Source organism: Homo sapiens, chromosome 2 (genome assembly GCF_000001405.40).
Source record: "Homo sapiens chromosome 2, GRCh38.p14 Primary Assembly".
Taxonomy (NCBI): domain Eukaryota; kingdom Metazoa; phylum Chordata; class Mammalia; order Primates; family Hominidae; genus Homo; species Homo sapiens.
Window position 1 is genome coordinate 112969700 of NC_000002.12, and position 51667 is coordinate 113021366.

General features: G+C 40.4%; 2 protein-coding genes and 2 pseudogenes across 6 annotated transcripts, besides 1 other annotated feature; 3 read left to right on the top strand and 1 right to left on the bottom strand.

Moving 5' to 3' along the window:
• The first annotated feature begins 8306 nt into the window (after positions 1–8306).
• Positions 8307–15959, top strand: IL36G (interleukin 36 gamma). Of its 2 annotated transcripts, NM_019618.4 has the most exons (5): positions 8307–8379; positions 8921–8994; positions 9522–9626; positions 10310–10449; positions 15141–15959. In NM_019618.4, exons 2-5 carry the CDS (start codon positions 8940–8942, stop codon positions 15348–15350), a joined length of 510 nt encoding a protein of 169 aa, NP_062564.1. In that variant the 5' UTR covers positions 8307–8379; positions 8921–8939; the 3' UTR covers positions 15351–15959. The 2 variants fall into 2 exon arrangements, with proteins under 2 accessions (NP_062564.1, NP_001265497.1); NM_001278568.2 differs by lacking the exon at positions 9522–9626.
• On the bottom strand, positions 11268–11844 carry HMGN2P23 (high mobility group nucleosomal binding domain 2 pseudogene 23; annotated as a pseudogene).
• POLR2DP1 (POLR2D pseudogene 1) lies at positions 25796–26437 on the top strand (annotated as a pseudogene).
• Positions 27118–27277: an enhancer, noted in NCBI's record as "active region_16409". NCBI's record gives its function as "activates an Ori minimal core promoter by ATAC-STARR-seq in GM12878 lymphoblastoid cells {active_cell/tissue: GM12878}" and the evidence as "EXISTENCE:reporter gene assay evidence [ECO:0000049][PMID:35858748]".
• IL36A (interleukin 36 alpha) lies at positions 35760–41373 on the top strand. 4 transcript variants are annotated; one of them, XM_011510965.2, is made up of 5 exons: positions 35760–36182; positions 36275–36388; positions 36899–37038; positions 38133–38346; positions 40461–41373. In XM_011510965.2, exons 1-4 carry the CDS (start codon positions 36173–36175, stop codon positions 38343–38345), a joined length of 477 nt encoding a protein of 158 aa, XP_011509267.1. In that variant the 5' UTR covers positions 35760–36172; the 3' UTR covers position 38346; positions 40461–41373. The 4 variants fall into 4 exon arrangements, with proteins under 4 accessions (XP_011509267.1, XP_005263696.1, XP_016859295.1 ...); XM_005263639.3 differs by lacking the exon at positions 40461–41373 and adding an exon at positions 38918–39118; XM_017003806.2 differs by lacking the exon at positions 40461–41373 and adding an exon at positions 38922–39118.
• The last annotated feature ends 10294 nt before the right edge of the window (positions 41374–51667 follow it).

The following is a 51667-nucleotide window of genomic DNA, read 5'->3' on the forward strand; positions in this document are numbered from 1 at the left end:
ATTGACAACTGAGGTAGACAATCACTCTCCTTTCCCACTGCATGTGAAGCATTTGAGTGTCTGCACCTGAGCCAAGTTGCCTCACAGGCTAATAAGAGGTCTCCTCATGACCCCCATGGAGCACTGACAGGGAATTTACAAGGCTACTGTGAAAGGAAATGGCCTAAACTCCAAAAAGTTAAAGAAACTCGTCAACCGGATATTGTTCATGGAAATATATTCTAAATGTGTTCAACCAAGATTGGGCTGAATTTGTCAATAAGGGTGGGCCCATCTGGGATTTGGGATGCAATGAATTGATTTGAGTACCTGGAGGTAATGTTAGTTTATTGTCTGCTAGGTTGACTAATGGATGCTTAGATATGGTGGTGGTTTACAGTCAGTAAGGCTGAAATACTATAATTTCTTCGACATAATGTAATGATCCTTAAAATTGGAGCTTTAAAAAACATTGATGCTTGAGTGACTCCCTGGAGATTCTTATTTAAGTGGTTTGTGTTGCCATGTGGACAGAGGGATTTAAAGAATGTCCTTAGGTGATTTTCACATGTTGCTAAGGTTGAGTGATTTCTGTAAAGGAAAATCAGGGATGAAGATGCTGGAGTACATCTATTATGTGCAATCCACATAGCTGTCCATTAATCACACACCTCAGGATGACCAAGGGACTAAGAAGAAATGTATTGGCGAGGGGCACACCGGCATCCAGGAGAGCTCACTGGTAGCTTCCCTCTCTAGGCTGGAGGTGATGGTGTGGGTGCTGCAGCAGGTTTTCAGCTTTGATAGGAATTAACAGGATTGCAGAGTGGAGGAGGCCAGATGGTGGCACCTCTCATCATAAACAAGGTGAGTGAAATGATCACAGTTAACCACAGGGGCAGGATACCAAATAGAGTATTTGAACTTCAGGACCCCGTGGCAATGACAAATTCATCTCAGGGTCTGTAGAAATGAAATACATGGAAAAGCTTCTAAGGTGCTGCTTAACACATATGGGAGGAAGATTTTTAGGTCTGGTGTACAGAAAAGAACTCAAATTACTGTGGTGGAAATGTATAGCTTTTTACCCAATTTCCAGGTCTAAGGAAGATCGAAGCCCTGGATTCCTAAGATGAAGGCCAGGTCCATTTGAGGAGGAACTTTGCATAGTGGCATGTTATGGTCTGAATTTTGTCCCCCCTCTTAATTCATACGTTGACGCCCTAAACCCTACTGTGATTACTTGGAAATAGGGTGTTTCAAGGGGTAATTAAGGTAAAATGAGGCTATAAAGTGGGTCCCTAATCCAATGTGACTTTGCAATGTGAGGAAGAGACACCAGGGATGCACACAGGGTCATGTGAGAACAGAGAGAAGGCGGCCACCTGTGAGCCAAGGAGAGAGCCCTTAGGAGACACCAAAACTATTGACACCTTGATCTTGGACTTCCAGCCTCCAGAATGGTGAGAAATGAAGTTCTGTTCTTTCAGCCACCCAGCCTGTGATATTTTGTTATGGCAGCCTGAGCAGACTAATACATGGTGACTGGTATATAGTAAGAATCTTTCTCCAAGACTTTGCCAGACATACTTATGGCCATTTATCAGGGCTATGCAGTGGGAGAGCGAAATAGTATCTGGGGGTTTCAGATACTGCCTCTGTATTGATGGAAATCTCCAGGGGCAAAAAAATGCCACAATGGTCCATCAATCACAGCAGAGGATTATAAAGCAGAGGAGACAGATGAACTCTGGGACTGATTTTGTCTAAAGAGGCAGCCTGAGATTATTTCTTTGGGCTCAAAATGTACAGTGCAACAAGATAAATTTAGTGACTGGCAGGATGTCCACATTGGGTTCCTTCTTATAAAGTGAAAGTTGTTATGGAGAGAGGGTCAAGGGGAAGCCCCTAGAATTTCTCCTGACCCTCTGCCAAGATGATAAACCAGAAACCCAAAGCAAAACTCCGTCCCTGGGGGAGTGACTAGAGTTAGTGTCACCGTCACAGACTTGAAAGATATTAGGGTATTAATTTCATATCCCTACTTAATTTGCCTATTCTGCTGGTACAGATACTACATGGGTTGTGGAGAATGCCAGTAAATCATTACAATTTTTTTTCCTTTTTTTTGGTTATTTTATTTTATTTTAGATTCAAGGAGCACTCATGCAGTTTTGTCACCTGGGCATATTGCATAATGGTGAGGTTTGGGCTTCTGGTGTATCCATCACCCAAACAGTGAACATTGTACCCAACAGGTGATTTTTCAACTTTTGCCCTTCTCCCACCCCACTCCACTGTGGAATTTTCATGTCTGTTATTTTCATCTTTATGTCCATATGTACCCATTGTTTAGCTCCCATTTATAAATGAGAACATGCAGTGTTTAATTTTATGTAGATGGGCAGAAAGGGATCACCTTACTGGCTGGGCTGATTGATCCTAATTGCTCAGGGGGAAAACTGGATTGCTGCTACTCAGTAGAGGTAAATAGGACTATGTCTGGAGCCCAGGAGTTCCCCCGGAACATGTCTTGTTACTCCAGGGAATCTCTTGCTTCTTTCATGTCTGGTAGTTTCAGTCAATGGAAAATGGAAGCACCCAATAAAGAAGAGCACTGAGGACCTGGATTGCACAGAAATGGAGGCTTGACTCAACTGTAAGGTGAAGAACAGCATCCAGCAGAGGTGCTGGCAAATGTAAGCGGAACATGGGATGGATGGTAGAAGAAGGTAGCTATGATTACCAAACTTGGCTTTGGTGAGTAACTACAGAATCAAGGAGTCTCGATGTTCTATTTAACTGTTTGCTCCCTATCCCTGCCTTTTTCTCTAACCACCTTACATGAGTAACACTGGGGGTGGCTTTTAAAAGTTTCAGATAGGAGTATGACTACATTGACCTAATGTGATGATTCAGAATTTCACCTGTGAGAGGGAACACAAATGTCTTACCCAAGAAAGAAGAATATGGTCCTGAGGGGCAAGAGGCATGGACTATGCTGGATAACTTCCAATTACCTTTCCAAATCCACCCTCCATGCTTCTCTCCTGGCTGTCTGCCCAGGAGGCTGACCTGCATCTGTGGGCTTCCTTGCCTTCTGGCTTCTAGTTGCCCTTGGCTTCTGGGTTTGGCCAAGGGGGTGTAGTGAAAGGAACTTAGAGAATGGGAATGTCATGTCGGGTTAAAATCAGCGTACTTGTGCTAACTTGAATGGGAGTGGGGGTGAGGGAAAGAGGTTTCACAGTGACTCAATGGCCAATTAGATGCTCATGAATTCATGGCTTATTGCAAGGCTTTCATACACTAGCAATCATGCAAATATATTTTGCAGGGGGTTGGAGAGAGGTGGTTCTCATTGCTCTTTTCCCGGTAGGGCTCCTGGTGGCGATGCCAGATGGAAAAAAGGACTCAGAGTTCTCATGAGCAGAGCTTCTACAGGCATCTCGCCATGGCCAGTTTCTTTGTGGTTTTTATGGCCCTGCACAGGAGTGTTCATAGCCATGATCTCAGCAGCCCTTGGCTTTGCTTTCTTGTCCAGTCTTGGGAGTGCCTGACCACAGCAGGTATATGTAACATTATCCCCTCAGATGCATATGTTTATCACTTTGAGGGGTCAGCAATTTCACTGTATAGTATCATGCTGTACAGGTTTGTACAGGAGCAATAGGCTGTACAATATAGCCTAGGTGTGTGGTAGGCTGTGCCTACACTCTGTGATGTTTGCACTGTGAAACGTCATTAAGCCATGCATGACTGTATTCCCTGGTTCCTTTCCCATGGGGTCACTGCAGGCTATTTTTCTTGATGAAGGTCACAGCTCCTATTAGGTGGCCTTGTTCACAAAGTTCTTTCTCTCTCTGCGTTCTAGTAACCTCCTCTTGTCCTTTCAGGCCTAGGGGCGGCCAGAGGTATACCCCACTTTTAGTAGCCTGAGTTTCTGTACTATGCCTTGGGATTTCCCTGTACTCTACCCATATCTTTATAAATAACTCCTTCATGACATTTACCTCCAATTGCCAAATTTGAACATGTCATCTGTTTTTTTGTTAGCACCCCAATTGACACAGCATGGCTCCCAAGTTGGCCCAAATAGACTAGAAAGTCTTTGATAGTTGTAGGGGAGATATTCCTTTTTTCTACAAGATGTGAATGACTGAGCATACAGTTCTGATTGACACAGGCAGCCCTCTAATGGCCTTGGAGAAACCTGGCCTTAAGTTATGAATTAAACTTAAGACCAGAGAGAATTTTTAAAAATACTGGTCCTTGCTCACCTTATACAACTATCAGGTCAGCAACTCTGATAATTAATAATCCTAGACTTCCAATTATGTAACCTAGTAAATATTTTTATTGTTTTAGCCACTTGAATAGGATTTTTCAGGTTTCGAAGCTGAAAATAACTTAAATTGATAGACTCTTATAAGTACACATATGGGGCCAAGCGTAAACACATTATCATTTTTAATAGCCTCTACAAAATTGCTTTCCAAAAAGTCTGCAATGATTCACACGGCCATCCATGTGGTGAGTGAATCTATTGTCTCACACTATTGCCTACTATCTTTTTAATCTGTGCCTTCCTAATGGGTGGAAACTGAATCTCAGTATTGCTTTGATTTGCATCTTGCTAATTACCAGTGTGGTTTACTATAATTACTTATATTTATTGGACATTTATATTTTCTACTCAGTGAAATACTTTTTACGTCAATTGCTCATTTTTCTATGGAATTATTTGCACTTTTCCTGCTGCTTAGTAAGAATTATTTATAAACTTTGGATATTAATTATTTGTTAGATGTGTTACAAATATTTTATCTTGGGTAGTCTGTCTTTTTAAATTCATTTCATGATGTGTTTTGTCCAAAATTCTAAAATTTGGGTGATATTCAATTTATCATCTTTTTTTTTTTATATGGATTTTGCACTTTGTGTGATTTGGGGCAAAGAAGGCTAAGGGTTCTCTGTCATTTGGCTCTTTGTCTAGGAATTTCAAACTCTAGGCATTTAACCTGGACCCCTTTCTCAGGAGTTGCACTATGTGCTGTCTAATTAAGGCTTTTTATTGCTTTAGTTCTTTGTTGTTGTTGCACATAAATGACAATTTAACCAATAACTGTTTTAAATTTAGAGAAATATGCCTTTACAATAGTCCTATATGGTTTGGTTCTTTAGTCTTAACTCTTTTAATGTTTCTATTTATTACTGCCATTTTGATGTGTAGCTTTGGGGTTATTTTTGTTACTCTGTCCTTCATTTAAATAGCGTGTTGGCCTATGTGCCAAAGTCTGGGGTTTCATAGAAACCAGCTTCAGGAAGATGTAATGGATCAGCTCATAGGAAGCAAGTCTTTGATAATGGGCTTGGGCTATGTGGAGGAGCAGAGGCTTTCGGCCATGTCCATGCACATCATTCCATCTACGTTGGGTAAAGGCTTTACCACAGAGCCTATGCCAAGAGCTTCCTTGGCATTTTCCCAAGTCCACTAGAGTACAAATGGCCCCACACTGGTCTCTGTGGTTCATGGTACACACCATGTTGCCCCACCAATTTAAGCGAGATGAATGCCAACTTCTTTCCAGTGGCAATCTTCAGGCCAGGTTGCCAGCCTGCTTGTAGATAGCCCTTGATAGGTAATAGGCCACATGGCTTTGGTCCTCTTTGGGGGCCCCAAGGAGGACCTATGACTCCAGCAGAGAGCTCTGCATTTGGAGTCCGGAGTTATAGATTCTAAGTTTAATTTTACTACTAAGGTGATTTTTTTTATGGTTGGCAATGGTGGGGGCTGAATAACCTTTACTGCTCCATGGCTCCCTCTGCTTTGTTATGATTGTGTGCCTGGTTTCATGAAAAAGGTGTTGTAGAGATTCTAGAGATTGTAGTGGTGGTCAGTAATCAAGTTCTCTTACCCTACCTGCATTTCATTGATATTCCCTCAACTTAATAAGGTAATGAGCATGTTAAGTGAACAAACTAGTAGCAGGGCTTATTACCAAATGAATGTAGATTGACAGTGTCATAGAGCTTGGAAATTAGAATCTGGACTAAGTGTTTTCTTAAAATCATTTTCATATCTAGGGAATTTGGCCTTGTCAGTACTTATGGTAATTAAATTCAAGCCACACTTAATGATAAGCATCATTGTCATTGTTCTCCATGATAATAAATCGTTGATAATAAATAAAACAATCAATGGTAATAAATAAAATATAGCAACGCTATGTTCTTTACTTTTTATAACCAGAATCAATATTGATGGTTTTCTCAAGTACAGCCAGGGTATCATGTAATTATAACATCCATCCCTTCCACTTTAAGATAAACGTTCGGGGCCATTTCTTCAGTAGATGTGATCTCTGCTCTTTACTGATCAACCCCAGTGATTCAGTTCTCCCCTTTTATCATCATCACTCCTACTCCCTCCAATTTCTCTGATACTTATTCACACTAACAGTTAAACTAGGGACTTCAGGATGGATGCTGAGTGCTGGGAATTCTAGGAAGGGCTGGATTCTCTGAGTGCTTGGAATCTATTGAAGGGTCAGGACCAAGTGGAATGAGGGCGGAGGCTGAAGAGGACACATGTCACCCTCTTTTATAGTTTTTGCAACCTTCATCTGGGCGTGGGAAGTTCTAGCTGTACCCACAGGCTTTTGAACCAAAGAAAATTCAGCTGTTAGAGCTGTGTCCTGTGAGTCCTCTGAGCATCCTCTTCTTGACCCCTCCCCTCCACCTTCATGCTCCAAGCATTGACCAGACTGTACTCTCTTTTCAGAGGTCTGAGCATCAATTTGGCAGAGAACGCCTCACCTCCGACTCATATCTGGGGATAAGTCCTACAAAAGCGCTCCTTTGAGACCTAGGTTCTTTTGTTCCCTTTTGTTTCCTTCCTGTAGTTGTTACTATCTGAGATACCACAGCAATCCCTTAATCTTCTTTGGCTTTCCAACACACGTGTATCTAGTTCCTTTTATTCAATTCCCTTTGTTTGCAATTCCTAGCATGGATTCTGCTTTCAGAGGGATCCCAGTTGGAAATTCAGGCTTAAGGGATTTGGGGGGTCAAATGATGGGAATTTTAGATGCTGTTTTGTGGTGAACATCCCAAGAAAGGAGTTATGTTGACTGATGTGTAATGGAGGGGATTTTTAACAGGGCAATGGAGACTCAAGTGAGGTGGCACTGGCTCAGGTTGACTTTGAACAAAAGTGCACCTGGCATTACCACACTCTTTCCTAGGGTCACAGAAACACTGGAAGCCAAAAGTGATAGAATTGGGGCCATGGCAGGAAAGGACTGTGTTCTTCCAAGGCCAGAAAGGAGATTAGGGTGAAAAGTAAGAGACGTTGAGTCAGGAGACTCTTTGCAGGGCTGGGAAGAGGGGCTCATGGATGAGCTTATCTGGAAGGTTCTGTCTCATTCTTTGTGCTTTTCTTCCTTATAGATGGGTAAACCTGAAGCTGTTAGTGCTTCAAGTCTGTCTCCTAAAACTCACTTCACTCTAGTAGTTAACTTATACCTCAGTAAATTTTTAGGCTTGGCTACAGCAGATAGGATGGGGTGTATAAACAAGATATAAAAATAACTATTACCACTGATCAGGAACCTAGGGCAGAGGGTGGGGGATAAGCTGGCATCTGGGGCTCAGATTTGGGAGAAATCGCTGCCCACCTCTTTACTTCCTTAGGCAGTTCTGGAGTCCACTGCATTTTGAGGGTACCTGAAACTAGGATTGCCTCAGTTAAAAGACCAGTCTGCATAGTCCCTGTGGCTCCCCATGTGGATGGAGCTGAAAGAGTGTTAGGTAGGGGAGCTCTACTGCCTGGCTTTCCATTCAGGTGTGGCCTTAGGTGGGGTAGTTGAGAAATGCCACAGGGACCTTGCCTGAGACGTGTGGCTAATTTTGCTCTTACAGGATGCCTTTAGCCTGACTGCAGAGGGCAAGGCTCCCAGTCCCAGGAGATGGAGTCCCTGACATGAGAGTGCCTGGCATTTCCAGTTCTAGCTCTAGAATGACATGACAGGAGAGCTGAACTCTGGGAAATTCCCTTAGTTTCCCCTTTATGAGAAACCTAGGATCTGTCATCAACCTCATTTCCTTGTGGTTGATTTTGTGCGGATTGGCTCAACACTTATTTCTCAGCGAGCCCGGACAGGTGATACTTGTGCTAATTCTGTGATTTCTTCCTCCGAGCCTCACAGGATCTTCTGGTAGGAGGAGCTGGTTTTCTTTCATGTCATACGTTTCTCATGCCCCACCCAGGAAGCTGGAGCCTCCTTCTCTGCTCATCCAGATAAATGATCCAGGCTCCATTAGAACCCATCACTGACCTTGGAAGCTGCTGGAGCCACGATTCAGTCCCCTGGACTGTAGATAAAGACCCTTTCTTGCCAGGTATAGTCAATAGCTGGAAAACCTCTTCTCCCTCCCTCTGGAGCCTTTCCTCTCATCTGTGCTTTGGGCTTAATGAAGGGAAGGGCCACATCAGGCTGGCTCTGTGCTTTGTCCTATGTGTGGCTGCTTCTTACTGGGGAGTTGCTGGGATCCTGGCAGAGTGGCCCTGGCATGGGACCCTCCCCTGCTCCTAGGCAAAAACAATGCCGATGAAGGGGTGGAGGCTTCAGAGAAGAGGAGTCAGGGCATCAGGTGCCTGTGGGTTATTTAAGGTCAAATTTTATGCCTGGCCTTCGAACTCCTAGGGGAGACACTACCATACTATCTGGATCTCCAGGTGGAGGAAAATTCTACCTGTTCTCCCTTTGCTGATGCTTCCTTCAAGTTTCGTCCCAGATGTGGCTCAGAACTTCTGCCCAGAGCTTCGTGTCAGGCCAGGTTTCCCAGCTCCCTGTCTAGAATGAGGGCCTGTGGAGCTAGTGTCCTGGAAGGTCTTGGAAACATCTCTTGTGGTTCATCTGTTCTATGTCTGCTTTCACAGGTGCTGAGACAACCACACTATGAGAGGCACTCCAGGAGACGCTGATGGTGGAGGAAGGGCCGTCTATCAATCAAGTGAATCAAATGCTGTTGGGATGGGGCTCTGGAGGCTTAGGCCCTCTGCACTCACGCTATCTCCTGTGGAAGCCCCAGCCTTCTCTGCTCCTCTCTGTACACTGCCCTTCCCACCTGGTGCTGCCCACCTACCACTGGGCCCTGGGCTTCTGGAGGGTGGGAGCTATTGCTTAGTCACTGATCCAGCTCCAGTCCCCAGCACCGGGGCCAAGCACAGAGTAGGCACAAAAGAGGGTAGCTGGGCCTTGGCACACAGGTTCTGTGAGACTGCTCATTGCCCTCTGTCTTGATAGTTTGCCCTCTTAAACCAGTGACTTCCCTTGGTAGCCCTTGCCTTCCTCACCAGAGCTCACAACTTCACTAGAAAGAAAGGCTAGGCTGATGGGTGATGTGAGTGCTGTCAGTTTGGGGATGCAAACCCCACACCTTCCTTACAAAATGGCCTGGGTTAGATACTTTTCTCCTGGGTCTAGTAAAGCAGCCTTGATTATAATATTTCTTCATTTTTTTCTCTATCCCAAAATCAGTGTGTAAACCTATTACTGGGACTATTAATGATTTGAATCAGCAAGTGTGGACCCTTCAGGGTCAGAACCTTGTGGCAGTTCCACGAAGTGACAGTGTGACCCCAGGTGAGTGGTCACCCTGTGCCTTCCCCACTGTTTGCACTGCTGTGGCTGGGAAGCTGGCATCAGCCTTTTGTAAAAGTGTGACTTTACAATGGGGCCCACCAGGAGTGGGGAGAATTTCACACCTAATTGGGAAGAGAAGTCAGGGAGAACTTTGGGTTCCACTAAGATGAAGAAGCCAGAGATGGTGGAGGAGCCTCCAAGGGAATAGGAAAGCTGCTGTCAGTCATCTGAAGCCCTGTCTTATGGAAGACTAGTAGCTTGTTCTGCATGACTTCAGGGTGTCCTAAAATGACTAAATGGGTGAATACCACAGAAAGGCAGGTTTCAGCATCACATTGGGAAAAACTTGCAAAAGGGACCAAGCTCTCCAAGAATCAGAGGGGCTGCTTGATGTAGGAGCTCCCCATCTCCATGTGCTCAAGCAGAGGCGTGAGAATCTCAAGAGCATACTCTGTTGTCTGCTTAGCTCTCTGTGTTTGCTCATTTACTAGGGCAGTGATTGGCACATGGTATGAATGAATGAATGAATGAATGAATATGGGGGTTGGCCATTTGGTGGGTCTAGTTGGGATTACACTCTTCAGCTCTCTTCCAGATCCACTTGAGGATACTGCCCTGCTAAATCAAATAATCTTTCTGACTTCAAAAGGAAACTGATACCATCTCTCCTCTTATCTTTACAGTCACTGTTGCTGTTATCACATGCAAGTATCCAGAGGCTCTTGAGCAAGGCAGAGGGGATCCCATTTATTTGGGAATCCAGAATCCAGAAATGTGTTTGTATTGTGAGAAGGTTGGAGAACAGCCCACATTGCAGCTAAAAGTGAGTAGCTAAGAAAAATATTTAAAAAGCCTTTCCTTTTAGAAGTGTTTGGTTGAATACCTAATTTTAGAATTAAAAAAGAAATAGTCTCATCTTCCTAAGCATATTTATTCCCAGCCTCTTTTAAGTTATGTGCATGCAATACACTTTTCTTTTTATTCTGGCTGTCAGTAGTTAAGGTCCTTGTTTTGCTTTTTTTTTTTCCAAGCCAAACTGCATCCAGCTTTATTAAAGATACTTTCCATAAACATTCATGGTATTTCAGGCAGGATATGGGCAGACAATTGTTAAGAGTATGCAGCAAACTTCAAACTCCCTTGTTCAAAGGACTACCAAAAATCAGAAAGCCACTATAAAACTCAATGAAGTCTTCATCTGATGCTCTGAACAGGGAGAGTTTAGAGTGAGAGTTGACATTTCACATTTAGCATGTGGTTTAAACTTTTCACAAGCCAACCCTGACTTTCAGGAAGTGAAATGAAAATGGTAGAATTTATCTGAAGATCCACGATCTAGAAACAGAACCACTGCTCTTTTGACAGGTGCCATCTCAGTGGCATCACTGGAAAGTCCAGAGTGCCTGACATACTGGTAACCAATGATTGAGGGCCAGGTCCCAACAGATGTCTGGCTTAAAGGAGTTAAATCTATGCTGAAAGATGGAAAGGGAGAAGAGGACATAAAAATGAATTTATTTTCCATACCACAAGGCTTTTCTGCCAAGGTGGCCATGTGTGTCAAAGTCAGAGAATCCCTCCTCCTGGGAGCCAAGAGGAACTCTCTCAAAACTAGAAGGGAAAGGTGTTTTCCCCACATCGATCCAGCTTTGGAGACATTCTATTAGTGACATATGCCCCTTCCCCTAAAAACAACAATGAAGTGTTCTGGGTGCTAACAACATAGCTTAAAAAGAAAAGTAAAACAAAATTCTGCATTTTTATAAAACTTGATAAAAAATAGTTTTTCAAACTGTACAGTCACCAGAAGTACACAGTTATCAAAAATGCACACACTACACTTGGCATCTGCAGCACCTTCAGCTTTCTGTGCCTTCCCTGTTTTGGCATCTCTATTTTCTGCAGAGTTATTCCCCTCCTTGCCAGCATCAGCTTTTCCCTTTTTCCCTTTGGGTACCTTCTCTCCCTTCTTTGCAGGGGCATTTTTAGGCTTGGCCTCTGGATTTGGAGGAGCAGGTTTAGCAGACAACTTTGCGGGCCTTCTCTGTGGTTCGTCCTTCACCTTGGCTTATCTCCTTCAGCATCCCCTTCAGCCTTTCTCCTGGGCATGGTGGTGGCCACCCCAGCGGGATATAGGCACTGGATGCAGGATGCAGCATTGTGCGGGTTTTGGTCAGTCTGGGGGCTGTTCTTGCCTCTTCTTCACACTGCTCTGTCTTTCTTAACCTTTGATATATTCTTGGCCATCATTTCTTCAAGTATATTCTCACCCTTATTTTCCTTTTGGAATTCCTATTCATCCATCGTTGGAAGTTATGAATCTCACTTCAATATCTCACGATATCTCATCTAATTTTTTATACTTTCTATCCCTTCATTGCTTTTTAAAATTTTGGTGTTGCATCTGGAAGAATTTCTTGCTTTGCTCTGCCAGCTCATGGTTACATTTTCAGTGTTGTCCCTTCTGGAAATCATCCTTTTATAGCATTTCCTGAAATTTCAATCTTTACTCTTTTAATTCCCAAGCTCTCTGGTTTGTTCTTTTTTTATTTTTTAATGACTGTTTGTCCTCGTTCCACAAACTTCAGTTTAATTCAGTTTGATTCAACTCAATCCAATTCAATTAAGCGCATGTATGGGTACTTCCTGGCCTCTAGCACTGCGTAGATGCTTGAGATATAGCTGTGCACAGAATGGCAAAGAACCCTGACCATGTGGGGCTTGGATTCTAGTGAAAGGAGAGAAATGGCAAACAATAAATGTAATAGTAGGCAAATTTGTGCTATGTTAGAGGTCTTTACCTCTCCTAGAAAAATAAAAATGGTTACAGCAGGATAGATAGACCAGCAGTACCAGGAACACAGGCGGCGTCAGGCTGCAGTGGTGAATAGTGCAATAGGCATCATTGCCTAGGTGAGATGTTAGCAGGGAGTAGAAAGAGCTAGGGAAGTTAGTTAGCAGGTGTCTAGTGAGGGCACGTCCCAGGACCAGTGAGGACCGGTGTGCAGGAGTGAATTGAGGAATGAGTCCAGAGAGATAAAGGCAGACATGAAAGTCTTGTCCTTTGCAAGGACTCAGCCTTGCAATCTGAGTGAAATGGGAAATATTAGAATGTTTTGAACAGAGGAATGGCGTGAAGGGGCTTAGGTCTAAAAAGGATCTCTCTGGAGATCTTAGACTGTGGCGGGCAAAGGTGAAAGTCCTTCAGGAGACTTTGAGGTGGTCTAGGTGTGATTTGATGGGCCAGGAGATAGCAGCAGAGGTGGGGAGCAGTGAGTCAGATTCTGGTAGTATTTTAAGTGGAGGAAACAGGATTGTGAGTGTGATCAATAAAGTCAGGACTGAGAATGACATTTGCTACTTTGTCCTGTCAGCTAAGTCACCCTTATGTTGTGCGTTTGTTCTCAGATGGGGACTAAGAATTGACTGTTGCGTTTGGCAATGTGTGGGTCTTTGGGGACCTTGGCAGGAGCAGTGTTGGTGCTGTAGTGGGGGCAAAAGCCTGGATGGAGTAAGTTTAAAGGGAGGAATTACAAGAAAGGGATCAGAGACAGCAGATATGGACAGCGATTGCAGGAAGTTTTCTGCAAAGTGGAACTGGTGGCGGTGGTGGGTAAGCAAAGTAGTTATTTTGTTTAAGATGGTAGAAATGACAGCAAATATGCTGATGGGAATGACTAAGAAGAGCAAGCAAAATTGATGGAGCACAAGAGAGCAGGGAGAACGGCTAGAGGGATGTCCTTAAGTTGCAAGTGCAGATAGGACCTTTCACCCAGTCCTCCTCAAGCAGGGAGGTGCAGATATGGGTGCCATGTGCTGGGAGCCCATGTTATGGTGTGGTTTGTACAAGTTGTCTTCTAATTACTTCAATTTTCTCAGTGGGTAGGAAGTTGAAGGTGATGATGGAGGAGGTATGGGAGTTTCAAAGGAGGAAGCATTCTTCCATTTATTAAACAGCAAATCTCTGTTGAGTAGAATGCTGGGGGCTTTCCTCTGTGTTGAGGAATACAGTGATGAACAAGTCTAACAATCATTCTGGGATTGATGAATAAATACGCTAAGTTTAGATAGCAGTTGGTACTAATGAAGAAAATAACTCAGGAATATGATCGCAATGAGTAGGAGGGAGGATTCCAAACCGATTTTGGCTGGGATGGAATGTTCAGTAAAGTTCTCCCCAAGGAGGAGACCCAGGTGATGGGGAGCAGCTGGCCTTGGGAAGATGTGGGGCTGGTGTGAGGTGCAGGGAGAGTAAGTGCCAGGACCTTGGGTGGGAACAGCTTGGTGTCTTGGAAGGCAAAGAAGAAGACAGGTTGGTGGGGGCAGAATGAGCATGCAGGAGAGTGGTAAGAAGGCAGGGCAGCAGGTAGGCAGGAGCTGGGTGGCGTAGACCCTGTGGGCTTTGCCGAGGAGTTTCACTGTAATAACAATAGAAAATCATGCAAAAGGGTATCATAATCTTATTTATTTACTTCAGTTTAAAGTTCACTTACCTGCCTTATGGAGAATGATTATTAGAGAATAGAGTAGGTTCAAGGAGAACATTTAGAAGGTCACCCTAATTGTCCAGGTGAGAGAGTGATGGCCTGGATTGGGGTTGATGCCATGTGTGGAGTGCAAGAAGTGACTCGATTCAGGAAATATTTTGGTATTTTGGAAATAGAGTCCACAGGCCTTGCTCCTGGGTTAGATGTTAGGGGATCAAAAAAAGAAATGTCAATAATGACTCCTAGGTTTCTGGCCACCCAAAGAATCAGATTAACTGGAAGCCATTAATTGAGTAAAGGAATCCTGTGGGAGAAGAACTTCTCACTCAGGGTGGAATGTGGCTGAATTACAGATCATTTCTGTGTCTCTCTTGAGATCTTGAACACTTGCAATTTACTTAGAAATACTTATTTTACCTAAATATACAATGCATGTACATACAAATATATAGACATACAGAATATAGTTCCATATACAATATAGAAGGCATTTTTTGATTGCTCTATTTACCTTCTTCCTTTGATACAAATCCTTTGATTTGTTAGACCCTCTTGGGTCTTTTTCATTGGTATTTATCTTTCTCATATATGTGGCAATTAGTCAGAAATTCATACCCTAACCTGGCTGTCCTTTGTCACGCCGGTGGTTCTTGCAGGGTAGTGACTCTCACTGTTGTGGTATTGGTAAGGGAGGTAATTTCCAATTTCTTCCTCTTCCTAAGGGTCACCTCAGCCTCTTGTGTGAGAAGAGTTCTAACTTGTTGTTCAAGTGTGGCTGCTTGTTCATTAAACTCTCCCTTGTAAACTTCCTACACCATCTCTGGATTTGAGGGTGGGGGCTTGGAAGGTAAAATTTCATGTATGTTTACTCTGCTGCTCCTTCAAAATGTGTGTTTCTCTAGGCCTGCTCTAATAGATGGATAAGGTTTTCTGGAACTTTGGAACATTTATTGAATTATTATGAATAACCTTGAATATCTCAAACAGCTTCTGTTTCTCCTAATGGGTACTTGTTCTGACATTTCAGGAGCAGAAGATCATGGATCTGTATGGCCAACCCGAGCCCGTGAAACCCTTCCTTTTCTACCGTGCCAAGACTGGTAGGACCTCCACCCTTGAGTCTGTGGCCTTCCCGGACTGGTTCATTGCCTCCTCCAAGAGAGACCAGCCCATCATTCTGACTTCAGAACTTGGGAAGTCATACAACACTGCCTTTGAATTAAATATAAATGACTGAACTCAGCCTAGAGGTGGCAGCTTGGTCTTTGTCTTAAAGTTTCTGGTTCCCAATGTGTTTTCGTCTACATTTTCTTAGTGTCATTTTCACGCTGGTGCTGAGACAGGGGCAAGGCTGCTGTTATCATCTCATTTTATAATGAAGAAGAAGCAATTACTTCATAGCAACTGAAGAACAGGATGTGGCCTCAGAAGCAGGAGAGCTGGGTGGTATAAGGCTGTCCTCTCAAGCTGGTGCTGTGTAGGCCACAAGGCATCTGCATGAGTGACTTTAAGACTCAAAGACCAAACACTGAGCTTTCTTCTAGGGGTGGGTATGAAGATGCTTCAGAGCTCATGCGCGTTACCCACGATGGCATGACTAGCACAGAGCTGATCTCTGTTTCTGTTTTGCTTTATTCCCTCTTGGGATGATATCATCCAGTCTTTATATGTTGCCAATATACCTCATTGTGTGTAATAGAACCTTCTTAGCATTAAGACCTTGTAAACAAAAATAATTCTTGTGTTAAGTTAAATCATTTTTGTCCTAATTGTAATGTGTAATCTTAAAGTTAAATAAACTTTGTGTATTTATATAATAATAAAGCTAAAACTGATATAAAATAAAGAAAGAGTAAACTGAAATTAGCAAGAGTAGTTGAATAAAGCCATTGCAGTGGGTAAACCTGGGACTGGGGCTTAGCTGGGGACAAAAGGGCCTTCCTTGGTGGATAGTGATGGGGTGGGGGTGAGAAATTCAGTATGTAACAGGGCTCTGCTGTTTGGCTCCTTTCTTTATGGTCGAATAGCCTTGGTTTTTCCCTGCTTCCTCTAGTCTTTTCCTTTTAGACCATCTCACCATTCACATACTTTTTTCAAAAACTTCAGTAAAGATGTCTTTTTTTTCTTCTTGGAAGAGAAAGCCTTGCTTTCCCAACAGCCACCTTTAGAAGATATATTCTGACGAAATTAAATAACTGACTGATATAGTTTGCATGTTTGTCCTCGTCCAAATCTCATGTTGAAATGTAATCCCCAGTGTTGAAGGTGGAGCCTGGTGGGAGGTGTTTTGGTCATGGGGGTGGATCACTTGTGGCTTGATGCTGTCCTCACCATAGTGAGTGGGTTCTCACAAGATCTGGTTGTTTAAAAGTGTGTGGCACCTCCACCCTCACTCTCTCTGTTGCTCCTGCTTTTGCCATGTGATGTACCTGCTCCCCCTTCACCCTCTGCCATGATTGGAAGCTTCCTGAGGCCTCCCTAGACGCCAAACAGATACCAATACCAAGCTTCCTGTAAAGCCTGCAGAACAGAACTGTGAGCTAATTAAACCTCTTTTCTTAATAAATTACCCAGTCTTGGCTATTTCTTTACAACCATGAAAGAACGACCTAACACACTCACTGTGGGTATAATTGTAGAAATATATACCTCAGATCTGATTCTGTATATAATAGATTTCTTTATTTTTACTCTAACACTGAAAATGCAGAACATTCTGTTTGCTTAAGTACATTCTTCAAAATAGCATAGCAACTTATTTTTTTTTCTACTTTTGGGCAATCAGACTGCATCCACTACTAACAATTACAATAAGCAATCAGCAAGCATGGATTTAATGTGATACCTCTTTATTCTTTAACTTTTTCTTTTTGGGGGGTTATTTTTAATTAAACATTTAAAAATAATTTTTAAAGCTCAATTTTTACATATCTTTTTAAATTGACAGATAACAGTGTATGTTTTTATTGGGTACCACATGATGTTTTGAAGTACATATACATTTGTGGAATGGTTAAATCTAGCTAATTAACAAATGTACTGCCTCACATGGTTATCATTTTTTGTGGTGAGAGCACGTAACATCCACTCTCTACATTTTTTGAGAGAATATATCATCATTTACTATAGTCTCCTTGCTGTAAAATAGGTCTCTTGAAAGTTATTCCTCCTACATAACTGTAATTATGTAGCCCTTGGCTAACATCCCCCCATCCCTCCTCCTGGCTAACTACACTAGCCTCTGGTAACTACCATTCTACTTTCTACCTCTATGAGATCTACTTTTTTTAAAATTTCACATATGAGTGAGATCATGTGGTATTTGTCTTTCTGTGCCTGGCTTGTTTCATTTAGCATAATGTTCTCCAGGTTCATCCATGTCGTCACAACTGGTGGGATTTCAATCCCTTTTTATGGCTAAATAGTATTCCATTATGTGTATGTACCACATTTTCTTTATCTACTCATCTGTTGATGGACACTTAGGTTGACTCAATATCTTGGCTATTGTGAATGGTGCTACAATAAACATGGGAGTGCAGATATCTCTTTGACATAAAGATTTGAATTCCTTTGCATAGTGTGATTGCTGGATCATATGGTAGTTCTATTTTTAATTTTCTGAGCTTCTATAATGTTTTTCAGAGTGGCTGCACTAATTTAAATGCCCCCCAAGGGTGTTTAAGAGCTTCCTTTTCTCCACAACATTGACAGCACTTATCTTTTGTCTTTTTGATAATGGCCATTCTAACTAGGGGAAAGTGATACGCCATTGTGATTTTGACTTGCATTTCTCTGATTAGGAATATTGAGCATTTTTTCATATATCTATTGGTCTTTCTTTTTGTGAAATGTCTATTCAGGTATTTTGCCTGTTTTTCAAACAGGTTATTTATTTATTATTATTATTATTTGCAACTGAGTTGTTTAAGTTCGCTATGTATTTTTGATATTTACCCCTTGTCAGATGTATAGTTTGAAAATATTTTCTCCCATTCTGTAAGTTGTCTCTTCACTCTGTTGATTGTTTCCTTTTCTATACAGAAGCTCTCTTGTTTGATATAGTCACACATTTGTTTATTTCTGATTTTGTTTTTTGCCTTTGATTTTGAGGTCTTATCCAAAAAATCCTTGCTCAGACAATGTTTCTCCTATGTTTTCTTCTAGTAGTTTCATAGTTTCAAGTCTTACGTTTAAGTATTTAATCCATCTTAATTTTTGTATATGGTGAGAGATGAGTCAATTTTATTTTTCTGCGTGTGGATATCCAATTTTTCTAACATCATTTATTTATTATTTTTTATAATAATAATGACAATTATAGCATTTACTACAATGACTTTTAATACTCTAAGGTGCATGTGTGTGTCTCTGTTTTAATATTTTACAAATTGTCACAAAGGCACTCAACCCCATAGAAGACGTAGTATTTTTTAGTGTAAAGCAATTTTTGTAGTCTTGACAAAAATCATTTAAAATTCTGTCACAAAGCAAATTAATTTCCTATTTCATGAATTAAAAATGAAAAGAGACTACAAAAAGCTTTATTTGTTTTAAATCATGTTTCCCTTCTTTTTTGGGGACAAAACAATGTCTACTTTAATTAGGTAAATCTTCCTCAGACTTTGATGTTGTATCATAGCATATATCATAATCTTACCCACTATGTTTAGAGATTGTTTTTTAAATTAAGTGTGTAATAATGCCCACACCTTTATTAACTCTGTTTAGCTGCATTAGTTATGATGATGCTAAAATCTCTCATATTTCATTTTTTCTTGATGTCATTTCATCAAACCATTAAGACTCATGGTTAAAATATAATAAATATATAATAGAGGCATATGTTTATTTAACACAAAGCTTGTTGTTAGTATCATGTTCACAGTGGTGGGAGCCATGACTAATTCATCAGTGTTCCCAGTGCCTTGGCAGTAGGTCTTCACCATTAAATCTCATGTTGTAGAATTACTTTATCACTTGATTTAAAAAGAATCATTTGCTTAATAATTTGCTTAGAGTAATGTTTGCTATTAGTGTATAAAAATGCTACTGTTTTTTCAGCAAAGACTTGGGACTAACTTAAATGTCCATCAGTGTTAGACTGGATAAAGAAAATGTGGCACATATACACCATGGAATACTATGCAGCCATAAAAAGAATGAGTTCCTGTCCTTTGCAGGGACATGGGTGAAGCTGGAAACCATTATTCTCAGCAAACTAACACAGGAACAGAAAAGCAAACACCACATGTTCTCACTCTTAAGTGGGAGTTGAACAATGAGAACACATAGACACAGGGAGGGGAACATCAGGCACTGGGGCCTGTCAGGGGATGGGGGGTAAAGGGAGGGAGAGCATTAGGACAAATACATAATGTGGGGCTTAAAACCTAGATGATGGATTGATAGGTGTGGCAAACCACCATGGCACATGTGTGTAACAAATCTGCATGTGTATCCCAGAACTTAAAGTTAAAAAAAATGCTACTGTTTTTTGAACGTTGATTTTGTAACCTGCAACTTTATTGAATTAGTTTATTAGATCTAACAGTTTTTTTTCGATGTTTAAGATTTTTAGTGTATAAGAGCATGTCAAAAGCAAACATGGACAATTAACTTTCTCCTTTCCAATTTGGACGCCCTTTATTTCTTTCTTTTGTCTGGCTCTGGCTAGGACTTCCAGTACTATGTTGAATAGAAGTGGTGAAAGTGGGCATTCTTTTTTTCTTCCAAATCTTAGAATAAAAGCTTCAAACTTTTCCCCATTCAGTATGATGTTAGCCATGGGTTTGTTGTATATGGCCTTTCTTATGTTCAGATACATTCCTTCTATACCTAATCCATTGAGAGTTTTTATCATGAAGAGATGTTGAATTTTGTCAAATGTTTTTTTCTGCGTCTTTTGAAATGATTATATATTTTTTCTTTCATTTTGTTAACGTGGTATATTATATTTATTGATTTGTGTGTATTGAACCATCCTTGCATACCTGGGATGATTGGCTATGGTGAATAATCCTTTTAATGTGCTATTTGAGTTTGGTTTGCTAGTAGTTTATTATGGAATTTTGCATCTATGTTCATTAGCGATGTTGGTCTGTAGTTTTCCTTTTTGGTGGTGTTCTGGTCTGATTTTGACATCAGGATGATGCTGGCCTTATGGAATGAGTTTGAAAGAATTCCACTCTCTTCAACTTTGTGAAATAGTGTGAAAAGGCTTGGTGTTAGTTCTTCACTAAATGCTTGATAGAATTAAGGAATGAAGCCATCAGGCCCTGGGGTTTTCTTTGATGGAAGAGTTTTAAACTGCTAATTAAATCTCCTTCCCTATTGATCTGTTCAGTCTTTTTATTTCTTCATATTTCAATAGTGGTAGGTTTTATGTGTCCAGGAATTTATCTATTTCTTCAAGGTTTTCCAATTTGTTGGCATATAATTGTTCATAATAGTCTCTATGATTCTTTGTATTTCAGTGGTATCAGCTTTAACATCTCCCTTTTCATTTCTGATTTTATTTATTTGAATATTCTTTTTTTCTTAGTCTAGCTTACAGTTTGCTTATTTTATTTATCTTTTTAAAAATCAGCTCTTCATTTTGTTGATCTTTTTTAGTCTCTATTGATTTATGCTCTGATTTTTATTATTTTTTCTTCTACTAATTTTAGGTTTAGTTTTTTCTTGTTTTTCTAGTTCCTTGAGATGCAACATTACATTGTTTATTTATAAGAGTATATAGTATATAATGCTGTATACTCTTTTTGTCTTTGACAGTTTGATGATTATATGTTGTTGGGTAGTCTTATTTGGGTCCTTTCTTTTTAAATATAGGTGTTTATCACCATAAACATTCCTCTTAGGACTGCTAATGCTGTATTCCATAAGTTTTGGTATATTGTGTTTCCATTTTCATTTTTCTCAAGACATTTTAAAATTTTCCTTTAAATTTCTTTATTGGTCCATTGGTTGTTCAGTAACATGTTGTTTAATTTCCATGTATTTGCAAATTTTACCAGGTTTCTCCTGTTAATTCTTTCTAGTTTTATACCACTGTGGTCAGAGAAGATATGTGATATGATTTCAATCTTTTTAAATATGTTAATACTTGTTTTGTGGCCTAACATATATTCTGTTCTGAAGAATGTTCCATGTTGCAATTGAAAAGAATATGTATTCTGTAGCAGTTAAATGCAATTGTTTTTTGTAAATTTCTGTTAGGTCTATTTTGTCTAGAGTGCCATTTAAATCTGATGTTTGTTAATTTTGTGACTGAATGATCTTTCCATTGCTGAAGGTGAAGTGTTGAAATCCCTTACAATTATTGTATTGCAATCTATCCCTTTCTTTAGATCTATTAATATTTTCCTTGCTGAATTCACCCCTTTGCCATTATATAATGACCTCCTTTGTCTCATTTTTACTTAAATAAAAATTAAGTTTTAAATTTACAATCTATTTTATCCAATATAACTATAGCTACTTCTGCTCTCTTTTGGTTTCCATTTGGGTAGAACATCTTTTCCATCCCTTCACTTTCATTGTACATGTATCCTTATAGATGAAGTGGGTTTCTTGTTGGCTGTGTAAGTTGGGCCTTGTTTTTTTTTTTTTTTTTTAAATTCAGCTACTTTATGACTTTTCATTGGATAATGTAGTTCATTTATATTCAAGGTAATTATTGATTGTAAGAACTTACTCCTGCCATTTTGTTACATGTTTTCTAGTTGTTTTGTGGATCCTTTTTTGCTTTCTGTCTCTCTTACTATCTTCCTTTGTGGCTAATTTTCTTTAGTCGTATGTTTTGATTCCTAATTATTATTTTTAGTGCATAGGTTTTTGCTTTGTGGTTACCATGAGACTTACAAAGACTTTTTATGGTTGTAACAGGTTATTTAAAACTGATGACAACTTAAATTTGATTGCAAAAATTTCTACTTTTTAATTTAACTCCTCTCTCAACATTTTGAATTTTTGATGTCACAGCTTATATCTTTTTATGTTGCATATTCTTTAAGAACTTGTTATAGTTATTATTTATAATAGTTTTGTCTTTTAACCTTTTATACTAAAGATATAAGTGATTTACATACCACCATTATGTTAATAGAGTATTCAGAGTTTGACTATGTACCTACTTTTACCAACGAGTTATATTCTTTCAGATGTTTTCGTGTTACTCATTTGCATCTTTTTTTTCATCTTGCAGAACTCCCTTTAGCATTTCTTGTAAGACAGGTTTGGTGGCGATGAATTCCCTCAGTTTTTGTGTGTCTGAAAAGTCTTTATCTCTCCATCATTTTTGAAAGACAGCTTTGCTGACTAGAATATTCTTGGTTGGCACGTTTTTTTCCTTCAGCATTTTAAAATTCCATTTTCTCCTGGCCTATGAGGTTTCTGTTGAGAAGTTTGCTGTTGGGCATATAGAGACCATTATATGTTATTTGCTTCTTTTCCCTTGCTACTTTCAGGATACTCTTTTTGTCTTTGACAGTTTGATGATTATATGTTGTGGAGTAGTCTTGTTTGGGTTGAGTTTGATTAGAGATCTTTGACCTTCCTGTACTTGGATATTTATATCTTTCTCCAGGTTTGGAAAGTTTTCCATTGTTATTCCATTCCTTTCTCTTTCTTTACTCCCTCTTGAGTACCAGTAACCCATACATTTGCTCTTTTGATGTTACTCCATAAGTTTTATAAGCTTTCTTCATTTATTTTTATTCCCTTTTCTCCACTGACTGTATATTTTGAATTACCCTGTCTTTGAATTCACAGATTCTTTTCCTCTTGTTGTTCAGTTCTACTGTGGATGGTCTCATTGTATTTTTAATTTTTTTTTTCTCAGCTCCAGAATTTCTATTTGAGTTTTTGAAAGTTATTTCATTATCTCTGTTAAATTTCTCTGACCAAATTTTGAATTGTTTTTTGGTATGTTCTTGAAGTTTGCTGAGCTTCCTTAAAACAGGTATCTTGAATTCCTTGTCAGGCAGTTCTTCCATCTCCATTTCTTCAGGGTCAGTCACTGGCACCTTATTTTGTCTGCTTGGTGAAGTGAACATTCCCTGATTTATTGTGATTCTTGTAGCCATTTGTAGATGTCCATGCATTGATGTAAGTACCTAATCTAGTCTTTGCAATCTGGCTTTGTTGGGGAGCTTCCTTTAGCAGTAAGCCTGTCCAGAGATTCAGAGAAGTTTGACTGGGGAGGTCCCTAAGCCTGTGACCATTTCAGCAATTGCAGCACTAGGAGCTGCTCTAAGTCCAGGATCACAATGGCCAGAATCCTTTGGCAGCAGAGGCTGAGGTAGCACTGGGTCACATCCAAAGCTTAGAGTCTCTGAGACCAGCACAGCACTACATAGGGCATGCTCAACACCATGGCCACTATGGCCTGCCCACTGCTGGCAGTGACTTGTACCAAACTGAAGTCCATCTCACTGGTGCCACAGGTTCCTCTCTGGTGCTGGGGTAGATCTAGAGGCTTCATCTACAGGTATAAGTCTGGTGGTAGGGATCAAGTTGTTTGCCCTGTGGTGGGTTTTACTGTGGCAGGCATGGTACTGAGTTCCAAGGTGAAGTCTTACTCTTAATTCCTTTTTCTTTCCCCAAGAGATAATGTCTCTCTCTATACTGCACTGCCTGGGGTTAGGGAAGGGGTGATGTGGGTAATGTAAAACTGTCCTTCCTATTCTCTTCAATGTATCTGTTATTATTATGATGCTAAAATCAAGTACTGTGATCTCTCACCTGGTTTCCTTTGCTCTTGTGATTTTTTTTGTGCATGAATAGTTGATCAAATTGATGTTTCTGTGTGGGATGATTAATGCAAAGTCCTACTTTCCTCCTTCCTCTGCCACTCTCCTCTAAAGTTTTCTTCCTCAATTGAATATAATGTTGGCATTGCAGTTTTATAAAAATCAACACTAAAATAAGTGTTAAAGTTAATTAATTCTGGAATATCCAATAGAAGAATTAGTCATTGGATATTCACTCATATATCCATGCTATGCTAATAAATAGTGGCAGGTTGTTACATCTGCCAATTTATATTATTAATTAAAAGCTGATGACACATTAGCTTGTGACATGATTATGGTTGTAAGTGTTACAGCATCTCCATCCTGCTACAGGCTGTGTGATGATTTGGTATTCCCACCTCTTTTCTCTACTGTGAAAAACTTTGTTTGTTCAGTCACTGATACCTTGGACTTTCACTTGGCACAAATGTGAGCTCAAACAAAAGCTCAAATATGAGTCCTGACATCATGTGGCTGGACTCAAGGGTAAGGTGTTCATTCTGGTGATACAGAAGAGGCTATGATGACAGAGTATAACCAAAATGAAAACACCAATTTATAATAATCTCATAGAAAGCATGTGGAACCCAGAAAACACAGATCTGGGCTCCCTGCCTTACCCAGCACATGTGAGAAATAGTGTATTATGCCATGGTTTACAAAATCATGGAGGATCCCTGCAAGGAGCAATATCTTCATTTTCAGGTGAATAGTCTGGTCCACACCTAGTTTTTACACATTGCTATAGCAAATACTTCTGCATTTGAGAAGCACAAGCTCTAGGCTAATACTCATTGAATAATTTGTTTTCTTTGGACCTTTAGCAATTGGTGTTATAGAAGGTCTGATGCACTAGGAGAAGGGGGATTCTGGGGGCGGGGGCGGAATTAGTAGTCTTATAACCATGCCACCAGAGATTCACAATTGTAGATAAAACAGGTGAGCGGGTTGTTTCTCTGTCAAGTCGCTTTGGGGCTGATATCCTCTCACCTCAGGACTGCTGAAGGGTAATGGCTGTTTCCTGAATCTGGACAGGAAGACTTTGTCTCATAATTCATTAACAACTGGGCATGGGGACTGAAGATGCTGCCCACAGAGTGCTGAAAACAATGGTCATAATTAATAATACATGTCAATAAAATATTGTTTTGTTTCTTAGACTGTTGCTGTGAGAAATCAGCAACAATTACCTTGAGCAAGATGGCAGAGCAAAGTCTGAGACATGTCATCATTAGGGCTGTCCCTATCTAGCAGGGTGTCAGCAAATGACCTACCCAGGGTAGAGTCACCCAAGGTGGAGCACCTGTGCAAATGTCATTACGTAGTGGCACAAGTACAGTAATGTTCAGCACACCTGTATTTCCCAAACTTGAAACTACATTAGAATCATCTGGATATTCACTGAAAACCTAGGGCACTTGTGCTCGCTCCATGCCTAGTAGATTAAAATCCCCTCCTCCAGAAATTGCAACTTACTAAGTTTATGGTGGGACCTAAGAATTAATATTTTACCAAAGACCCTAGGGAGTGCTAATTTCTAAGTAAACATGGGAAATACTCTTCTGGACCATCCAGTGGAGTTTTGTGTGTAAAAAGACACAAATTAATCATGCTTGGAATGATCTATATGCTTCTATAGAAATAAAGAGATATGTAACAATACATACCTCCTGCTTTTTTTGACATTTACTTTTGTAAAGTTGTTCTCTCTTGAGTGATTTAAAAGCAAATTGAAGGAAAATGACTTGTATAAAAAGTTCACATCCTCAAATAAAATTTTTCATATCCCCAAATTGGAAAGAACCGAAATTTCCATCAAGCAGTGAATAGATAAACAAGTTGTGGTGTATTCAATGCTACTTAGCAATAAAAAGAAATCAAGGATGTGGGTGGTGGCACGCGGCACGGCAATGGCAGCAGGCGGCAGCGATCCACGGGCTGACGATGTAGAGGAGGACACTTCACAGCTCCTTTTTCCTAAAGAGTTTGAAACAGCGGAGACCCTTCTAAATTCAGAAGTTCATATGCTTCTGGAACATCGAAAGCAATAGAACGAGAGTGCAGAGGATGAACAGGAACTCTCAGAAGTCTTCATGAAAACAATGAAACTACACAGGCCGTTTCAGTGGTTTCGAAAACAGAGAGACCATTGCCAGTGTTCGTAGCTCTAGAAAAACCTTCATAAATTTGAGTTGGTCTGTTTGGCCAACCTTTGCCCAGAGACTGCTGAGGAGTCCAAGGCTCTAATCCCAAACTTGGAGGGGTGGTTTGAAGATGAGGAGCTGCAGCAGGTTCTTGATGATATCCAGACAAAGCACAGCTTTCAGTATTAATCCCTAAACATCACTGCTGCTTGGAGAAACTATGGCCCCACAGGGTCTGGGGCTGATTTGCATAGACATTTCATTGTAGAAGACAGTTGGGAATTCCTTTGGAGAAAACAGCCCAACTTGCTGTTGGGTTAGGTTGCTGTTTCAAATAATTCGTAGGTCCAGGTGACATGTAATCTTGGAGCAGCCTTGTGCAGTGGCTGCCAGTGGCTTCCTGAGTGTGCCCTGGGAAGTGTGAGGTGGCTCGGGTGGGAGGGGGTGTCATATTAGCCACACTGTTGACTCCCTCATTCATGACTTTTGGCCCCCACGTTATCTTGTATTCTTAATACTTCATGTTTTAATTTCAGTGTGTTTATACGTTTTGAAACTAGACCAGAACATAGTAGACTTTATAGAGAAAGACCAGTTTTATCTAGATGCCAAAGGAAGAATTAAACCACTGTTATTGTTTGAGACTTTTTTTTTTTTTTTTGGAGATAGGGTCTTAACTCTATTGCCCAGGCTGGAGGAGTGCAATGGTGCAATCATGGCTCACTGCAACCTTCTGGGATCAAAAAATCCTCCTGCCTCAGCCTCCCAAATGGCTGGGGCCGCAGTTGTGCACCACCACTCTTGGCTAATTAAAAAAAATTTTATTTTATTTTATTTTAAATAGAGGGTGTGTCTCACTATGTTGCCCAGACTGGTCTTAAACTCCTGGCCTCAAGTGATCCTCCTGTCTTATCCTCCCAAACTGCTGAGATTACAGGTGTGAGCCACTGCACCTGGCCTGAGGAGTATGTAAAGTTCCTGGGCCTCTGTGCATGCCTGAGCAGCTGCTGTTCAGAGACTTCAAGCAGCTCTGTGTCAGACCCCAGGTCCTGGTAATGTGCGCTCACTCCACCTCCTGATCTGAGGGTTGCAAAGATTCATGGGAGAAGTGTGGTTTCCTGCTTCCCTTGGCGGGGTGCTGGGGAGTCCCTTGGCTCTCTGTCGCTAACAGGAGGACTGTCACCTCGCCCTGCTTTCCTTTGTTCTCTGTGGGTCGAGTTGTTTCCCTGATCAGTCCCAATGCGAGTACCTGGATATATCAGTTGAAGGTGCTGTATTTACTCACCCCTTTTTGTTATTTTCCATGAGTGCCACACACTGCAGCTGCTTCTCATTGGTCATCTTGGCCCCCACCAGCAGTTCTTAATTCTAGAGAAAAAATTAAGTTATTCAGGAGACAAAATGTAATCATAATTTACTATATAGCTTAATTGTCAGTAATGTTTATATTGCAATAATAGTGTATATGCTATCCAAAATCATGATGTAAATATTTTGGAAGGATGCATGGATGAATGAGTGTGTGTGTGTGTGTGTGTGTGTGTGTGTGTGTTTATGTAGTAGGGAGTTAGATGAGTTGTGTATGACAATTAAAACTATTTTCCATGGAAGGATGTTAACACATAATGGCTCAAACAGAAAAATCGAGAAATAGCACCACACTCATAGTACTTTGAAAAATGGAGGTAAATATCAAAAACAATTAAAAGAGTAAAAACTGGTTTTCTCTGAGCAGCAGGAAATAATGACTATTCTGTTTTGTAACAAGACTTTGAAGCCTGAGAAAACAGACTATGTTTATGTGAAGCTTTTGTTTCTGGAGATGAAAATAGCAGAGCCAAGAGGAATGATGAAAAAATTCATTGTTGGACTATATGGAAAACTCAGGCTGTGTTCATGGTCTTTGAGTGAACTATTTTCAAGTAAGTGGTCTACCCCTTGATATTTGAATTTAAGATAGTTTACTTTTGTTATTAATACTCTTTCTGTTTTAAGCAAATTGTGATTGTCAATTTTACCAATGGGTTGGAGGCCATAGACTGAGAAAGCAACCCTCCTTTTCTGCACTGGAAGGATGAACCATCATTCTGCCTGTGGGACCTTGCTCTGACATTGCCTTGGATTGGAATCCAAGTCTATGGAGAGGGACTATGTGTTTTCGTTCTTCGTGGGTCCATGTCTTTAAATTTTAATATAGTATTTTTACACTTAAAATGGTCATAAAGGATTTTATTTTACTTTTTCCTTCTGTAAGATTTAGATAAAAGACTTTCTGGCTTTCTCATATAACTGGCTTTATTTTTTCATCTTTATTACTGATGTCTGATTTATTTCTGCCTTTTAAATATTTATTATTTTAGCTTATTTTGTTTTATTTAGATTTACATATGGCTTTTAAAAAAGGTTCTCTAAGAATTTAATGAAGTAATGAGATTAAACACTCAATAAAGAATAGAAATAAACTCAAATAAATATGGAGGTAAATATCAAAAACAGTTAAAAGACAATAAACAAGAATACTTATTGTTGTATTGTCCTGATCATCTCCAGGAAATCCAGGAAGTTGCTTTATAATCCATTTTCTTTCTATGGTGTAAAAGAAATACTGAGTAGGTAAGAAGGAATATTTGTAACAAATATATCTAAGGTCTAAACAAAAGAGACCTATATAAACTCACCCAGATGAATAAACAGAACTAGGAACTTTGGAAGAACTGTATGCCCATCCTCTATTCTATCCTCTTCTCTTCCTCCCCACAGATGTAATTGTCATCCTAAATTTGATGGTAACTATTCTCTTAAATTTTGTTATAGTTTTACCATCTATGTATATGCCCCTAAAATAGATATTGTTTATGCTTTAAACTTTATATAAATGAAATAATACTGTATGTATTCTTTTACATCTTGCTTATTCACATTCTTGGGATTCATGGTGATATGTCATGTCAGTTTGGGTGCTTTGATGAGAAGATGTTAAGAGATTTAATGGGAGACATGCCTGAAGGCCAAAAAAGAGGGATCAGGAGTAGGTAGGGAGAGCATTCAGACTGTGAGGCAGGACTGACACCAATGATAGAAAAGAGAGAAGGAAAGGCCAGGTGCGGTGGCTCACACCTATAATCTCAGCACTTTGGGAGGCCAAGGCAGGCAGATCACTTGAGGTCAGGAGTTCGAGACCAGCCTGGCCAACACAGTGAAACCCCACCTCTACTAAAAATACAAAAATTAGCCAGCCATGGTGGCACGTGCCTATAGTCCCAGCTACTTGGGAGTCTGAGGAAGGAGAATCACTGGAACCCAGGTGGAAGAGGCTGCAGTGAGCCGAGATCATGCTACTGCACTCCAGCCTGGGCAACAGAGCATCTTGAGACTCTGTCAAAAAAAAAAAAAAAAAAGAGAGAGAGAGAGAGAGAAGGAAGGAGGAGTGGGTAGGAAGAGCGTCAGACTGCAGTGCACCTGTGAAGCTCTGAGAAAGTCTCAACCTGGCACATTGGGGAGCCCTAGAGCAAAACTTGGCTGCAGAGGCATTCCACATCAGTAGGAAAGACTGCCATCACTGGCTGGGAGCAGCCCAAGAAAAGAGTGTTCTTGGCAGGAGCACTGCCATGAATCCAAAATTGCAGCAGCTGAGGTTGTCTTCCAACTGTTCTCCTTGTAACAGGTTCTTTTAAAGGGAAGTCTGAGAGTCACACCTCCATGCTCACAATCCACTCTTGTGCTGCATGGACCCCATCCTCTACGTATGTTTGGGAGCAGATCATCCATGCCTCCCATGGGTGTCTACCTGAAGGGAAACTTAGCAGAGGAATGTTAGTGAATGGACTACAGCACCCATTTCTATAGTTGGGCCAACAGTTTGTTCTCATCATCTTTTTTCTCCGCTGTCTATTCTAAATTTCCTTTACCCTCAACTAATAGCTTGGCAGGTCTTAGTGGCTTTCCTGGGGATGTGATCAAATCCCTCACTCTGGCAGTCATGTACTTCTTGAGCTGGGGTTACTGCATGTCTATTCACATTTAGTTATTCAAGGGAATACCAAGAGGTGTCCAAATGGATCACTTGGGTTCCACAAATATTACACACATATACCTCCCTATCTTCATATGTAAAAGCAGCTATACCTCCTCTTACATATACTGCTGGATGGCAGCCCATCCTTCCAAAGTATTACCACTTACATGGTGTTCCAGGTATACCTCCAGGAGGCCATTCAATGCTCCAACAGGTTGCTACTTTTGGGTTGACCAATGAGTCCAGGGAAGTAGTGGAGCAGGCTTATACTGACTTTGCAGGGTCAATTACTACATTTTCAGGATTTTCTGTGTCGGTTGGCAACTTGAAATTGCCCATTATAGTAGTATTTACATCAAGAAAATTGACAAATACTACAAATCAGGGCTTTTCTTTTTTTTCTGGAGAGCCAGTTATTAAAAATGTACTAGTATACCATTAAGTGAACTTAATGATCATGGACCTGTTTCAGCTCTTCCTTCACTATAGGGCCAGTGTTTTGGTTAGCTGCTATGTTGTTTTGGACTCACTGGTTGGATGTTGTATTGCATGGGATTCCATAGGCCCCTGGATAGTGGTTATAGCTGAGGTTCTGAATGTAGGAGAGCAAACCCACACCCAGACTATGTAGTCATCCCTGTGAGGACAAACTGCTTTACTTCCAAGAGGGAGGGGACTGATATACTTAACCTGCCACCACAAGTTTCTGTCTCAGAAAGTTCTTGATTTTCCCTTAATCTGAAAAACTTAAGAAATTTTGCAGAGTATGAAATTCCATTGGAAGGTTTCCTTTCTGCATTTTGAGATATCATTCTATTGTCTTTTGGCTTTCATTGTTGTAATTGAGAAGTCAGTTGTCAGTCTTTTGCACCCCTCGAAGGTAATGAGTTTTTATTATCTGCTACTTTTACATTTAATTTTTGCCTTTGGTTTTATAAAATTTCAATCTGATGTGTTTAGAAGTGAATCTTTAAAACATTTATGTTATTTGAGATTTATTGTGTTTTTTGAAACTGTGAATCAGTGTCTTTATTATTTGAGAATATTCCCAGCCATTCTCTCTTCAAATAATTACTCTGCCTTATTTTATCTTTCCTCCTAGGACTCCAGTCAATATCTTGCAACTTCTCACCTTTTTCTCCACATTTTTTCCACCTTCTTCTGTATTTTCTGGCTTTCCTGTGCCTGTGCTCCAATCTGGATTTCTTCTCATTTGTCTTCAAATTTGCTAATTCTCTTTTCTGCTGTGTGATGCCTACTGCTAAATATAGCTATTGGCTTATTTAATTTAATTTACTTATCATACAGTCATAGAGGTTCTGCTTGACTCCATCAAATCTGTCACTTTCCATAGTTTTCTGTTCTAGAAAAATATTTTCATGTTTTTCATTTGTTTCTTAAACATGGTTAGGATGGTTGCTTTAAGCTGTGTGTAAAAAAATTACAAAATGTGAAGTTTGTGTAGATATGTTTCTGTTATCTTGTTTTGTTTGCTTTGTTTCTTTTTTCTTGTTGTTCTTGTTCTTGTGACCTTGTTTACTCATATGCCTGGTAATCTTCAACTATGTGTGGCTTGTGCCGTTGAAAATGTATCTGAGTGACTCTTCCCTCCTCTAGAGAGACTTTCTTTTTGCTTCTTGTGGAATGAGTTTAGCCTACATAAAATTGAATACAGTTTGATTGTTTTTAGCTCAATGAAGCTATGAGTATTTAGTGTGAAAATCTTTGTGAGAGTCTGTCCCTGGCCACAGCCCTCCAGAAATGTTTCTTTTCTTTTTCTTTCTCTCTTCAGTGAAAGTCAGTGCCAGGACAGTCCTCTCCATGGTTCTTAGAGGTTGGAGAAAGGCAATCTAGATTTCCTGAGCTTGCCACCTCCCCAGCCCCAACCCTGTGCACTGACTTCTTTATTTTTGTGCTGGTGTGACTACAGTACTGAGCATAAGGTGTACTATATCAGCAGAGAGCATATAGTGGTTTTACTGTTCCCTTATTTTAGATCCTGGTTCTGTAGGTCTGGAGTAGGACCTGAGATTCTGCATTTCTGGCAAGCTTCAAAATAATGCCAATGTATCATCCATAAAGTACACCTTAAGTATTAAAGATGTACACAACAAGGAAAATTTTATCTAATGATTTGGCAATACATGAATAATAGTAGCCAAAATAAATGGTGGAAATTGTGCTATAGGATTTGGGAAAGATTTGCAGGGTAGAGGTGACTATATTAAACTTTGAAGTGAGTAATGAAGGATAGATAGGGATGGACAAAGGAATGAAATCCCAAGACAGGTCTAGTTCTGGATAGCTGAAGAGATAGAGAAGGCTGCAACTCTAGGCTTTACTCCTGTGGAATTCTTTTCTTGCAGAGTGAGAAGTTTCCTTCATCATATTTGGCTCAGTGTCCTTTCTCAGGAGCATTCACCCTTTTGGCTATAAAGGATGTTTCCTCCATGCTAGAGAGAAATAAGTACAGGTCTTGAACAATCTGGTATCACCACAGCCCTCACCACCTCCACTGATGGCACTGTGGCCTAAGTACCCAGGCCATATAGAGCTCCAAGTATCTATGGGATGAAATAAGAATTTTAAAGGACCTACATCTTAGCTGTTGTCACAAATGAGTTTGCATTCATATGTGCAGCATCCAAACCAATATGTTTTGTCTGTTTGCATCTTCATACCTATGGAAGGACCTTGGGCCTCTTCCCCCAAGATATTCATGTGGGTTCAGTTCTGTGCAGAGAGAGTGGAGCTGATGTCATAGGCTCTGAACTTTCTTCTTTGAGTATGGAAATCATCTTATGCTAATGGAGACCTGAGGAAGCTCCTCTTTATAAACTCAGCGTGATACCAAATTCTAATTTTGACTCAGGGATACCTGCTACACATTTAAATTTGGGCTATACATGATTTCACACTCTTGAGGAGATGACTGTGGGGCTCCCTGGGACAAAATTTTAATGGCCTTTTATATCATACCATGCAGTAGGAATATCTGGGAAGGAGACAGGGTGTAAACAGAAGGAAATTCTCCTGCTGGCCAGATAGGTCATTGATGAAGTTGCAAAAAAACCGAGATCTGAGATGATCTATTGGTAGTCACAGCAAAAATGCTGACTGAGATAAACAGGTCAATCTGGGGCTTGGTGACAGACATAGGGGACTCATTAGGTCAGTTGCTCCAGGAAGCTGTCACTTATGGAGAGCTTTTCATGCTCTTCTTTAACCCACATAACAGCCCAGCAAGGTGTAATGCATTTCATATGCGTCATCTGAGGATCAGGGATGTGATAGAATTTCTCCAAAGACACAATTCCAAAAGTTGCAAAACCTAATTTTGAATGCACATCTTTTGAATACAAGTATTTTGCTTTCAAACACCAAACTACTGTGTTAGTTTGGGTTCTCCCCAAGGCAGATCCTGGATGCAGGGAGCTCATTCAGGGGATTATTCCAGGAGATCCAATAGAGAAAATGCTAGTGATCTTGTTACTATTATGGGGCAACTCTGAGAAACCTTAGTGTTATCGTATCAGAGGATGGGGTGGCTGAACATTTGTCTACCAGTTTCTTTCACCACTTACTGAAGTTGCCCCTGAGATGGAAGCCCTAGAGGTGTGAAGCTGACAGATGCTAGGATCTCCAACAGCAGTTGTGAACTCAGGTTGTTGAAGGTATGGAGCAGAGCATCAACAGTATTACCTCAGCTTCCTTTTAGTGTAGACCTAATGTCAGGTACTGCGAGCTCAGAGCACTGGGGCCTCTGGCAGCCAGGCTTCCTTTCCTGCTGTATTAGTCAGGAGCCTCCAGAGAGATAGAATCATTAGGATGTGTGTTTATGCACACAAACACAGACACACATACAGAATCGGCACTTTGTATCTGCAGGTTCAACCAACCAGCATTGAGGGATGCTGAGCCTGTGGATGAAGAGGGCTGACTTTTTGTATAAGTGGGTTCTGCAGGGTCAACTGACAAACTTGTGTAGAGACAGGGTTTTGCTGTGTTGGCCAGGCTGGTCTTGAACTCCTGACCTCAGGTGATCTGCCTGCCTCGGCCTCCCAAAGTTCTGGGATTACAGACATGAGCCATTGTGCTTCAACTTTAAGTTTTTTAGTCATAATTGTGTAAGCTGAACCAATTAAGATGTCTATGATATTGGCTATCATTTCTGCTGTTAATATTCAGTCCTCTTCAACTAGGGCACAAAAAGATTAGTTTTTTCCTTGCAAAGTGATGTGGATGGTCTGCTGCTGCAGGTGCTATTTTCAATATTGTCTCACTTCTTAAAATGAGTTATCCATTGTAAACTGCTGATTTCTTTGGGTCATTGTCCCCACAAACTTTTTATAAGCCATCAATGATTTCACCATTCTTCCACCCAAGTTTCACCATAAATTTGATTTTTGTTCTTGCTTCAATTTTAGAAGAATTCATGTTGATCTTATAGGGGCTCTTTTCAAACTGATGTCTTACCTTTCTTAGTGCCTCAAACTAGATCCTGTTCAAACACCTTATAACAAGTTAGTAGGAGTTTATTTTGGTGCAAAATAATTCAAAATCCATGCATAGTTTTTTTCATAATATGCATTTTCCATGAACTTTTTGATGACCTCTTGTATGAAAGGGGATTTATTAGGGGAATGAACTCATGCAATTTTGGAGGCTGAGAAATCCCATGACAGACCACCTGCAAGCTGGAGACCCTGGGATGCAGGTAACATGCTCAGTTCAAGTCCTAAAGCCTCAGAACTAGGAAGCCACTGGTGTAATTCTCACTTTGGGATAGAAAGCCTGAGAACCCAGGGAGATGCTGATATTAAGTCCTGGAGTCCAAAGTCTGGAGTTATAATGTCCAAAGGCAGGAGAGAATGCCCCAGCTCCAGGAGAGACAGAAAATCACCTTTTCTCTGTCTTTTCCATGCCATCCATGCCCCCGGCCAGTTGGATGGATCCCACCTACGTTGAGGGTAGATGTTCCCCACTAGTACACTGACTTACACACCAATCTTCTTTGGAAACACCCTCATAGACTTACCCCAAACTAATGTATTACCAGTTCTTTAAGTATTCCTTAAACCAGTCAAATTGACACTTAAAATTTACTATCACGCTACCTATACTAGAGATAGTGATCTAGAGTCCATTGAGGTGGCTAGAGTGCTCAGGAGCTGGCTTTGCTACAGTAATACTCCCTTCTTCCATGGAGAAGCAGCATGCACAGTGGCTCTGAGAAGCTGGAGGAGGGTCACTGGAGTGAGTGGGCTTCTGGTCTGAAATTGACCAAGAATATAGTTCCTGTGGACCAGGAGTGATTAGAAGCTACAGAGGTCTTAAGAGACCTATCCCTCCTCAGTCTACCTTGCACTTACTGAGGGCTCCCACTCTTAGGAATAATTCCATCGTTTCATTTTGTGGCATCAGAGATGAGTCATTGACCCGGAAGAAGTCCCGTAATGTTTCTCAACTCAGTATCTGTGACTATATTTCCTGCTCTTAAAAGTTTAGCATGCCCTCATGTTTCAGGTTGCTTGGAGAAGTCTTAACCATGCTGTTCACATAAAGAGTCACTAAATCCTCTGGCATCAGGAACTAGAAAATATCCTGAGTGTTGGGCAGTGCCAGACTTAGTGAGGCAGAACTTCCTTCCTTGCCCATGTGGATAAAAGGCCTGGGCCCTGTTACAGCCTGTCAGAAAACCCAAGTGCAGTAGAAGCCATTGTTCATAATGGTAGGGATACAGGGTCCTTCGTAACAGATTATCAGTGTGGCCTATGCTGGAAAGTCTGGTGACCTCTGATTTTTTTTGCTTCCAGGTCTTTGGCCTTGGCACTCTTTGTCATATTAGAGTTCCTGGGTCTAGGCCTGGGCAGGATTCATAGGTGCAGCTGCTTCTGCTGGAGGTAGACTGCATCCAACAAAGTAAGGGTGCTGGGTGAGTTCTGGGAGTATAGATTCTGACTGGGGTCACTGCTGGGCTGGCCGCCAGTCTTTCATCTGACCCAGGGTTAAACTGTGGCTTGGGACTGACTCAGGTCCTCTCTTGGGGTCGGTCTGCACATAAAAGGACTCCTATCCTTGGCAGTTCTGAAACAACACCACCACAATGGAAAAAGGTAAAGATCCTCGTGGAAGGGCGAAAAATTGACAAGGGGGTGATATTCTGTGCTCTCATTCTTACTAATTTACATTTTGACTTTCTCAACAGCATTGAAAATTGACACACCTCAGCAGGGGAGCATTCAGGATATCAATCATCGGGTGTGGGTTCTTCAGGACCAGACGCTCATAGCAGTCCCGAGGAAGGACCGTATGTCTCCAGGTGAGTAGCCACGGTCTGTGAAAGGCAGCTCCTTTGGCCAGTGCTGTTGTGTGTTTGGTGCTCAGATGTTATTCCACAGTGGGCTTGTTAACCGGGCATATCTACAGAGAGGAGCATCTCACAGACAATAATGAATAGAGGGTGAGCATAAGGTTGTTCTGGGACTATGGTCATGAAGTCAGAGAAGAGAGAGAAGGCTTAAGGGAGACTGAAGGGTCAGCCTATGAAAAACAGTGGAAGACGTATTCTGAGAAACTTCAAGGAGTAAGAGTAGGACAAAAGAGGGTAATCTATGGGAGGACCAGTTTTTGAATCCATGAAAGACTGACTTTTCTAATGGAAAGTGTTCCCCAAACATAGGATGGGTGTCCCGGTTAGGTGGTGGGTGGTGAGGTGACCATTCTATGAGTGCACTGTGAGTGTCAGTTAGCAGATTCCCTTAAAACTCTGGCTCAGAGGTACCACCCTGGAAATGGCAGCTGAACACCACTTTTCACATCGTGTTCCCAGTCACTATTGCCTTAATCTCATGCCGACATGTGGAGACCCTTGAGAAAGACAGAGGGAACCCCATCTACCTGGGCCTGAATGGACTCAATCTCTGCCTGATGTGTGCTAAAGTCGGGGACCAGCCCACACTGCAGCTGAAGGTGAGTGTGGAAGACAGGTCCTGCCATTTATTTGATGGAAACTCAGATTTCAGGATCTTTTAAAAGACAATGTACTTATTATGCTCATGCATTTTTATTTTTGGTTTCCTTGGGGTTGGTATATGTTATGAAAGACTAAGAAAAATTGCAGGGACATTTTGAAACAAACCTACTAAAATGACTTATTATTTTAATTTACAAAAATATTAATAATTTGGCAAGGATGATGTCTAACTTCAATAGAACACACACACAGAGTAAAATCAGCAAGGACATTTTAGCAGTTAATTATCACAAAGTAGACGAACTTATTAAAACATCTTTTTGGCAAAAAATACATTGCAACTTTAAATGAACAAACATAATTCTCTGTAATAAACACTTCAATAATCGCAATTTTCCATTATTAAAAAAAGATAATTATAGCAGGCCTCTGTGTACTACAGGAACTCTCTTGACCCTTTTCAGTAAACAAGCATAAGCAGACACTCAACTTGATGACAAGATATAAAACAGTGTTTTTCAGCCAGGGGTGATATTGCTCCAGGGACATTTGTCAATGTCTGGAGATGTTTTGGTTGTGACAACCTGGGATGGGGGTGTGATACTTGCATTTATCGGGTAGATGACAGGGATGCTACTAAACATCCTATATTATTATACAGGACAGACCCTGAAAACAAAGAATCATCTTGCCTAAAATGTCAATAGTGCTGAAGGTGCAGAAACCTGACAGAAAATAACTGTTTTAATTTGAAATTTACAGTAACTGTTACATAAATATTCTTTAAGTTTCTGTTTCTGAACAACAAATAATGGCCCAATCAATGCTTTGTATTCTCAAAAACTTTCATGTCAACACATTTTTCAGAGCCTCACATTAAAAACCATTAAAATTTGTAGCCTGAGTTTCAACCATAATCTTAAAAGAATTTAATTTATATGATTTTCAATCCCATAATATGAAACAGAGGTCTCCAAGCTGCTTCAATGAGTAGGGAATGCTATCCTTGGACGTGGAATATCAGTGTGTAAAGAATGTGAAACATTCAAACAGTTATGTTTCTTGCTGGTGTCTCCTTCGCACCCTTCAGGAAAAGGATATAATGGATTTGTACAACCAACCCGAGCCTGTGAAGTCCTTTCTCTTCTACCACAGCCAGAGTGGCAGGAACTCCACCTTCGAGTCTGTGGCTTTCCCTGGCTGGTTCATCGCTGTCAGCTCTGAAGGAGGCTGTCCTCTCATCCTTACCCAAGAACTGGGGAAAGCCAACACTACTGACTTTGGGTTAACTATGCTGTTTTAAGGTCAGTTGGGTTTGGAGGATAGTCTCCATGCAGGGAAAATCTTAGTATAATCTTAGCCTGGAATGGGCAGGGAGAATTTGTTATTGGACTTTCCACCTAAGAGTATCTTGCTGCCTCCCAATATATTCATGCAGTGACCTAAGTGCTGGACTGGTCCCTCTCCCTGGGGCCATGTGGAAAATAGTCCAGGGAAATTGAGGGCCTTGCCATGAGCATGTGGCTGAAATATGGCACCATTACAAAAATAATAAGGAAAGCTCTACTTAACATAATTGCTAATAATGCTCCAAGTAAAAATGAGGGTGGTGACTCTTTTTTTTTTTTTTTTTTTTTGAGACGGAGTCTCGCTCTGTCGCCCAGGCTGGAGTGCAGTGGCGCGATCTCGGCTCACTGCAAGCTCCGCCTCCCGGGTTCACGCCATTCTCCTGCCTCAGCCTCCCGAGTAGCTGGGACTACAGGCGCCCGCTACCACGCCCGGCTAATTTTTTTGTATTTTTAGTAGAGACGGGGTTTCACCATGTTAGGAGGGTGGTGACTCTTAAATTTTAAGTCCAGGTCTCTGGATTTTCAGATAGATTCCTCTGTGATGGAGTATCAAGACCTTTTGGATTCTGACAAGGAGAAGCAGATATAAATGTTCCATCAGAAAGAGGAGACCAAAAAGAAAACTGCGCCACTCCTGGGCTTGGCTTATGTCTCAGTGAAGTTACATATGCTGGTGCTGGTTTGGGTGAAGAACTGCTGTGGTTTATGAAGCTTTCTTTTTTTTTTTAAAAATTTTATTATTATTATACTTTAAGTTTCAGGGTACATGTGCATGACATGCAGGTTGGTTACATATGCATACATGTGCCATGCTGGTATGCTGCACCCATTAACTCGTCATTTAGCATTAGGTATATCTCCTAATGCTATCCCTCCCCCCTCCCCCCACCCCACAACAGTCCCCGGTGTGTGATGTTCCCCTTCCTGTGTCCATGTGTTCTCATTGTTCAATTTCCACCTATGAGTGAGAAGATGCGGTGTTTGGTTTTTTGTCCTTGCGATAGTGTGCTGAGAATAATGGTTTCCAGCTTCATCCATGTCCCTACAAAGGACATGAACTCATCATTTTTTATGGCTGCTTAGTATTCCATGATGTATATGTGGCACATTTTCTTAATCCAGTCTATCGTTGTTGGACATTTAGGTTGGTCGTCAGTGTGGCGATTTCTCAGGGATCTAGAACTAGAAATACCATTTTACCTAGCCATCCCATTACTGGGTATATACCCAAAAGACTATAAATCATGCTGCTATAAAGACACATGCACACGTATGTTTATAGCAGCACTATTCACAATAGCAAAGACTTGGAACCAACCTAAATGTCCAACAACGATAGACTGGATTAAGAAAATGAAGCTTTCACCTAAAGTGTTATCACTGGACCTCAAAAGCATTAAATTTGTGAAATAAAAATTTTGACATCTCAGTGGCTCTTTTATGAATCAAATGGCTTTAGTGGAATATTGTGGTTATAATATTGATTCCTTGCATTTTTAAGGAGTTTTATAGTTTGTAAAGCAGGCTCACACAAAGGCTCTTGTTTCTAAGAGGAACCAGTAAGATTGTTGGGGAGGGTGGTATCTTCCCAAACTCAGGTTTCTCCAGGCCTCACTACTGGGGTGGGTGGGACAAATAGTGCTTCACTAATAGAAATTTCACTCCCTATTTCAGTGAACAATGCAGGTGCACAGCTATCTGAAAAACCCTCCCTGCCTATTCTGGCAAGGGTTTCTGAGAGTCTACTGTGGGTTTTTCCTGTGAACTCACAAACCATAAACTGACATGGGTCGCATTCATCTAGAGAACACTTATTTTGAAGACTTCTTTTTAATCCTCTCTTATTTTGAAGACTTCTTTTTAATCCTCTCTTATTTTGAAGACTTCTTTTTAATCCTCTCTTATTTTGAAGACTTCTTTTTAATCCTCTCTTATTTTGAAATAAGTTTTCTTCTTACAGAATATTAGCTGAAATTTTATTTCTTGCCGTATTATGATTCCCAAAATAGTTCATCTGTGTAGTCCTGTTGTAATGTTTACTTTCCATTATATTTTTACTTGTCCCTAAGCTTTGGAGGAAGATGTGGAAATGCTGTTTTCCTGAGCACACTGATGAATTCCAGGGCCCTGCAGGCATTGCCCCAACCTCCTCATCCCATCCTGATGTCTTCTTCCATTCAGCATTTGAGTGACCACATTGATGTTAGAGATTACATTTTTTCCTGGTGACAGCATAGCACTCCCCGAGCTTTTCATTTCTCATGGTTCCTACAAAAAAGTAGAACTGTTTCTTCTCTGCCTTTCCCTGTGCTGGTAATTCCTCTAGACCTGTGAGATGACCAAAACACTTAGGAGAGTGAAAGGGGTCTATGAATGCACGAGGTTAATGGACCTAAACTGAGATGTATGGACCAGCTGTTGGACCAACTGGGATATTGGATCTCCTAAACTCAGGGCTGGGGAGAAATCTGGCCATCTTTGACGTTGCCTGGATGTTTTCTGGAAGAAGCAATTCAACTTCTTTAGAAATTTATGTCTACTTGTTTTTATTCTCCTTTATTTTCTTATAAATGCATAAAACATTGCATTTTCTCTTAGTATTCCTTGAGATACATCCTATAATTACTTGTATTATGGCTTAAAATGAGATATACTTGCCTAATAAATTTTTAAATGTACAATATTGTTAATAAAGTATACTGTAGGTATACTCTTGTACAGATCTCTAGAACTTACTTCTCTTGCTTAAATGAATATTATATGCATTGAAGAGCATCCCTTCATTTCTCCTTCCCCCAGTCCCTGGAAACCACCATTCTACTCTCTGTTTCTATGAATTTGACTATTTCAGATATCGTATCTGTAAGTGGAATCATGCAGTATTTGTCGTTTTGTGACTGGCTCATTTCACATAGCATGATATACTCCAGGTTCTTCCATGTTGTCCCAAATGGCTGGATTTTCTTCTTTTTAAAGGCTGAATAATAATCCATTGTGTGCATATGCCACATTTTCTTTGTCCATTTATCCATAAATGGGCATTTATGTTGTTTTTATAACTTGGCTATTGTACATAATGCTGCAATGAACATGAGAGTGCAGAATAAATTAAAGATTTTAATGTAAGACCAGAAATGGCCCAAACTCCTGGAAGAACACATAGGGGAAAAGTTTCATAACATGAATCTAGGCAACATTTCTTGGATATGACACCAAAAGCACAAGGAACAAAAGCGAAAGTAGACAAGTGAGACTATCAAACTGAAGAGCTTATGCACAGCCAAAGAAACAGTCAAAAGAGTGAAAAGGCAATCTATGAAATGAAAGAAAATATTTGCAAACCATGTATCTCATAAGAAGTTAATATCCAAAATATGTAAGGAAGTCACACAACTCAATGGCAAACAAACAAACAAACAAACAAACAAACAAACAAACAAACATCTGATTAAAAATGGGCAGACTTGAATGGACATTTCTCCAAGACGTACAAATGGCCAACAGGTATACGAAAAGATGTTCAGCATTTACTAATAATCAGAGAAATGCAAATCGAAAGCACAGTGAGATATCACCTGTTAGAATGGCTATTACCAGAAAAACCAATGTGTTGTCGAGGATGTCGAGAAATTGGAACCCTTGTACACTTTGGGTAGAAATTTGAAATAGTGCAGTCACTATAGAAAACAGTATAAAGGTTCCTCAAAAAATTAAAAGTAGAACTACCATATGACCCAGAAATCTCACTTCTCATTATACATCCCAAAGAATTAAAATCAGGATCTCAAAGAGATGTCAGGACACATCCTATAATGTTGATACAGTGTTTTCATTGTCTTTATTTCAACTTCAATCTGTTTTGGTTATTATTTTCCTTTAAGATGTGTATTATACATATTATTTCTAAATTCCCAAGTGGTTGGATAATATGGGGGCTACCTTAGAATTGTCTATGTTTATTATTGCCTATGGTTAGATGGAATGGCCTGTATGATATCAACTTTGAGCATTTTTTGGTATTTCCTTTGTGACTTTGTGCACTAAAAATAAGTTTTCCATGCAAACCTAAGAAAAATTAACACTGATTTCCAATAAATTTAGACATATATAAATATACAATTTCATTTATATATAATATATTTCATAATATGAACATATATTACATAGAATTATATATATATTATGTATTTTAATATTTTGACATTAATAGATACATACAATTTAACATATATGTATTTATATATTTATAAGTTGAATTTTGTTAACTATTTACTCTTTATATTTTTAATTCTTACTTTTTTTTGCTTGATCTATCAGTTTCTCTTAGGGAGTATTAAATTACCTTACTATGACTGTATTTTTAATCAAATTATGTTATTATTTTATACCATTTGCTTAGATTACTTTAATTCTAAGTTTTTTGGTACCTAAAGGTTCATGTATGCCATATCTTCTTCTTCTTGTTTCATACCTTTTATCCTAATGAAATATTCATCTTTGAACCATTATTGATGTTTTTCTTAACTTCTTTGTTAGCTGTGCATACCATTACTTCACCACTTGAAAACACTTTTTTTTTCTTTGCATTTTAACTTCTCTGAAACCTAGATACGTGTTACTACAATGGATGGCATCTTACTATATTGTCAGCCAAGTGGCAGTCATGACACAGTGGTCATTGCCTATGCATTTGCAAATACAGTTGGTTTTTCTGATGCCGTGGTTGGACAAATGTTCCCCATCTGATGTTTCATTCAATACATCATCAAGAAAAAACATTCATTGAAGGAATATGATCCTGGTTGTTGGTGATGAACCTTCTATTCACACATCCTATAAATTAAAAAAGCAACAGCATCAAAAGTTGCTGAATGGAGGTCAGCAGCTTGGAATGATGTCTGGAGATAAGGGTGGATAAATTAAGAAATGCTGTATCACCAGTACTCTTGTTGACACAGGAGAGTTTTATCAGAAGCAAACGTTGGTGATTCTGAGTCAGAAGTGATTAAGCAGAATCACATTCAAAATGTAAGAAGTTTTAGGGCTGGGTGCAGTGGCTCATGCCTGTAACTCCAGTACTTTGGGAGGCCAAGGAGGATGGATCACCTGAGATCAGGAGTTCGAAACCAGCCTGGCCAACATGGTGAAACCCCCGCCTCGACTAAAAGTACAAAAATTAGCTGGACGTGATGGTACATGCCTGTAATCCCATCTACTCAGGAGGGTGAGGCAGGAGAATCGATTGAACCCGGGGGGCAGAGGTTGCAGTGAGCCGAGATCACACCACTGCACTCTAGCCTGGGTAACAGAGCAAGACTCTGGCTCCAAAAAAAAAAAAAAAGTAAGAAATTTTAGGAATACTTTAATTGACTAATCTCATTTATATTTACCTTTTTGTGAATGAAAAGAATACTAGATTATAAATACATGTCTTTAAAACAGCTCCATTTACGTGTATGACTCTAAGAAAGTATTGTATTGTAATTGGGCAATTTTTTTTTCTTTTTGATAGTACATAAAATAATTGTACATCTTACAATCCATGGCATTTTAGAGTCAATGTAACATGATATTGTCAACTGCTTTTTTTGTGTTAACATTTGCTTGACATATATCTTCATCAATTCCTACATTTTCAACCTTTTTGAATTATTTTCCTTTACACGTATCTCTTATCAACAGCATATAGCTAGACGTGTGTGTGTATTTGGTTTAACAAGTCATCTGATAGTTTTTGTCTTTTTATTGAATTTGGCCCATTCACCTTTATTTTGATCACTGGTATGCAGAATTAAATATGACATCTTTTCTGTCTTTTTCAATTTGTCTTGTTTTATTTTGCTTTTCATCTTTTTCTGATAGTTGAATCTGATATACTTTGGAGTATTGTTGTAATCTACACAAACCTACTAGTGAGTTCTTACTTGTTAAGTAATTAGTTTAGTTTTTTAGTGCAGAAATTGTGATATGTTACATAATATGTCATTACAGTACAGGAGTGTTTTGGTGATATATGGGGTATTAATTTGGATTTTTAGGTGAACTAGTTTCTTTTTTTTCAATTTGATGTAGTGAAACATATGCCACAGTATCTGAAAACTTGCTATCCAACATGGCTTTAGGATCAGATTAACCACTTGAGTTTCTGCTTTGTGAATTACTTGTTCATTGCATTTTCCCATTTTCTTCTCTTGATGCTATCGTATCTTTCCTTTTTCTTGTTGGTTTGCAGAAATTTATTATATATTTTTAAGTCTTAATTCACTATTTGTTTTAGTTGTTGCAACTATCTTATTTCAACTTGTCATCGGCTAACTTTTTCCTATGGTGTCTTTAATAAAGAGAGAAATTCTTATTGTTTGCTGTCATCAAATCTATCTTTTTTTTTTTTTTTTGATGGAGTCTTGGTCTGTCGCCCAGGCTGGAGTGCAGTGGCGTGATCTCGGCTCACTGCAACCTCTGCCTCCTGAGTTCATGCCATTCTCCTGCCTCAGCCTCCCAAGTAGCTGGGACTACAGGCGCCCGCCACCACGCCCAGCTAATATTTTGTATTTTTAGTAGAGACGGGGTTTCACTGCGTTAGCCAGGATGGTCTCCATCTCCTGACCTCATGATCTGCCCGCCTCTGCCTCCCAAAGGGTTGGGATTACAGGCGTGAGCCACCCCGCCTGGCCAAATCTATCTTTTTTAAAACATAGGGTTTGAGCAATTGGATCTTTTTAGTTATTTTAAAAACAACGTTAAACTTTACCAAATTATTAATATGTCTTCAACCTTACCTACTGAATATTGTGAATAATCATCCTGGATGTATTCCTCTGCATTTGGAGTGCTTCTTTCAAGAGGGGTTTCAGAAGCAGGCTGTGTGGGGCAAAGCTTCTTAGCCTAGGAGGCTCCCTGAGAACAGCTTTTATGTTTTTCTGTATGATGATAATTCCAGGAAAGGTGATTTTTAGGGGACTGGTATGCTGGAGAGAGAACAAGGTCATCAAGAATTAAGGTAGCCTATAATAAAATTGAAGTTTGGAAAGAAAAAACAAATGTTAGGGAAAGGCCAGAGTGATCTAGGTCCCCAGGGGGTGACTAACTCAGTATCCAAGAGAAAAAGCAAAAAAGTAGAGAGATGCAAATGAATTTCGAGACAGAGGTAGGGTGACACTAATGTAGTTGGTCTATGTGCATTTTTTCTGCTGAATGAATAGTGTGCTGAGCATATTATCCTTCTTAACCACAATATCCACCATGAAAATTATTTCTATTTTGTGGAAGGGAAATTGGGGACTCAGAGCTGTGAAGAGACTTGACTGAATCCATGTAGCTAGAAGCAGGCATCTCCAAAGTTTGGACTCACAGGTGCTGAATATAAAAACCTTATACATTGTATGCAGTAGTAATCACAAGTATCTTCCATTGAACCCCTCTTCATTTCCAGGCACTGGGAATTGGGAAAAGGGCACTGGGAAAACCTGGGAGTCAATGCTTCAGGCTTCAGAAAGATGCCTCCGTCTTCTGGACTTCTGAAAGAGGGAATTTGAGTCTATCGTTAGGGACCAGGATGCCCACAGTGGTGGCCTGCCCTAGGCTCTGAGGTACAGAGGCTTGTTAGGCGGAGCCAACTTTGTTCAGCTCTAGGAGGTGTACTCTTGACCTCAGGGATTGTCCATGTACAGATGGAACAGCATCCAGTAACCTGACTTGGGAGAGTCCCTGAAAATGTTGATGTAATCCCATTTCTTTATTTTTACTGTCTGGGGATTTCCCTCACCTTCTTTCCTTGAGTATCTCTGAGCAGTCTAACCTGTGCTACCATTGATATTTCCCCACCCAAAGCCTCAACAGGAAGCAGCTTTCTAGAGAGAGAAGTCTTCACATGCTCCTTTGGCTAAAGGAGCATAGGGGCTACTAGAGAAACTACATATCCACTGGAACATGGAGACCCCGATCCACACTGGTGTCTGGACTCCTTGGCCCAGCTCATGCTGGAAGCTACTGGCCTCTGATCCCAAGCTCACTGCTGGGCCTTTGGCCTGGCACTGGCCATCGATGAGGGTCTTTGCTTGTGCTGGAATCAAAGGGACAGCTGTTTCTTGTTGGACAGTGAGTTGGTGGGACCGTGCTCTGTGCTCCCCACTGGACACACTGTGTTTAGAAAGTAAAAACATGAGGCTGGAATAACAAGGCACAGATAAAGCCCACTGCAAATTAACAAGCAATAATATTTCTCCCAATAATATGCTGCAGCTGTAGTATCATAACATTCCTCTTCTTTGAGTGGCTACTATTTTTTTAATCACTAAGAGACTTTGTTCTTTACAACCATGGACAATTGGACATTTGACTTTTCAAGTTGTATGAACAAGAATGAAGCATTCCAGTTTTGCCTGAATAATATAAATCATGCTGACACAGAGAAGCAGCCTCAGTCTCCAGCCTGTGAACAAAGCTTCAGATAAAAGGTTTCTGGTCACAACATTCTACATGTATCTTAACTTTGTAGTTTCACAGGACACAGACCCTAGATCCTCTTTACACTACTGACCTAATGTAGACCCCTCTCCATACAGCACTTTTTGCTTTGAGTCCATCTAAACTTTGCTTCATTTAAATTTTGCCTAAATATTACTTTTCCCCCAAATCCTATACATTGTCTTTCTTCCTTGCTATGGCTCAGGTTCCTGATGGACAGTCTCTCTTACTGCAGTAAGTCAATAAATCTGACTTTGTTGGACTACAGAGTTGTTCCTGTTGATTTTAGGCTGATGGGGCGGGGACAATGTGATAGTCAGGCACAGGACCTGCCCAGATGGGTCCTAATGGCAGACCCAGTGCACATAATATTTTAGATGAGTGACTAAAGTATGCATTGCTACCCCTATTAATGAGCCATCTTCCTTCACCAGCACTGCTTAGTGCTTGGGCTTAGCCATCATTTCAGACTGAACTCCACTATTAGTCCTGTCTGGATTAGGAAGCACCCATTGATACCAATGACCTTGGCCATGGATGAAGAATTGGTTTTTGCCACGTTAATTGTTAGTGCTTGAGGGGAGGGGTAATAGAGGTAATCCCTCTTTCCCACTTGAGTTATGAACCAATTGAGAAGTAAGACAAAGACTTTTTTTTGTTTATTGATACATTTATTATTGATAAAGCTGATATTGATTGTGGATTATTTCTGCAAATGAGTAAAGCACAGAATGAGACAATGAGAATTGCAGTCACACATGTCACAGTCAGAACCACAGGGAAGATGGCTCTCATAAAAGTACAAATCATGGCTGGGCACGGTGGGTTGCACCTGGACTCTCAGCACTTGGGAGGCTGAGGTGGGAAGATTGCTTGAGTTCAGGAGTTTGAGACCAGCCTGGGTAACACAGCAGGACTCTGTCTCTTGGAGAAGAAGAAGGAGAAGGAGAAGGAGAAGGGTGAATCATAATCGAACAGAGAAAAATGAAAGCTTTCTTCAATTCTATTTGCTTTCAGTGGAAAGTAGGTAGACAGCAGTTGGACCACACATGAAGAAGAAGAAGGAGAGGAAGAAGAAGAAGAAGAAGAAGAAGAAGAAGAAGAAGAAGAAGAAGAAGAAGAAGAAGAAGGAGAAAAAGAAAGAAAGAAAGAAAGAGAGAAAGAAAGAAAAGAGAAGAAAAGAAGAAGAAGGAGAAGGAGGAGAAGAAGAAGAAAAAGGAGCTGGAGGAGGAGGAGGAGGGAGAAGGAGGGAGAAGGAGGAGAAGAAGAGTGAATCATGATGGAACAGAGCAAAATGAAAGCTTTCTTCAATTCTATTGGTTTTCAATGGAAAGTAGATAGACAGCAGTTAGTCCACACACTCTTAGTTTCTCATATGTAGTATGACCACATAATTTATATATAAGGTGTCATTTTTAAGAGGGGAAGGGGTGGTATCAGTAATGACAGCAGGATAATAGGTGTGCAGCAGGATGTATGGGTTTCTTTTCACTTGGCTGAGGTGAATGAAGGCAGGAAGAAAGCCAAGTGTTTAATAGAAGGAATCATGAGGAGGAAAGAACTGTTCTTCCTTTGGAGAGTTATGTCAAAGGGAAAGGGGAGGCTAAAGCGGGCCGTGACAGCTGCACTCACAAACTGAAGGACTTGGGTGGACCTGGGAGTCCCTTCATTCTCTGCGACATCAAGGCTGAGGAACAGGAAGACAGATTTTATTCTGAGTGAGACTAGTCTTGTTAAAAAAGGTGGACTGCCTGGGAAGGAAGTCAGTTCCTCATTTATCCATTTATTCAGTTATTGATTTATTAATAATTCAACAAAAATTATTAAACACAGACACAGTGTTAGGGGCTGGAAATACAATGGTAAACTAGAAAAATATCACTTCCCTGCAATCAAAGAGTTTATAAGGTAATGGGGGAAGGAAAGAAAGATAGAGGCAAATCAATAAAGTGATTACAAACCCTGTGAAGGAAACAGTCAAAAGCTGACGTAAGAGGTAGAGGAAGGAGATTACTTTAGACATGGTGGCCAAAAAGTCACATATAGGAAGGTGACTTGAAGGAGCTAAAAAAGGAAAATATGAGAATAAACTAATACAGGTAAAAGGCTGTACATGAACTTAGCATATGCAAAGGTCCTGGGGCTGTGAAGAACTTGGCATGTTCAAAGAGCTGAAAGATTGGAATAACTGAAGATACTGATGGAAAGAAAGAGTTATCTGGAAGAGGGGTTGGAGGCAGGCCAGATGATTCAAGCAAGCCTGTAAATGATGGTAAGGACTTTGCATTTTCTTCCAAGTGCAAATGGAAACGTTGAAGGGGTCTAGAGATTGGACTGGCACGGTTAAGATTTCCATTGGTAGAGATAATCCTGGCTGTCTCATGGAGAATGAATTTAATGGGTGCAGGAGTAGACGAAGGGCAATGGGCAGGAGGTGGATCCACATTCAGATGAGCCTTGGTGGTTGTCTGGCATTCAGTGGTGGGTGACAAGGAAGTTGAAGAGAGACGGGTAGATTCAAGACATATTTTGGAGAAAATCTGCTTTAGAGACAGCCTTTTTAATAGGTTGGATGTAGGACTTCAGCGAAAGGAAAAATCAAGGATCACTCCTAGGTTTCTGTTGTAACTGAGACGGAGATAACTGAGTGTTGGAATGTGCAGGTTGTGGAAGGATCAAGCGTTCTACTTAGGACATATTCAATTTCCAAGTTCAGAGACAGTCTACATTGGTAGCTACAAATGCATATCTGGAGTTTAGAGGAGACTTCTGGGCCAGGGATAAAATTGTCAACTGATACGGCTTGGCTGTGTTTCCATCCAAATCTCACCTTGAATTGTAATAATACCCAAATGTCAAGGGCAGGACCTGGTGGAGATAATTGAATCATGGGGACAATTTCCCCCATGTGTTCTTACAGTATGAATAAGTCTCACGAGAGCCGATGGTTTTATAAATGGGAGTTCCCCTGCACAAGCTCTCTTGCCTGTTGCCATGTAAGGTGTGCCTTTGCTCTTCCTTTGCCTTCTGCCATGATTGTGAGGCCTCCCCAGCCATGCTGAACTGTGAGTCCATTAAACCTCTTTCCTTTATAAATTACCCAGCCTTGGGTATGTCTTTATTAGCAGCATGAGAACCAACTAATACGTCCACATACACCCGTTCATGAAACAAATAGTGTCACCCAGTGAAATAGTATAAAGGAGAAGAGGATTCAAGGATGAGTTCTGAGGAATTTCAACTACAAGAAGTCACATGAGGGGGAGCCAGTAAATGAAAGTAAAAAGAAAATTTCAGTGAGTCTGAGGAAAGCCCAGAGAGACTTGTTGCAGAATCCCTAGTATGTGCATGTAAAGATGTGTGGGAGCAGTGGAGTGTGCCTAGCGCTGATTGAGATTAGGACAGCAGAGTGCCCATTGGCATCAGGAAACAGGCAGGGGTGTCATTGATGGTGCTCAGAAGAAAGGTTTTGGTGGAGAAGTCAGATGTCAGAGGTCAGACTGGAGAGTGCAGAGTACTGAAGGACTAATCAGTAATCAGGCATGTGCAAATGAAAATAACAGTGAGAGATTATATCAGTGGTCCCTAAGTTTTGTGGCGCCAGGGACTGGTTTCATGGAGGACATTTTTTCCATGGACTGGGGATGTGGGTGTTCTTAGAAGATCATCATGCATTAGATTCTCATAAGGAGCGCACACATAAATCCCTTGCACACGCACTTCACAATAGGGTTCACGCACCTATGAGCATCTAATACCTCCCACTGATCCGAAAGGAGGCAGAACTCAGGCAGTACTGCTCGCTCGCCTGCCACTCACCTTCTGCTGTGCAGCCCGGTTCCTAACAGGTAAGGACTGGTAACGGTCCATGGACCATGGCCTAGGGGTTGGAAACCCCTGCTTTATGTGCTAGAATAATAAAACTTTTTAAATTTTTAAAAAGTAAAAATGTAGGGCAGGGAAGAATGAAAACACCATTGGAAGTGTAAATTTTAAAAAAATTTCGGACCATGGCCTAGGGGTTGGAAACCCCTGCTTTATATGCTAGGACAACAATACTTTTTAAATTTTTAAAAAGTAAAAATGTAGGGCAGGGAAGAATGAAAACACCATTGGAAGTGTAAATTAGAAAAGCCACATCCAAGGGCAGATATTATCTATTGAAATAAAGAATGGACTTACTCCATGGTCAAGCAATTCATTTATCTATTTTTTTCAGCTATCTTGTCTAAGATCACTTATCTATTCCAAAGAAAGTCTTGCATGTCTGCACAGAAGGCATACACTAGAATGTTCATTGCCACATTGTTTGTAAAAAAAAAAAAAAAAAGTAGCAAAATGTGGAAACAGCCTAACTCTCCATCCATGAAGGAATGGCTAAACAAAGGATGGTAAAACCATTCTGTTGGGTGCTCTGCAGCAGTTGTAAAGGAATGAGACAGCCATCCATGCCAGTGTAGACAGATATTTGAACACATTTTTCAGTGAAAAAATGAGTTGGGCTGGGCATAGTAGCTCACACCTGTAATCCCAGCACTTTGGGAAGCTGAGGCAGGTGGATCACTTGAGGTCAGGAGTTCAAGACCAGCCCGGCCAACATGGTGAAACCCTGTCTCTAGTAGAAATATAAAAATTAGCTGGGCATGGTGGCGCCCTACGCCTGTAATCCCAGCTACTTGGGAGGCTGAGGCAGGAGAATCGCTTGAACCTGGGAGGCGGAGGTTGAAGTAAGCTGAGATTGCACCACTGCGCTCCAGCCTGGGTGACAGAGTGAGACTCTGTCTCGAAAAAAAAAGAAAAGTGAGTTGGA

Coding starts and splice junctions, on each gene's coding strand:
- IL36A (XM_011510965.2), top strand. Junction 36,389..36,898: donor GAAGGACCGTATGTCTCCAG/GTGAGTAGCCAC, acceptor TCGTGTTCCCAG/TCACTATTGCCTTAATCTCA. Junction 37,039..38,132: donor AGCCCACACTGCAGCTGAAG/GTGAGTGTGGAA, acceptor CGCACCCTTCAG/GAAAAGGATATAATGGATTT.
- IL36G (NM_019618.4), top strand. CDS start 8,940: ATGAGAGGCACTCCAGGAGACGCTGATGGTGGAGGAAGGGCCGTCTAT. Junction 8,995..9,521: donor AAGGGCCGTCTATCAATCAA/GTGAATCAAATG, acceptor TCCCAAAATCAG/TGTGTAAACCTATTACTGGG. Junction 10,450..15,140: donor AGCCCACATTGCAGCTAAAA/GTGAGTAGCTAA, acceptor CTGACATTTCAG/GAGCAGAAGATCATGGATCT.